This window comes from Triturus cristatus, chromosome 1_1, assembly GCF_964204655.1.
Source record: "Triturus cristatus chromosome 1_1, aTriCri1.1, whole genome shotgun sequence".
Taxonomy (NCBI): domain Eukaryota; kingdom Metazoa; phylum Chordata; class Amphibia; order Caudata; family Salamandridae; genus Triturus; species Triturus cristatus.
In genome coordinates, this window is record NC_140579.1 from 297,998,338 (window position 1) to 298,070,426 (window position 72,089).

A 72,089-nucleotide genomic window follows, 5' to 3' on the forward strand; every position below is an offset into this window, starting at 1 on the left:
CCGCTCGCTCGACCTCGGTTCACTTCCTCCTCGACCTCTGGTATTCCTCACGACCTCCGTCGGCGCCCTCTCACGACCTCAGGCAGCTCCGGGTACGACGTCTGCTACCTCAGTCAGCGCCGCTTCTCCACCTCGGGCTCCAGGTCTCAGGCTACTCGACGCCGGACTCCAGGGAAACCAGTTTCCAGGTCAGGATCTTGCTGCTTTCTGTTTCTAAGGCCTGTTCCTGCTGTCCAGGTCCTTAGGATGAGTTTTTCTGGCTTCTTCCCACACAGGGCTACAGGCTGGGATCCATCAGTAGGGACAAGTATCAAGGGTGGGTTTATGGACCCCACTCCAGGCACAAGTTTCCACCCCTGCTGCTTCACTCCTTCCTCCTTCACTCTTGTGCTGCTCTCTCTTCACCAGTCAGGTGCCAACTGCCAGCTCCAACTGCCAACACTCTGTCTTAACCTCCCAACATTCTAAACCGCCTCCAACTGTCACAGAGTTCTGGAATGTTCTGGAAGGTGCTGGTAGGTTCCAATGGATGCTGGTGATGTCACAGGTGGCCACCATTTTGTGCTCCAGGCCCTCAGACAGAAGTTTCAGGGTTAGCTAAAATGGCTCCCTGAATCTGTAGCAACACGAAAAAGTCTGGTGGTTCCCAAAAAGGAAAAATTCAAACAGGGTTTGAGGCAAAAGTGGGACAAAATAAATAATGATGAGGAGGGACCACCCAAAGGGCTGACAGGTCTAACACGCGTCCCCCCCAGCTGAAAGTGGGGAGAGCTACCCAACCCCTTGGGAGTTCTCATCACTAAGGCGGAAATACCTTGAGAGACCGTCTGCATTGGCGTGGTCCACTCCAGGCCGATGTTCCACCTGAAAGTCCATCCCCTGTAGGGAAATAGACCACCTCAACAACTTGGGATTCTCCCCCTTCATCTGCATCAGCCAACGAAGGGGTCTGTGGTCGGTCTGAACCAGGAAGTGCGAGCCAAACAGGTATGGCCGCAACTTCTTCAGAGCCCATACCACTGCAAAGGCTTCACGCTCTATTGCACTCCACTTCTGTTCCCTGGGAAGTAGTCTCCGGGATAGGAAGACCACGGGTTGATCCAGACCCTCTTCGTTGAGTTGCGATAACACTGCCCCAATGCCATGTTCTGATGCATCTGTCTGGACAATGAACTTCTTGGAAAAGTCTGGGGCCCTTAAGACCGGGGCCTCGCACATGGCTTTCTTCAATCTCTCAAAGGCTTGCTGACAAGCCTCCGTCCAGACTACCCGTCGAGGTTGTTTCTTGGACGTGAGCTCCGTGAGGGGGGCTACGATGGTACCGTACCCCTTCACGAAGCGGCGGTAATATCCCGTGAGGCCCAAAAATGCTCGGACCTCAGTCTGTGTCTTGGGGGGTTCCCAGGCCATGATAGCCTCGATCTTCGCCTGGAGGGGTTGCACCGTTCCCCTACCCACCAAGTGTCCAAGGTACACTACCGACCCCTGCCCGATCTGGCACTTGCTGGCCTTGATCGTCAATCCAGCTTGTCTCAGGGCCTGGAGAACAGCTTGCAGGTGACGCAAGTGATCCTCCCAGCTGTTACTGAAGACGGCTATGTCATCCAGATAAGCAGCAGAGAAACTCTCCATCCCGGTGAGGATCTGGTTTACCAGGCGCTGAAACGTGGCAGGTGCGTTCTTGAGCCCAAAGGGCATCACACAGAACTGGTAGTGGCCATTGGGCGTGGAGAAGGCTGACCTTTCCCTTGCTCCATCAGTCAAAGAGATCTGCCAGTACCCCGAAGTAAGGTCAAAGGTACTTAGATATTGGGCAGCTCCCAGCCGGTCAATTAATTCATCCGCCCTAGGGATCGGATGAGCATCAGTTTTTGTCACTGAATTCAGTCCCCGGTAGTCCACACAGAACCTCAGTTCTGGTTGGGCACCCGGTGGTGCAGCTTTTGGTACTAACACCACCGGACTGGACCAGGGGCTGCTAGAAGGTTCAATCACTCCTAGCTCCAGCATCTTAGTGACCTCACTATGAATGCTGGCCTTCACCTTGTCTGACATCCGGTAGATCTTGGACTTCACAGGTGGGCTGTCTCCTGTGTCCACGTCATGGACGCACAGGTGAGTCCTACCCGGGACAAGGGAGAACAACGAAGAGTACTGCCCCAGGACCTGGCGACAGTCCTCCTGCTGTTCAGGAGTTAGAGATGGGGAGAGAATCACTCCCTCCACCGACCCATCCTTTTCTTGAGACGCAAACAGATCAGGGAGAGGCTCGCTTTCCACGTCCTCTCCTCCGTCAGTCACCATCATCAAGATGACTTCGGGCCTCTCGTGGTGGGGTTTGAGGCGGTTGGCATGCAGCACCCGCAGGGGCTGACGAGGGGTCTTCAGGTCCACCAAGTAGGTAGCCTTACCCTTCTTCTCCAACACCTCAAAGGGTCCTGACCAGCGATCCTGAAGGGCACTAAGCTCTCCTGGTTCGATCACCCACACCTTCTGGCCAGGCTCCAACTCCACCGGGTGAGCGTTGTGGTCATACCACGCCTTCATCACTGCTTGGCTGGCTTCCAAGTTGTCAGAAGCTTGCTTCCACAACTTAGCCATTTGGCTCCGGAAGGCCAGCATGTAGCTCACCACATCCTGGGGGAGCTTTCTGGGAGTTCTTTCCCATCCGTCTCTCACCAGGTTAAGAGGTCCACGTACAGGGTGCCCATACAGAAGCTCGAAGGGGCTGAAGCCCACTCCCTTCTGTGGCACTTCCCTGTAAGAAAAGAGTAAACAGGGTAGGAGGACGTCCCATTTCCTCCGCAGGCTTTCAGGCAGACTTCTGATCATGCCTTTTAAGGTTTTGTTAAACCTCTCCACCAGACCATTGGTCTGGGGGTGGTAAGGAGTTGTGAACCGGTAGGTCACTCCACACTCCTTCCACATTGCCCGCATATATGCTGACATGAAGTTGGTCCCCCTGTCGGACACAACTTCCTTGGGAAAACCCACTCGGGTAAAGATTCCCATCAGGGCCCTAGCCACAACAGGTGCTGTTATGGTCCTCAGAGGTATTGCCTCTGGGTACCGTGTGGCATGATCCACCAGAACCAGGATGAACCTGTGACCAGCTGTAGTTGGTGGATCTAATGGACCCACAATGTCGATGCCCACCCTTTCAAAGGGGGTGCTAACGACAGGAAGGGGTTCCAGGGGAGCTTTCAGCTTCACCCCTGTTTTCCCACTGGCTTGGCAAGACACACATGTCCGGCAGTAGGTATCGGACGACACTTTCATCTGAGGCCAATAAAAGTGTGGGACAAGACGGGCGAAGGTCTTGTCTTGCCCCAGGTGTCCTGCCAATGGTATCTCGTGAGCCAACTCCAGAAGGAAGGCTCGATAACGTTGAGGAACTACCAAGGCTCGTGACGATCCATGTAGGGGTGCCTTGGGTTCACTGTAGAGGAGGCCATCCTCCCAGTAAACACTGTAGTTCCCTTCAACGTTCCCTGCTGCCTGGGCTTCGGCCTGTCGCCTCAGCCCCTCAAGGGTAGGGCACTCCCTCTGGCCCTGGCAGAATTCCTCCCTGGACGGGCCTCCCTCCACGTGCCACTCGGCCGGGATGGGTAGGTCCTCCAGGTTGGTAACGTCCCCCTCCGCAGACTCCTGGTCCACCACCTCCGGTGGCCTATCCGTCCTACGGGGTGGAGACGCCGAGGCAGGCTCCTCCTGTCCTCGGTTCTTCCCTTGACTGGCAGCTGGCTGGGCCTTTGTTCCAGGCTCCAGCCGGAATGAACTCCCTCTTCGGGTAGTCGCGGACCTTGTGCTAACACAGGCCCAGTCAGGTGTACCCAGCATCTCGGTGTGAGTCCGGTATTCCACCTCCTTCCAAGCGTTGTGCTCCATGTCATTCCCCAGCAGACAATCGACTGGCACGGCAGGGCTTACGGCAACTCGAAGTGAACCTGCAACCCCCCCCCATTCAAAGGGAACCTCGGCCACGGGATAGTGGCCTGTTCTGCCGTCAGCCATCGCGGCTGGGTGGAGTACATCTGGAATTACCTGCTCTGGAGACACCAGCTGGCTACGCACCATAGTCATACTGGCTCCTGTGTCTCTCAGAGCCTCCCCTCTTTGGCCGTTGATGGTGATCCACTGCCCATACTTTGCGGTATTTGCGGGCACCTGGATCTTGGGAACCATCTCCCGTTCTCCCAGGGACACTAAAGTGACACCCGCCCACTCCCTTCCCTTAGTTAAGGGCATCTCCTCCCCGAGCACTACACTAGCTACTCCGGGGGTCTTTCCTCCAGTGGGAGGGGGTGATCGTTTCTGACACTTCGGGTCTCCTTTATAGTGTCCAACGCCACCGCACTCGTAGCAATGGACAACCCTTGGCTGCTGACTCTGGCCAGGATTAGGGTTTCTGGGTGGGTTAGCCTTAGAGGTGAATCCTGTTCCCTTCCCTTGGAAGTTATTTTGGGGGCCTTTGGAGAACTCCTTTTTCTTTTCCCCTCCCTCTTTCTTCTGGGGGGCGCCCTGTCCGGCCTTTTGAGTATCCCCTCCAGTCCCCCTTGTGGACACCCGGGTACTAGCCCAAATGTCCGCCTCCTCAGCAAGCTTCCGGGGACTGGTCAGCTTGCTATCCACCAGGTGTTGCCGCAGTTCAGGGAAACATTTCTCGAGTAGGTGTTCCTTCAGTACTAGGTCAAACAACTCCTCGTAGTTCCTTACTTCACTGCCCTGAATCCAACCTTCCAGTGCCTTCTTTGCATAGTCCAGGAAGTCCACCCAATTCTGTGTGCCCAGTTTGTGACTACCCCTGAACTTCTGTCTGTACTTTTCAGGTGTTAGTCCAAACTTTCTGATGAGCGCCAGTTTCATGGTGGGGTAGTGGGTCTGCTCATCCTCTTCGAGGGCCAATAAAGCATCCCTACCAGCGGGAGGCATGTACTTATACAATCCTCCTCCCCAATACTTCACTGGAACCCCATGGGCCCTCAACGAGACCTCATAGGCTGCTAGCCACTTGGCGATATCATCACCCAACCCATAGCTAGCTACTATGTCCTTTGGCAGGTAGGGTTTGGATTCCCTGGTGATCTCTTGGTCTTTGCTGCCACCATTAGGAACAGTTGGTGCCCCAATTCTTAGGATCTGAAGCTCTATCTCTTTCAGTCTTATCTCATGAGCCATCTTCTGTTTCTCCGTCTCATGAGCCATCCTCTGTTCCTCCTTCTCCTTCTCCAGCTTTGCTAAGTCCCATGTGAGCTGTCTTTTCTCCCTCCGATCTGCTAACTCCACTTCGGATAAGCCCCCACTAGAGACAGTGCTGCCCTTCCTAGAAAGTGTCCTGGGCCCTGCTGACAGGTTCCCCACCTCAGGTTGGTACATCTCAGCCCCCTCGGGGTCAGGCTCTCCATCCCTGTCTTCCTCCTCAGCCTTGCTTTCCCTGCGTGCCTCCCCCCAAGCCCTTAAGCTGGTTTGGAGTGCACCCTTCTTTGCTCCTGGGGGACAGTACACCCCCTCCCGCTGGCAAAACTCCCTGAGTTGGGCCACAGTGTACGTTTCTAGATTTTCTAGTACAAACTCCATCTCGCCCACTCAGGTTAGAGGACAGGTTTTGTGCAGTAACAATGCAGGGGGGTACCTTTAATAATACCTCCTCCCACCACCAGAGTAAATTTGGAAAAAACAAAATCCCACAATTAGGAAGGCCGCTTTGAGAAAACTCCCGGTGTAGGCCTATGGACTACCCACAGTTATTGTTGAGTATATGTAGGCACAGCTCGATCCCACCACTGAACACCAATTTATGTTGGAAACAGCCCACTCCCACTCCGCAGGGTGGTGGTGGACTCCCCGAACACACTGTGGTAGCTTGGCTCGAGTGGTCAGGAATCAGGCACCGTGCTAAGCGTACAATATACCCCTACAATAATCATGCGTGCATCCGTTCCAAAAACGACTCTACACCGTAAAAATTATGAAAATATGTTTCTTTATCTTTTTCTCTTAGTTGCTGATTGGGAAAATAAATAGGTCAATCACAATATACAAATTTTAAATGGAGCAGGTCAAATAAATATTATCTGAAAATTCAATAAATAGGGATGATCATAAATACAAGGGACATAAATATCAGTGCAGGTAATACAGGCAATTAAATATTTTGAGGCAATAAATACTGTACCAATAAATATTGTACACCATCAAGTCCTGTGGACCTATAAATATAGTGAAGCAATAAATAGGTAAAAACTCAATAAATACAGTGCCCCCAATAAATTATTAAAAGTATACAGCAACACTCATGTAATCAGATGACTTCAATTTCTAAGGGCTGATTTGGCCCAGGCACAGCTTGTAGGGTTGTGGAAGGCTTGAGGGGGGGCTACTCCCTGGCTGGGACAAGGCTGAGGCCTAAACTGAGGTAGATCAAAGGGGGGAATACCAGTGCCCTGGCTTTCTCTCTCCACACAACCTCTCTAGGTTAGTCCCAGTTCACCCCAGGCACAGTCAGGTTGGTTTCAGCACCTCCCTAGCCCCTTAGAGCAGTCTCTCAGGTCTCCACAGGGCCTTAGGCGCCCTCTACTCCACTTACTGCCCTTTTTCTGATGTTCCGACGCCGCTGGAGTCGTGTCGACGCCGTGAGGCGGTTCCGGTTCGGTCTCGGCGGCCTCGGCACAATGTCCGTTCTTTGACGACGCCGGTAGGCGGTTCCGGTCCGATGTCGGTGGCCTCGGTTCGATCTCGACCTCCGATTCGACGGCGTCGGCAGTCTCTTACTCGATGTCGACTTCGAGCGGCTCCGGTCCGATGGCGCTCTCGGCTCCGATGACGTCGGCCGGCCTGGCCTCGATGTCAACTTCCGGCGACTCCGGGGTGCGATCCTCACCCCCGACCTCCGGTGCTCCTCCTCTCAGGTTCCGGGCGACTCCGGAGTGCGATCCTCACTCCCGACCTCCGGTGCTCCTCTACCTCGGTCTCCGACGACTCCGGAGGGCGGACTTCACTCCTCCGATGACGCCGCTCGCTCGACCTCGGTTCACTTCCTCCTCGACCTCTGGTATTCCTCACGACCTCCGTCGGCGCCCTCTCACGACCTCAGGCAGCTCCGGGTACGACGTCTGCTACCTCAGTCAGCGCCGCTTCTCCACCTCGGGCTCCAGGTCTCAGGCTACTCGACGCAGGACTCCAGGGAAACCAGTTTCCAGGTCAGGATCTTGCTGCTTTCTGTTTCTAAGGCCTGTTCCTGCTGTCCAGGTCCTTAGGATGAGTTTTTCTGGCTTCTTCCCACACAGGGCTACAGGCTGGGATCCATCAGTAGGGACAAGTATCAAGGGTGGGTTTATGGACCCCACTCCAGGCACAAGTTTCCACCCCTGCTGCTTCACTCCTTCCTCCTTCACTCTTGTGCTGCTCTCTCTTCACCAGTCAGGTGCCAACTGCCAGCTCCAACTGCCAACACTCTGTCTTAACCTCCCAACATTCTAAACCGCCTCCAACTGTCACAGAGTTCTGGAATGTTCTGGAAGGTGCTGGTAGGTTCCAATGGATGCTGGTGATGTCACAGGTGGCCACCATTTTGTGCTCCAGGCCCTCAGACAGAAGTTTCAGGGTTAGCTAAAATGGCTCCCTGAATCTGTAGCAACACGAAAAAGTCTGGTGGTTCCCAAAAAGGAAAAATTCAAACAGGGTTTGAGGCAAAAGTGGGACAAAATAAATAATGATGAGGAGGGACCACCCAAAGGGCTGACAGGTCTAACATGAAGGTACTGTTGTACAGGTCTGTATAGTACAGGGAGTCAATTTTATTATTATTGCACTTTCTTGGGGAGCACGATGCGCATGACCCGTGACATATTACGTACTTGTTTTGAAGATTGCAAGTTTGCACGGTGCTAACTAGTGTCATTTCTCACGTGCATGGTGGAGTAAGTGCTGAGATTTAAGCTCCCAGAGCTCGGTACAAACTTCGGCTCGTCCCGTTGGCGTCTGGGGGGCACTGTGGGGGCCGTGCACTGGAGCAATCGGTTTTGTTTTATTGCATTGAGTGAAGACTTCACTGCTCGGCCGACAAGGTTTATGGTTATGTAACATGTGTACGCTCAAGGCGCCCCTAAGCCTGGTAATGCACACAAAGGCATCCTTAAACCTTGGTGGTCTCAAAGTTTCTCGTTGGTCTAATGAGGGTTATTACTGATATCGATATGTCTCCCTCATCTTCATTGTTTGATTTTGCTCGCAAGAAACTGGCAGTCATAGTCCTTTAAATGTCACTCATAGTTCATCCTTTGTCCCAATATGGACAAAAGTTACGGACAGGCTCTGTGTTGCAAAGAACAGTTATTTTGTCTCAGCATGGGCTTCGTTCGCAGTTCAGCGTGGTCAATTTTGTCTCCAACGCGGGGATTGTGCGCCATATTCCGTTTCCGCTGTCGGCACCTGGGTCACGTGCAGGTGACCTGTCTGGCTGTTGCGGAAGTTGATTAGTGTAATGGTCCCAGTTGCGGTATAGCTTGCTATTCATCGAAGGGAGACATTTAATAAATGTTCAACACGTTAGGGTGACAGTCCCACCAGTTCAGAATGGAAGCATTTTCAATATGCTACGCAAGGAAGCCAGAATTGTGACTTCAGTTATCTTATACAACTAACAAGCATTGTTAAAGCCAAGGGTATTGGCGTGTTGTAGGTACTGTGGTTTTGTAGTATATATCCAGAGGGAATGTCAGAAGCCGCAAAATAACAGTCTGCCTTTCCCACCGGTTACCAGCCTAATGGTGGGAAAGTCTAATGTTACACGTACTCAGAAAACTTCAACGCAAAAAGAGGCACTGCTAAATACTGAGACTGCATTGTGCAATTGACTACGAGGGCCCTCTTGGGGAACACCTGCGGGCACCATATAGAATCAGGTACCATGTACACTGGGCGGGCATCACCCTGCAGCCGAGGGTCAGTATCGGGTAGCTTCTGTTAAGACATATTCACCCGTCCTTTAACCAGGGCAGCAGGCGGGTGGTGGTAGTTGGCAGCGAACAGTCTTCTGCGGCACAGTTAAGTTTGGTAAACACTGCGTTAGTGCCAAATGGCGACAGGGTATTATCGACCTTTTGGCGTCCCAAAATTCAGGAAAGGACAGGTATTTGCACATAACTTTCCCCCTGGTTCCACAGATTTGTCTGCCCCCCTGGGTTATCCTTCTGTGGGCTACAACCAGACAATAGAAGGGGCATCTTCTGGGACTGGGGTCCCGAACACATTGATAGTCAAGCGCTGGGGTAGATGTACCATGAAAGGCATGGTCACTACTTGGGTTTCCCCCAAGTTCTGGGGTCAAACTGGGTTGGAACACTAAGTCTTCAGTCCTTGGGTAGCATCCAGCAACCCTTCAATCCAAGTAAGGGCAGTTAGCGATAGATGAGTATCAGCGAGTGGGTGACATACAGTGGCTAGTCAGCGGCTTCATGCCCCGGGGGCATGCGCGCTTTACAAATACACAGAGCTGCAACCAGAAGCGTGTCCAGTGGCAAAAAAAACAGGAAAGAGGTGTGTCTCTGGCGTCCCAGCTGGGTGGAGCCAGTCCCATCTAGAGGTACGCCCGGGGGAATATGGTGTGCACCTTTAGGTTCCCATGACTGAGGCAGTGTGTGGCATCTCCCACATCAAGTGTTAGGCACTAGATTACAGACAGTGCGCCCTGTATCGAATCAGACAGATTCTCTGAGCGGGTATGCCTAGGGGGCTTCACCAGAGGGAGCTGAGCGTTCGAAATTCCCATAAGGAATAAGGGATGCAGGGCAAGTGCTGGAGGGCAGCCGTGCTCATTGTCTCATACGCCTGTTATGGACATCGCTGTGCGCATGGATTTAGCAAGGAAAGGGACTGTGCCAGGGTTAAGTATAATCCCCCTCGCCCGTATAGCATAAGCTGGCAAGCAGGGGTAGGAACGGTCTTCGAACATGCGCGCTGCTGTCCCAGAGATGGGAGACACGTGTCCAGTCACACACGGTGCTAGATGGGCAGCTGCCAGTGTGATCCGCAAATAGGTGGGGCATCGTGATCCAGGGTGTCTGCAACTGTCCCACCCACAGTGTCATGCGACGCAGTGGAACTTTGCCGCGTGAGGTGAATAGTGCTTGGCACAACTTCACAGGCATTAAGGGCGTTTTTGTTTCATCAGACACTAGCTGATCCAAGCTAACGTCTAGGGCTATTGGGATATAGATGGGGCATCGATAACCAGTAGGATGTTCTCTTTCATCTAGATGTGCAGGAGGCTCTAGACAGGAGAGTTAGCGGGCAAGACTATAGCTGTTTTGGAGGGGGGCTCTGGCGGCGACGTTGGCCACCTCCAGAGCTGTGGCAGAGTTACAGGGTGATCTGGAAGCAAATGGGTACAGAAGGGTACCTCTGCGCGGCACCATAGGGGTGCCAGAGCCAAAGCCCAGGAGCCTCATGGGAGGTTCCTGGAAAACCGTGTCGGCGCACTGTTAGTCCTTCGGGCGGTTGTGGGCCTGAACAACCAGGGGCTTGCCTTGCTACGCTCCGCCCTGAAAGGGGCGTGAGTAATAAGGGACCATGTGTCACGTGATCAGGGAAGAGGATCACCAGAAGGGGCAGCACAGATGGGGTTCGACCCAGTGCTGCTTGGCTAATCAGGCGGGTAGGCGGCCCTGATGGTTGCCAGCCCTTGGATCGCCGGTAAGATAACCCACCATATTACATAAGTGTATGTAATAAACCTGCAGCAGTTTTTCCCAAACAAAAATTGTGTGGTGTGTTCTATTTATGCATAGAACATGCATGCTATTGTGGTGGGGTGGGGAGTGTTGCCTACTGCTGGTGCTATGTGGCTGCCCGAGGTGCCCGCAGGGTGCCTTAAGGAGGGCGGGCCTCTAGTGCCAGCGAGGCCCCTGCCCACCCCCCCTCTTCTCGGTGTGGGGACCCCTCGGGGAGGAGTCCCCCCTACTCTGGCAGCCACGGTGCTGCGGCGCGCAGGGCGCGTCATTTCCAGGGTGCGATTACCGGGGGGGGGGGGGGGAGTATTTAGGCCTCTCCCACCCACTGGCCTTCCTCTTTTGCGCCCTGGACATGCCGTCTCCCACCCTACCACTTACCCGGCGTGGAAGCAGCGGGGGAGGCATAGAATGTTGTAATGTTGTTCTTTTTTGTTGCAGGCGGAGTTACAGGACGATCTGGAAGCAAATGGGTACAGAAGGGTTCCACTGCGCAGCACCATAGGGGTGCCAGAGCCAAAGCCCAGAAGCCTCATGGGAGTTCCTGGAAAACCGTGTCGGCGCCCCATTAGTCCTTTGGGCGGTTGTGGGCCTGAACAACTGGGGGCTTGCCTTGCTACGCTCCACCCTGAAAGGGGCGTAAGTAATAAGGGACCATGTGTCACATGATCCGGGAAGAGGATCACCAGAAGGGGCAGCACAGATGGGGTTCGCCTCAGTGCTGCTTGGCTCATCAGGCGGGCAGGCGGCCCAGATGGTTGCCTGCCCTTGGATCGCCCGTAAGATAACCCATCATATTACATAACGGTGTATGTAATAAACCTGCAGCAGTTTTTCCCAAACAAAAGTTGTGTGGTGTGTTTTATCTATGCATAGAACATGCATGCTATTGTGGTGGGGTGGGGAGTGTTGCCTACTGCTGGTGCTAACCTCTGGTGCCCATTACGCGTCCCCCCAGGGACAGCCCCAAGTGCTTGCAGGCCGTTCCTCCGAAACCCAGCAATGATCTCACATTTCTATACCATGGTGCATAAAATCAGCCTTCTCGTGCTGTTCCGTGGGATAGAGATGTGAGTCTTTTCGGTGTGTGGCATGTCACATGTATATAATTGAATTTAATGTACTTAAGCCTTGCACTGCGTGCTTTCCATAGCTCTCCTCCATTCCTTATATACGAGCTCCCTGTTGACTTGGGCCCCCCCATTTAAGCTCTAAGGGATTGTAAGTTCGCTTTGAGCACATGCATCTGTGATTTATAAAACAATGAGACTAGTCTTCTGCCACCGCCCATAGAGAAGAGGAGTTGCAAGGCTTCATGTATACCGGGCTCTGTGGTGCCATTATTCCAGGGCTCCCTTACTATTCCTTTCAGCTTACCATAAGTGAGAAAATATGTTGGTGATAACCCACGTTCCTTCATCATTTCTTCCATGGAGAGGAACCTCCAATACTTATAACGGTCCTCTACTGTAAGTATGTCTAGATCCTGCCACCCTCATGGGGTCTTTTCTGGATTCGACGTCCACTCCAGTAGGAGGTCCTTAAGGGAGCTCGTTTGGACATACCAGGGTGTTTACCTAGTTTTGAATCTGCATCTTTTCCAGCGCTTCATCACTATACTCCCCAATATTGGTAGCCACACCAGCACCAGTCTGCATATCAATATCAGTGTATCTGGTCTTTGATCCATCTCGCTAACCTTTGACGTTGGAAGGCCAGGTAATAGGCCTCAAAATCTGGGACTTCCAGCCCTCCCTAATTTACGAGTGCCCTCAGGATTACTAGGCTTACTCTCTGCCTATTCATATGAAATTGCTCAGCCGTTTATCCTGGCCGCAGAACCAGCTCAGCCCTATCATTTTAGTTAGTGCTATGCAGCCCATGACAGACAGTGGTAGTGTCTCCCAAAAATCCAAACCATCTCACGGGGACTGTACCGCTGTTCCCAGGTTGTCCTCCCGGAGATAGTCATTAGCGTGATATATCCTAATCCCCAAATATCAGAAGGTACGGTTGCTCCATCTGATATTTGTGTCTCTGGGTGACTCTGGCTCTGTCCACTTCTGATGCGGGTCTATAGGAACCCACAGGTTTTACCCCAATTGGTGCACAGGCCCAGAAGCTGCCAAGTTCATCCAGCAATGACAGCATTCCACCCAGATCTGCCCAGCCATCTCAAAAAGAGACTAACATATTGTCTGCATAAAAAGAGATGGTGTGCGTTCCATCTGCAAGTGATCTGCCCCTTAGTCAATGTTCAGTTCAAACTATTGTCCCATATGGTTCCACCACTAATGCAAAAAACATTCAGGATATGGAACAGCCTTGTCACATGCCTTGGTAGACATTATAGGCCTCTAACTCCACTTTACGCTCTCACTGTGGCTACAAGGTTTTATAAAGCAGACCTACTCATTATGACCAGTCGTACTCCATATTCAGTGTACGCAACACTGCCCTCAAGAGCTGGTAACTAGGCGTATCACAAACCTTCTCAATGTCTATTGACAGGACCTTTGTCGTATCCCTATTCTCCGCAGGTATTTTCTCTAAGATTCAAAAGAGGCATCTAATATTGGTTGATGTACTCTCTCCCAGGATGAAGCCACACTGGTCTGGGTGGGTTATCGTAGGCATTGCATGTAAGATGCAGTTTGCCAAAACCTTGCTCTGTATTTTATAATCCAGGTTTAACATAAACAGGGGCCGGTAGGATGCTACAGCTAGAGGGTCCATATATTTCTTCAGGAATGACACCACCAGGAACTCTCTCACGTTCCAGGAGAGTGCTTCAATTTTATAGTCACTGTTGGACTTGGACCTATCTGCAGGGTCAACTCCAAACATTTTGCCTTCACCCCTTATGTTTTTGCTGCATTTGTTTTTATTGACTTTAGGAATCTGTATAATTTACCTCTGCTAACCAGTGCTAAAGTGCTTGTACTCGCTTCCTAAAACATGGAACATATAATTGGCATATATAATATACTTATAAGTCCCCAGTGAAGTGGTATACCAAATAACCAGGGCCTGTAAATTACATGCTACTAGTGGGTCTGCCGCCTTAATTGTACCACACACATACGTAGCCCCTCCAAACATGTCTCTGGTCTGCCAATTCGGCATGGCAAACTAAACCCTAGTCGAGCCTTCAACTCCCCTTTTATTGCATATGCCACCCCTTAGATAGGCCCTAGGTAGCCCCAAGAGCAGGGTGCACTGTAATTAAAAGGCTGGACATGTACCTTTCACTACTGTGAGGTCAACCTCTCCTATGGGATAACATTGGGTTGGCTTATTACATTTAATAAGAGCTATCTTTTTATTGAGAACAAGTCAACATTTCATGTTTGGTGTCTGAGAAATTGTAATTTAAACCCCTCCTTAATGGTGCAGTCCGATTTTAAGTTACATTTATAAAAATACCACTTTTAGAAAGATGTCATTTTCCTGCCCTAACTATTTGGTGCTTGATGCCTGTTCCTTGGGTCACATGACTGGGTGTATTTGGCAGTTGGACTTTTTTTATTTCTCCCGTACAGCAACATAATAGAGGGATGGGCCATCACTGGCAGGATGGAGGGGGAGCTAGTCACAACCCCATTTTCAAATCAATAGACTGTGCCCTGTCTTCACACAAAGGACTGGTCGACACTGCATTGTTCATGCAGCCAGCTCAGAGCCAGGGCGGGGGAGGCAGGAAGCTTCAATCACTTCAAAGGGAATTCTCTAGAAACTTCTCCTTCTTTAAAGAAGGTACCAGGTATAAAAATACCCACACTATTCAGTTCACTTTCTGGATCTGTGGAAAGACTGCAGACTGCATGCTGTAAACTTCAGAATACTGCTTTGCTGCACCTTGAAGAAATGGTTTGCTGCCTGGAACCTGTATTGGATGCTTGGAGGTCTATCCTGCTCCTCGAGCCATATTCTTCTTGAACTCAGGACTACCAGAGTGACTCCAAGGGCTAGTTGACTGGCTTCCTGATCAGAGCCTCAAAGACTGAAAAGGCTCCACTGTCTTGAACCTGCATTTGGACCCAGCCAGAGTGAGCCCTAGCCCCCTAAGTTGTACCCTCCCAACCCTGCACCATTGGTGGTGGTGTTAAAGGTGGCCAGATAGCCAAAATCCAAAACTTGGGAAAATATTCAGCTCAAAACTGCGCTGAGAACCGAATGGGGGTTGGAACCAACCTGTTCATCTATTTAAATTTTTTTTTTTTTAATGTATTTTTATTGACTTTCCACAGCAAATATCCAGACATCAAATTGCGAGGCATTAACATTCTCGTGCCGAGCACTGGTTACATAGAATTACAGCAAGCCAAAGGAATACACAGTCATTTTTAGAGTATCTAGGAGAGGACTTCAATTTTAGTGCATAAAGTCTAGGATCAGTGGAATGAGTTCTTATCTGCAAACATTATATAAATGTACAACACAATCTCCAGTATCTGAATACTCAATACGTCATTGTTGGTTTTACAGTGTAACATTTTGCTCAAAACTATACCCTTCTATTAAACAAAAACTACCCACCCCTTCCCCCCCTGAAAGCCCGGCCAACAATTTCCAATAATAACACATTTGCATGCCCAGTACACGATCCTCCGTGTACCCTGGTTCCATGCCCCACTCCGTGTTTATCCTGTATCCCTGCTGTAGTGTCGGATATACCCCCCGGTAGCGCAAGGGGCCTGCGCGACCTCTAACCAGCGGTCTGAAGCCTGGGTAAACACCAACATGGCTCCTCAGTAGGATAATATATCCACCGCCCCATATTCTACCATCATTCCGTTCCAGTCTGTTGATATCGGTGTTTTACGTAGGCCTCTATATTCCTCCCTTTGAAGTTCAGCACCTTCTGCCCTACCCCACCGAATCACCTCCGTGTCCCAGTCCTGCAGGGACGGAGCTCTAGTGGCCTTCCACCTCGGGGGTTATCGTCCTTTTAGCCAGGAGGAGTGCAAGGTTAGCAAACCTGTATATAGGGTTGCTCTTTTTCCCCTGGGAGCCTAGCCCAGTATGCAATATTCCAACGTGTCGTTACTGAGCATTGGGTCAATGTCCTGCAGTATCTTGCTTACAGTCATCCAGTAGTGCCTCAGTCTCGGACAGTCCCATACCATATGTATCAGTCCTGTATTGGGTGCGTAGCAGCGCGGCCATGCGTCGCTGGCACCGGGAAACATAGTGCACAGTCTACACGGGGTCAGATAGGCTCTGTGGAGTAGCATCAATTGGATAAATTTAAACTTAGGGTTATGAGACACTTTCTTGGGGAAGCTCAGTACAGTTTCCCATTCCTTGTCTGTGAATGGACGACCTATGTCTCTTTCCCATTTATCGCGTAGTGAGCGTAGCGAGATCCCTGTTTCAGTTCAGATCACTTAAGTTAACCATTTTTTTTTTTTTTTTTTTGAAAAGTTTATTGAACAATAAATCAATTACAAGAATGGGCCTACAACCACCGGGGCCGGCCGCTAGATTCGGGAAGGATCATACAGAGTTAAGGCAGTAGTCGACTCCCGGGGTCCAGCCCCGTACCTGACTCCGGAAAGTCCTAGGGAAGCAGGATACATAGGTTTAACATAATTAACAAATAAAAACAAAAGGCGAGGCGTAAAGGCAAAAAATGTGGGTAAGGCTACATCCGGGGGACTCTACTTCTGATCTTCAAATAGCTACTAAAAGGCAGGAGTAATGATAGGTCGGGGGGGGGGTCACGGGAGAGGAACGTCTATATTCGATTATCCCAAAAGTCGCAGGGAACCGTCAAGGGTCAGGGGGACAAGGCAATATCGGTGTCCACCAGGGGGGGAACACAAATACCCCCACGATACGCATTCCATTGCCCCCAGATTCTACCCCACGCCCCCGGTTTGCCACGAGCAACATACACAGTCTTCTCCCTGAACATGCACCAGTCCATGTTCTCCTTCCATACGGACACGGTGGGAGGCCGCTGGGAACCCCAAAGCTGCGCTATATCTCTCTTGGCAATCATGTTCCCCAGGGCCGCCCACCGAGTCTGAGCCGCGTTATAATCATTGGGCTCCCACACATTCAGGACACAGCGACGCACCTCCGGCAGCAGCACAACCCCGGTGACTTGTCCCATGACCACATGAATCCGACGCCAGTATTCCGCCACCTCGCGACACTCCCAAAGGATATGGAGAAAGGTGGCTCTGAGTCCACATCCCCGCTTACAGAGCCCGTCTTCAGAAAATCCCATCGAGACCAAACGGGGACCCGTCACATACACCCGGTGGAGAATCTTAAGTTGGACCAGGCGGAGACGGGCTGGAATGGCCACTTCCTTGGGGGACGACAGTGCGGACTGCCAGTCCTCATCGTCCAGTTCCACCCCATCCCCCGTCCACGCCTCCCGGAGGCGCACCAAGAGGTCAGCCCGATTGTTGATAAGTTTTTTATAAATTAATGAAATAGTACTGTCGGGGACATGACCATCGAGTATGCGGTCCTCGAGGGGCGACGAAGCCGGGATATTGGTCCCCTCCCCAAAAACAGAGAGCAGGGCATGCCGAATCTGGGCGTAGCGGAAGAACTCCCTTTCCGTAAGTTCGTATTCGCTCTGGAGCGCCGCGAATGTTTTAACAGCACCCTTAATCCATAAGTCTCCCACTCTAGTAATACCAATCGTGTCCCAACGTTCAAACCCCTTCGTTGTCCAGAGGCTTCCCAGGCGATCGGAGGCAAACAGAGGAGTAGCGCATGTTAATCGCTCACTCCAGCCCAAGGCTACATTGGCCGCCTTCCAGATCCGTACCGCAATCTTAGTAGGGCCCGTAAGGGCCCGTCCCGCCGAGCTGGAGTAAAGTGCCCTGTTATAGTTCCCGCCGGGAAGCAGGAATTTATCCATTTCATACGCCGGATTCAGGCCAGGCGCATACGTGGCATGGTTAATGGCCGACAGCTGTGAGGCCCAATAATACCTGCGAATGTCGGGAAGCGCGATGCCCCCGTCGTACCAGGGGAGAGTAAGCTTTGCCAGAGCGATACGCGCCCGTCCATCCCACACCAGTCTCCTCTGCAGGCTCTCCACCTCCCGAAAGTAGGACACCGGAATAACATCGAAGGAGTTCTGAAGTGCATAGAGAAATCTGGGAAAGGACATCATTTTGAACAGCGCTGCCCGACCCAGCGGGGACAAGGGCAGCCTAACCCACCGAGCCGTGTCCTCCCTCAAACGCCGAAGTGGGACCAGGAGATTCTGCTCATAGCGAGCCACCGGGTCCATCGAGACGTATATTCCCAGGTATTTAAAGGCGGACAGAGATAATTGGATCGGAAGCCGAGGCGGCAAGAGAGGAGGGTCACCAGAGATAGGATAGACACAGGATTTAGACCAGTTGATCGTTAGACCCGAATTTCTCCCAAAGGAAGTCAGAACATCAAAGAGAACATTAAGCGACTGCCGCGGCGAGGTGAGATACAGGAGAATATCGTCCGCATACAACGAGATCCGATCCTCGAAGCCCGGGGCCCACCGGATCCCTCTGATCGAGGGCTCCCAGCGGAGCCAAGCAGCGAGCGGCTCCAAGGCAAGAGCAAAGAGCAGAGGGGACAACGGGCACCCCTGCCTCGTGCCCCTACCTAGAGCGAAGGGCCGAGAGACCCGCCCACTAACTACCACCTGAGCCATGGGTCCCGTGTAAAGAAGCTTCACCCAGCCAAGAAATCCCTCCCCAAAGCCGAATTTGGTCAAGACAGCCCAGAGAAATGGCCACTCGATGGTGTCAAAGGCCATCGTGGCGTCTAAAGAAACCAGCACGGCAGGTTCGGAGAGGTACTCCGCCCTGGCGAGGGCGCCGTGAAGACGCCGCAAGTTAAGAGCGGTGTTACGGTGAGGGATGAAGCCGCATTGATCAGGATGAATCAAATCGCAGATGACGCTCAACAAACGGTTGGCGAGGACTTTCGCCAGGATTTTAGGCTCTGCATTTAGCAGCGAAATAGGCCTGTAGGAGGCACAGCGATCTCGTGGCTTACCTTCCTTGGGGATCACGACTATCGTTGCCAGACGTTGGTCGTCAGGAAGGGAGCCTGCCTCAAGGGACTCCTGAAACATACGACGGAGGAAGGGCGCGAGTTTATCCGGGCGCAACTTATATAATTCAATAGGCAGCCCGTTAGGGCCCATCGCCTTCCCCGAACGAAGGGACCGAATCGCCGTTGCAATTTCATCTACAGACAAGGGGGCGTCCAGCTGCTCACGGTCTTCAACAGACAAGCCGGGCAAAGCAATATCCCGCAGCAGAAGGCGAGAGTCTTCTTCATCCCTATCAGTCACCGGGGAGTACACGGCCCGGAGGTGGTCAGCGAAACATTCCACAATCTCACCAGGCTCAGTCACACACACTCCATCCGCGACACACAGCTCCGGGACCACTCGGTTCACTCTCTCCTTCCTATCCAGCCATGCAATCAACTTTCCCGCCTTGTCCCCGGCATCATACAATCGACCCTGCTGTTCCCTATACAACGTTTTGGCGGCGTCAGTGACGAGAGACCTGTATTCAAACTGTTTCAGGCTGAGGGCATGGAGCCCGTCCGGTGTGACACCCGCCTCCAAGGCCGACTCCAGCCCCGAAATGTCAGTCTCCAGCTTCACCACTGCCTCACTCTTGAGTTTCTTAGCCACCACTATCTGGGAGAGGGCGTGTCGCGGATTACGGTTTTAAAGGCCTCCCACAGGGACATTGCGGACGACACCGACCCCTCGTTTTCAAGGAAGTATTGGTCCATAGCCTTAGCCAGGCTGTCGCGAGTCATAGGGTCTCTCAGGTACCACGGGTTAATGGGAGCAATCCGCCCTGCAGACCGCGTCTCGGCGTCAAAGAGCAGCCACAGCGGGGAATGATCGGAAATACCCCGCGCCAGGTGTCTAACCTCCCGAATCCGACTAGTCTGTGCCGCGGGCATAAGGAAATAGTCTAACCTAGACAGACTCCCATGCGCCCCAGAGTGAAAGGTGTACTGACATTGGGTCGGATGCATTAATCTCCAGCTATCTACCAGGCCGAAGGTATCCAGCAGGCCACCAAGCCATGCCTGGGCAGCGGGGAGAGCCCTGGGTGGGTGACGATCCAGGTCACCCGAAACCACCGAATTAAAATCCCCGCCCATAAGCAAAAGGCCATCAGGAAGTTCAAGCAGCATTCGAACCAAGTCCGCGAAGGTGGAGTTCTGGAGGCCCGGGGGGACGTAGACTGAGACCAGGGAAAGGGGCTGCCCCTCCCATCTCCCAGACAGACACACATAGCGCCCTCTGTCATCCGAGACTACCCTAGTGATATCCAACGGAAGTGAGGATCGCAGGAGAATGCCCGCCCCCCTGGAACCAGTTGTGAAACCAGAATGGGCCACGAGGCGGTATCCTCCCCTGTTCATTGCATGACAAACATTGCCCACCAGATGCGTCTCCTGGATAAACACCACATCAGGAGTAAGACGACGCAAATACTGCAGTACTATACCCCGTTTGATACAATCCCCCAACCCATTGACGTTCCATGACATCAGTCTCAACCCGTCCCCCTCCATCCCCTCCAATAGACCAAAGGCCCCCCAGTCAGTAGCACAGTTCCCGTATCTGGACAAAAATCAATACCTCGCCCTGTAAACAAAAAACACACAGCAAAACAACCCCTCCCTCCCCCCAACCCCCCCCCAAAAATCCCAACTCCCCCCACCCTGCACCCCTGCGGGCCTGAAAACCCCCCCAACTTGCAGTGTGCCTGTCGCCCTACTAACCCCATTCTACGAAAAGACCCCGGAGGAGGAAAGGGACCCGTCCCCGCCCGCCCCCCACACTGGTCCTAGTGAGACAAAATGAACAAAAGAAGTAAAACCCAGCTGAACAGTGCAAAATGGCAAAATCAAGGACCAAAAGTTACTCCAAAGGGGACCCGTCACCTCCGGCGCCCGCAGAGGGCCCGGGACGGTCACCTCTGTCCGGCAACGAGTCCAGCCAGTCACTCACGGCCACAGGAGAGTCAAAGAAGGCAGTCCGATCCTCATGTTCCACCCGGAGTTTTGCAGGGTAAAGCATAGAGTACTTTAGGCCCAGTTCACGGAGACGGCGCTTCACCCCCTGGAATCCCATCCGCTGTTTCTGAACAAGTTGGGTAAAGTCCGGATAAAAGTTAATGGATGAGTTCTCATGACGCACCGGGCCGTGGACCCGTGAGGCCTGTAGAATCGCATCTCGGTCTCTATAGTGGAACAGTTTGGCCACGATAGGCCTCGGGGGGGCCCCCGGCCGTGGCCGACCGCCCGGAACTCGATGTGCCCGCTCCACGGCAAAGAACTTACTTAGGCCAGCAGGGGCCAACTGTTGGAGGATGAGTTCCTCAACCAGGAGGTCAACCGGGCGGCTGTCGGAGGACTCCGGTACGCCTATGACACGGATGTTGTTGCGTCGGGCCCGTCCCTCGAAGTCCTCCAGCCGCCGGGCCATCTGGTCGTTGACCGCCTTAATGTCACCAAGCGCGGCCTGCAGGTCCGACACATCCGTACCAAGGGTGGAGGTCCGCACATCGAGAGCCTGTACCCTCTCATTTGTTTTGGAGAGATCTGCCCGAATTAAGGTGACATCGATCGCCACCGTGTCGATTTTACGGGCCAGGGCCTCATATTGCGTGGCGATGGTTTCCCTGATGCCCTCAATGGCGCCCATGATGTCCTGCAGGGAGAGCTCCGGAGAGACGGTCGTGCCACCACCGACGGCATCCGGGGGGGGGCCGGTCGCTCCAGGGGACCCTCTGCCCTGAGTGTAACGGTCCATGTTGTTGGCCTGGACCGGTCCCCCGCGAAGGGAGGCCTTAGTCTTACGCCCCTCGGGGCCCCCCTTGCCCCCCATGTGGTCACGGACACCGAAGGGGATCGCCGATCAAGAGTCGTAGGGGGACCGGCACCGCAGACCAGCGCCTCACCATAGACCACAATATAGCGGTGCGGGGGGACCCAAGGCGACGGGCACTCTAGTGGCAGGTGGAGACAAGGCCTCGCGCAGAGGCCAGGGGAATACCCCGCCACATCAATTGCATTCGCAGGCCAGCCCCCTGAAGTACGAAAGTGAAACCGAAAGTGGTAGAGCGGCCACTGGCACCGCACTGCAGCCGCTGTTGTTCAATTACGACACGGCTCCACGGTTCACCTTCGCCCCGGGCACCTCCGTCGGGTGGGTCCCAAAAGTTTGAACGACGACAACTCAGGATTCCCAGGTCCGATTCGAGTTCTGAAAAGAGATACGTGCTCAGCCGGTCTTCATCTGCCAGATTCCACAAACCACATCAGGATATTCTCAGGATAAATTCCGAGGAGCAGCAAGGGTCCGGGGAGCCCTGTGCTCACGCGACCATCTTGGATGCGCGCTAGGCTCCTCCCTCCTAAGTTAACCATTTTGTCAGTCGTGCGCCATTACCCATTAGATATTGCATGGTGAGCAGCTCATTTGTGGCAGGTTCAGTGCCCTCTGGTGACCATGTATTGCGTATAAACCTGGAGATATGTGCATGTAATAAGAACAGTGTGTCGGGGGCAGCATGTTCGTGCACAAATGTGTCGTGTAGCATTAGGATACCCTCAGAGAAGAACTTCCCCATGGTGGTGATGCCCACTTCTGACCATGCCCGTAGAGCTCGGCTAGTGACCTCTCCGGCACATGTGGGGACCTCCAGTAGTGGAATGGTGGGAGCGTATGATGGGGTCCTACCAGTGTACCTCACTGAGTTTCTCCAGTAGGAAATGGCTATTCGCAGTAGGCGGGGCGCCGACGCCGGAATCAAGGCCTGGGGTAGCAATAGTCTGTGGATGACTCCTTTATCCCTATCTTGCTGTGACATGTCCAATTCCTGCAAGTTACGTCCTGCCAACCATTGCAGCTGGCTAGCATAACAGTACACTCGCAAGTCTGGCACTCCCAGTCCCCCATGTTTTGTACTCAATTGCAACTTTGCCAGGCTTATACGTCCAACCAGAGGAGTAATGGCGTTCTACATGAGACCACTAGGCTAAATAAGTATAGAATTATCACGCACGCCCTTGAATTATACGAAGTCCCGGTAAATCTTCGTCCCTGACTTACTTTAGCTCCCTTTGAAAAGTCGAAGAGGAGATACTAGCAGCAAAGACTTGTTACAATCAACACCGAATTGTGGAATTTTTGTTATGAAAAGATTTTCCTCCTCAAACGCCCTAGTCCTGATGAGGCCCGCTACCAGAAGGGCTGAAACGCGTCGGCTGTATTGGAGGACACCGATGTGAATTAAAAAAGATATACGAATAACCTGAGAGTCTAAAAAAACAGTGAGGTTGGAACTATATACCTCCCTAGACTTTGTGGTGATCCTGTTGGATAGGAATGCTTTTGATATAAGAAATAGAAAGCATCCTCGTATTACTAATAGGGCAAGAGGGAACAGTTGTTAGCTGTTTTGATTGAATGAATACAACAAATTATATATTGTATTATATATAACAAATTTGTGTTGTATATATGCGTACATTAAGGAAATAAGATAATACATGTATATATAAAAAAGTTTCTTTTTTCTCTAAAGAGTTATTTGAGTAGTTTTTTTGCTTTTTTTGAACTGCTTATGTGAACTAGGATTTAAAAATTTCTTTTGATTGATCAAGCAAGTAAATTGCATAGGAAGGCCTAATTCAGGTGTTTCTTCTGCCTAATATTGAGTAGTATATTTGTTTCAAAGCATTATTTTTCATATATATTGTTTTATCTACCCAGATGCTGTTGGGTTATTTGGGTTACCCCTTTGATATAATGGTATACGTCTACGTCCTGCGCCCCAGATCAGCTCTATCAATAAAGAGTTCAAGGATTTGAAGGTCCCCGTAGGCACTAGTATGGGCAGGTTGGTGAAATAGTAAAGCAACCTTGGTAAGAGCACCATTTTGGTTATAGCTACACGGTTCGCCACTGATAGGGACAACGAGGTCCAGAATTTAACTTGGGATTTAAGAGCAGTGATTGCGCGTGTCAAATTGCCATCCAGGAGATGCGGCGTACCTGTATTCTGAGGTATCGGAAGGTGTCAGGCGCTATATGGAAGGTCCAGGGGCCGAACATGTACTGTCGTTCACGTGCAGGACCATCAAATTAATAGGCATAAGACTTGGTAGCATTGATAGCCAAGCCAGAAAGTTCCTGGAAGGTCACAAAGGTGGAGGACACTGGATCATGGTCCCCGTCCATGTCTCTGATATAGAGAATGAGGTCGTCGGCGTAAGCGGAGACCACATGAGACGTATGGCCTCGCAATATCCCCCTGCAGCCTGAGTCGGAACGGAGTCAATACAGCAGGGGTTCCAGCACCAAGATAAATAATAGCGGTGACAATGGGCACCCCTGACGAGTGCCCCGGGCCACAGTATATTGTTGTGATATATGTTGTCTTGTACACGCCCGTGCAGTAGGGTCCGTGTATAATCGCACCCATGCGATGTACTCTTCCGGTATGCCAAACCGTGAGAGGGCATAGAACATATAGTCCCAGTGCAACGAGTCAAATGCCTGACGCAGATCAAGCGAGATGCAACCCTCCGTAGTACCCGTGCCAAGTGTGCCCAGCATAATTTGGTGTAGACGTCTGATATTCAGCGCCGTATTCCTACCAGGCACAAACCCACATTGGTCAGTGTGTATCAATTTGGGAATGAGCTGACAGAGTCGGTTGGCCAACAGTTTACTCAATATTTTATAGTCCGAGTTAAAGAGCGATAAAGGCCTATAACTCGACAGTTCTAAACCGTCCCTCCCAGGCTTCAATAAAGAAACCACCACCGCTTGTAGTGTAGTGGCGGGGAGCATTCCTGCCCCCAGCGACTCGTGGTAAATGCACTGTCAGTGAGGTATTAGCAAATCGGCATATACCGCGTAGAATTCAACCGGCAAGCTGTCGTTACCCGGGGTCTTATTACGTAGCATAGCTTTGATCGCCTTTCGGATTTCCATCCCTGTTATTGGTCATGTTAAGGCGTCGCTCTGCTGCTGCATGAGCTGTGGTAAGTGTAACCCGTCAAAAAAGGGCTCAAAGTCCAAGTTAGTATGCCCATCTGGCGGTCTGTAAAGGTGCGCATAGTAATCCCTAAATGCGGTGTTGATATCTAGTTGCATGTTAACTGTGCTACCCTCACTATTTTGAATCTCTAGTATAGGAGAGGGTGAGGGAGCATTTCTAACCAGCCGTGCCAGCAGTGGTCCTGACCTGTCTGCCTGCGCGTGCTGTTTCTGTGTGTAGAGCCGGTGGTCCACAACGCGCAGCTCCTCAAGGAGCTCCGGGTACTGTATGTTAGCCTCCCGTAGTTGCGTCAATTGTTCGTTTGTCCGCGCCGCTTCACCCTCCAAGGCAGCCAGCTTACCCTCGAGGTCAGTGAGCCGTTCTAGAACCGCAATCCAAACTAACAGCCACTCCCCGTATAACTGTTTTGAAGGCATCCCATTCCATCTGACGAGTACTGGCAGAACCGGCGTTCTCCGCAAAATAATGGGTAATCGCCTCTGAGAGTACCTGACGGAAGACCGGGTCTTCCAGCAGAGTGGGTTGCAGTTTCTAGGTCGGTATCGGGGTGGGGACCTTACCCCATTGAAGGGTTAACTCCACGGGGTTATGATCTGATAAGGTCTTGCCCATATGAAGCACATTAGTGACAGGACCTAATAGGGTCGCACAGCACAGAAATCTGTCTATTCGGGTATGCAGACTATGTGGTGCGGAGTAAAAGGAATATTCTCTATGGTGTGGGTGTTTGGCTCGCCAGGCGTCGTGTAGGCCCCATCCCTACGCTCATCCTCTTAGTGCCTCAGCTTGTCTTATACTGTCAGTTGCGTGTAAAGGGGGGTGGGATCTGTCGAGCCCAATGTCCAATACAGCGTTCAAGTTGCCCCCTATCACCCAGGGATAGTCAGACCACTCCGTCAGGACCACCCCTACAGCCATCAGATATCTATCCTGATCAGTGTTTGGAGCATAAATGCAGCCCATAACCAAATGAGCCCCAACTAGTAGGCCATGAATCAGCACATATCTGCCGTTGAGGTCTATCTTTTGCTCCAGTAGCTTAAAAGGGACATTGTTGCGCACCCATATCGCTGCTTCCCTGGCAAATGCGGAGTAGGTCGTGGCGAACAGCTGACCCCTCCACTTTTTCTGTAACTTAGAGGCTTCTGCAGCGTTGAGGTGAGTTTCTTGTAGGAAAGCTATAGCAACCCTCCTCCTGTTTGATTGCGCTAGGACCCGATGTCTCTTATGAATCGAACCCATGCCCCTCACGTTCCAGCTGTAGTAGGTGTATTTAATATGTGATGCCATCGTCGCGCAGGTAGCGTAGTTGTCGTGTAGCATGTGGAGTGCGAAGCCCTGTGTATACTAGTTGCATTCGGGCCGAGCATGTATTCCCTAACAAATTCACCAATACTAGGTTCCCCCAGAGAACAACAGAGGACCAAACTGGAAACAAAAAACCAACATAAACTCTAAACAATAGATGCCATAATGCAGTTGCCAGGGGGGTAGAGGTAACAACTGCTACAATCCACATGAACGTCACTTTGCTCAATAGAAAGACGAGCCTGTTATGTCGATACATTTCCCTATACAGCTTAGTCATACTAGACCCACTAAAGCAGTTACCAGCAGCTAAATACATCACAATACTGTTTATACATTACCACTCCCGGCCATCTCGGAGCCCATTACTAGAAGTCTCTGGCCATTTGCTCAGTAATCGAAGGGAACAGTGTCAAACTGGTATCAGAGTCAGAGCGGACCGTGGCCGCATCCGATGAGTGTGTCGAAGTCGCTGCAGTCTGTGCATCTTGGGCGGCCAGCGCCGCTGCCGTCCGAAGCGCATTGTTTTGACTGTTTGTGATCTGTTCTGGTGTAGGGCCGTTGTCAGTAGTTGCCATGACTCGTCTGATCCCCGGTGTGTGTGTCCCAGTAGTCCGCAATGAGGGGGTCCGCTGCAGTTGTCCCACTGGAAGCGAGGTCTGAGAGTTTTCCGGCGTAAAGGTTATTTTAAGCCAGTCCGCCGCCTCTTCCGGGCTGTCGAAGGAAATGGATTTTTGACCGTGAACAACTTTTAGTCGATATGGGAAAAGCAACGCATACTTCAAGTTGCGCACCCGGAGGTTCCTTTTTACTTCTTGAAATGTTGCTCTAGCTTTCTGCACTGCTGGGGTGAAATCCGGGTAGAGGGAAATTGTTCTATTTTCGAAACGGATTGGAGCATTTTCTCTGGCGGCCCTCAGAATCGTGTCACAGTCTTTATAGTGCAATATGCGTGCTATTAGTGGTCGGGCGGTGCGCCAGGCTGTGGCGGCCTGGGTGGCACTCGGTGAGCTCGTTCCACACTGTATAGGACTGTAAGGCCTTCCTTGGCCACATGATCTCACAGCCAGTCCTCTACAAATTGGGTAGGATTAGATCCCTCTCTGTGCTCTGGGATTCCAAGGATTCGGACATTGTTAAGGCGGGACCTCCCTTCCGCATCATCCACTCTGTCTTGCAAGCCCTTAGCTGTCGTTGGAATTGTTCAAGTTGGGAGGTATGTGCAGTCTGTTGGGGTAAAAGATCATCCAGAGCTAATTTGTTTGATTTGACTTTGTCGGTGAGCTTTTTGTGGTCCACTTGGAGCAAGCCGAGGCTGGTGGACAGCGACCCCATCTGTGTTTCTAGTGCTGAGCGTGAGTCTCGTATCTCCTTTCAAATTAAATCCAGGTTAGTGGCGTGGGGATCCGTTCCCGTAGGAGGTATCACAGCACTGTCTGAATTATTGGAGGGGTCACTACCGAACGCAGGCTGTGTGTCGTTGTCGGTGGCCACATCAGCTTGTTTGTTTTTAGGGTGTCCCATTGTGCCACGGCGACCGTATGAGCGTCTTTGCTCCCGGATGTGCACTGGAGGAGTTACCGAAGCTCCACTCCACATTCACAGACACACAATTAGGCCCAGTCCATAGGTTCAGGCAAGTAGCGCCCACAGTGATGTGCCCCAGGCCACAACCCCCACCAATGCACCAGGCTCAGTCCTACAGGGCGTGTTAACACCAATGCCGTTCTCCATGCTAGGTTGGTCAAGAGGCCCGTCTCAGCAGCGGCGGTTCAGGCACACCTCCGGCACCCCCTCAGCACGGTCGACAAACAGGCGGGGGACAACTCGATAGACAATGTCTTTGCTCGCAGATGAGGGGAGCAGGGGGCCGCCGGTACCCAGCAGCCGCCGCGAACAGCGCTGCAGTCCCCCGGTCCCAGTAGCAGCCCTCTGCCCCACAGACACAAGCAGTAGTAGCAAATACAGCCCACTGTCCCAGGGTGGCGCACAAATAGCCAGTCCCGTTTTTCACTCACCAATGGGGCATCGCATTAGTATCTGTCATAATGCCCCTGGCGTCCCCGCAGGTAGGCCACGAGCAGGCCTCCTCTCTCAGGTGTGCAGTTCGGTCAACTGGGGAGGATCCGCAGCCGGGAGGGCCACCCTCTCAAGACAGGCCACACAGTGCTAATTGTCTGTGTAAATGGTCGTGTGCTCACCGTGGTCCAGCATATGTCCGCAATTACAGTAGCGGGACAAGCTTGCGTCCGCTGGCAGCTGCCATTTTGTCCTTGCGTGAGCTATGTCATAGGAAATCGGGCCGCAAGCCACCCGCCGCGGGGGCCCCCCCAATGGTACCAGCTGGGAGTAGTGTCCACCACACCCCCGCCGCGATCGCCAGTGTCCGCTATCAGCACCTCGGGAGCCGTGGGTTCCAGCGGGGACTTCCCGTTCAGTCGCGGCTCTGCAGGCCCAGCGCCACTCGGGGCACTCGTGTGGTGAAAAACACAGGATCCACCGAGTTTATAGGCGGCAGCTCGCGGCCATCCGTTCCTGGATCATTCCGCCGTCGGGAGTGGTGGAGTGCAGCCGTGTGGGTCCAGGTAAAGGCAGGATTTTAGCAGAGTGTCAGGGTATGGGACGGAGCTCTCTCAGCTCGCGTCCGTCATGCCCGGCAGTTGGCCACGCCCCCCAACCTGTTCATCTATAAACCAAGGTACATTGTGGGTTGGCCTGACTTTTCATCCACTCCAGCTACCTATTTCGCAGCAGCAAATCCTGTTCAATCCTTTGCCGAAGGGGTATCCTGCCTTGTGGAGCTCTTGTTGACTACAGGCTCCAGCTTCATCCCATTGGAGATTTTCGATTACCAAAAAATAGACTAAGTCTGAACGTGGAAACCTTCATACAGTGACTCCTGGACAACAACCCTTCCTCCTCGGACACCCCCCTCAACCCTGCACTGCTAAACTTCTACCTTTTGTGAGACTTTTTCCTGGAAAATCTTCTAAGTCTGAACTGAACTGAGTCCAATCCAATTTTTGTATCCCACTAGCTCTCCTTTGGAGTCGGCCATATTTTCAGGCTTTGAGACAGTCTCGTGCAGCTAGATGTCTGTGGCTGCCGCTTTGATCTGTTAGGTGCTAGTTCTTACCTTAAACTTTAAAGATTCATAACTTCAGTTCTACGGATTGGATTTTTGTCTTTTTGCCATCAAATAATGTATTTACATTTACTCTACTTTTGTAAATTGGTGTGTGTTGGACCTGGCCCTTTTGGCAGGTTCACCCCAAACTTTTTGCATTTATCCTGGCCTTTTTCCCTATGTAGTGTTAGTAGTTTTAGGCCTATAGGCACTTTTAGCACTGTGTCCCAGTGTAAAGTGCATGCCCTCTGTGTTACATGTAGTGAGACTGGCCTGCCCTCCCATAGGAATGCATGGGGATATGTGTGTCCATGGTAGTTCCTGAGGTGAGAGGAGTGCAGGGGCGAGTTTGGTATGTGCAAACTCGTGGGAATAAATTCTGCGCAATGGTGTGCGCAGATTTATGGTGACTGGTGGGGAAGTGCCGCTTCTTGAAGTTGGCATGTCTGTATGCTGTGTGATGTGAATTGCCTGTCTGGCTTGTGATTGACAGGAGCTGAGAGGGCTGGGGAATTCCAGGAGCCAGGGTGAGTCTGCCCGGTGGTGAATGGAGAGATCTGCATGTAGATGGGAGGGAGGAGTTGCACCTGGGACCTGAATAGGGCTGGGCCTTCCCTTCACAATGCTGGCTTCACCTCCTGTGGGGCGTCTGATGTCCCTGGCCTGTCCTGTGAATAGAAAGGGGAGCTGAGCAAAACAAAGTGCTCCTGCACCAGTTGTATCTGGTTCGCCCCTGGCCCTACAGTTGCAGAACAAAGGAAAATGCTGTATAAAAGAAGGGGCTGTGACCCCATGAAAATGTTCTTGTTTTTGGACTTGAAACTACCAGGGGCATGCTGCTGCTGGGCCCAGGGGAAGGCTTGCCTCCCTGGGCACTGCCCTGCCCCTGGATGCCTGGAGGACTTTCCTCTGCTAAGAGCTGTTTTGCTCCATCTTTGATGCCTCCAGGGCTTTTTGGACCTTTTTGCTGTTTCCTGGGTCTACCAAGGACTTGGTGCTGTGCTCCTCGCACCCTGTGAGCGCTTTATTTCGCTTTGCCCAGCTGATGGAGAGCGGGGGATTCGCAGCACCGAGCTGCCTCTCGCCAGGAGGGAATCCCCAGAGAAGGGATTCCCACATTCTGCCCAATGTATTGCGGGTGCCCACCCCGCATTTGGCCTGCTTCGCAGGTGCCCACCCCGCTTATGTGTTGAGGAACGCGGGTGCCTACCCCGCTGGTGTATATTTAATTTGAGGGAGCCTACCCCTCATTGTGTCCGCCGAGAAGAAATCACCGCTGCGGCCCGAGTCGCGGCCAGGGCGGAAGTCAGGCAAGGATGTGCCTGGCGGCGGGCGGGACTTCCGGTTTTGCCAAGGAAGTCCCGCGCACGCCGCCTCAGAAGCTGCCCGGAGCAAGGAAGATGGCGCCTGCCTGTGCGGGGCTCCCATGGCCGAGGGAGAGCCCCACAGGCGTCGCGAGTGGAGAGTGAAGGCGGAGGGGGCTCGAGGCACATTACCGGTGCCTGCCCCCCCCCGCGTGTGAAGAGCTGGGCCCGGGTGAGGAGAAGCAGCGTCGTGGACCGGGAGGCCAGGGAATGGCGGCGTCGACTTGAGCAGGGCTCCCGTGGGCCAAGGGGGTCCCTACCTGCGCCCAGAATTGCCTCAGGTCCCAGCGGGGCTCCCTTGAGCGGCTGGGAGCCTCGGGAGCCCCGTGCAAAGAGCGGAGACTGGAGAAGAAGAAGCTGCCCCCAGAGTCAGTGAGTGAGGGTGTGGAAATATGGATTTTTCTGGTCAGTTATGTCCCCTATCTTGGACCCCAACGGTTCTATGTGCATGTTACAAGTACATGTATGTTCCCTCCAGTTCCAGTTATGAAGACGCAAATACATGTGCGTCCACCGTTAACATGTCCTCTTTCAGATCCGCCATGAATGGGCCGGATATTCCATTCCTAAGTACAAAAGGCCACCGCCTTTATATGGTTCACTTATGCCATTTTTACAGTCCAGGCAAGTAGGCCCTGATTCCGTCATCAAGCTTTTCTTGCTTTCTGTCTCTGAAGCTCCAGTCCGAGCCTGCATCTGTGACCATGAACTTTGTCTCATTCCCTGCGCGGCTCACGAAGCCTGACATCAGCTTGCTGCCTGCCAAGAACTGTATTTCACCTTCGAAATTATCTGCTCCGATCCCTGCCCAATGCATTCCTGTCTAGTAGTTTAAGTAAACATTCTTCCAGCTACCGAGCAAAGGCCCGGTTTCTCTGTCTTCATGCAAGTAATTCATAGTCCTGTTACTATGGAAGATTCCTGCCCTCGCATCTAGTGTAGACACTTAGACGCTTGTACACGCACTAACAGTCAGTATAGAATAAGATTCTACTCTAAGAGACCTCTCTTTTGGATAACATAGTTCTTTAAACATAGGATGTTAGATATGATTTGGGATTAGGTTGACTTGACCCTCCAGACTTCTGTCGCCACATGTAGAGCTAAATGTCAAGTCCCCTCCACCCCCTAGATGCACGTCAATCACACGTCATGCTGCTGCGTGCGCATTTCTGTCAAGTATTTCTGCTGACATTGCGAAATTCTTTCATGTAACCGCCCTCTTATGACATCACATCTGATGACGTTCTTTAAATCACTCCCAGTTACGCCTATTTTTGCTACGCATGTGAAATGTTATCTTTGCTATCAATTGTTACGCCTCTTGTATTGGCCTCACTGTAATGCCTATTGTATAAAAGTAATTGATTGTCAATAACGTATGTACTTCACTTCCTGAACCTTCGTGGTAATGGAACCTGGAGCAACCGATTATAATCGACCATTGGAATAAAGCCCATTCCGAACCTCTAATACCACGGATTCTGCCTCTTATTTACTGAGCTATTTTATTATGTTTCTGTATCAAATTAAGTCCCGGTAATTAAATTATTTACCACATGAATGGCGCCCGAATAGGGACACTTTCTCATCTCACGCGCCGGCGGTGCGTTGCAGGCCCGGTCTCCTGCCACAGCTGGACGGATAATAACGCGTACCAGCAGGATTTCCTGTATCTCCCTCCGGTCAAGCGGGGGCGACTGAGGCTGCGATCAACACCCAGACGAGGCGGTGAGAAGTGCGAAGTATCCCGACCAGAGCCTAGCTGAGAGAGCAAGATCCGAGGTATACAGAGGCCCACCAGTTTCCGAAGTCCCAAGTCGAGTCCGGTGTCCGAAGTTTTCGAGTCGAGTCGAGTCCAGTCCGGTTCAAGTTCAGTTCAGTTTCCGAGGCCTTCCGTTCCGAGCTACCCGGTGAGTACCATTACTGGGGAGGCGTTCTGGCGTACACATAAGTTGTGCCGGTCCAGACGGGTTTGGGTACACAAATCCGGTCTGCACTGTTTCAGCAGTGTATCTGTACTGTTTAGCAGTATATCTAGTATATCAAGTATATAAATTCAGAATAATTCAGATAATGCCGAGTATTATGTTTAAGTGATTAAGTTTTCCTTAGATCGTCATCATCATTGTTTGCTCATTTAAATGTTAAATGTTAAATGTGTTAATACGTTCTGCATATTGTGGTATGAATGACTGTTCATTATCGTGTTTATTGTATTAAGTTTGTTCAAGATCAAGTATCAGATCAGTTCTCAATATGCCGCTCTTTTCGAAATTAAGACAGATCACAACTAGAAAAGGGGTACTCGAAGAAGCTGTTCCTATTCCCCCTAGGGACACTCCAGGGTACTTCATGTATCATAAACATGGCCTAGATGCTATATTATTTCTTGATTTATGGGTAGACTACACTAAGGAATTACCAGAAAGTCAGAGGTGGCCCGCAGCTGGGACCTGGGATGCAGAGTGCATCGTGAAAGTAGAGGAAGAATTATGGAAAAAGAAAGCTAGACAATCACAGAAAGACGCCATTGAGTTATGGCGTAAAGAATCGTATAGACGTACAGAAAAAGCACGTAGACAGGAAGAGAAGAGTAAAGAGAATTCAAGTGAAGTCCGAGAAAATCTATTAATTGAAGAAGGTGCACGAGTGAAATCAGAACAAGTAGACAGACAAAGACATGCCCTTATGAAAGGTATGTATCCCCTTCTGGCCGAAGGATTACCTAAGGCTACTGCGGGGATACCAAAAGACTTGCCACCCCCATTATTTCCAATAAAAGTACATCCCAAGGGGCATCCTAGAACCGCAGAAGATGTTTTTCTTTCCTCATATTTAGATGACGCAGCTCCCGAGTATGCTAACCCCGCCCCACATAGACCGTTGGCCGGGGAGGTTCAACGCCAAGATCCTGTATCTGTATCTCTACAGCACCAAATTCCGACACAAGTTCCGGCAAGCACATCTGTTTCCACATCTGCTCCTACAGCTACTTCCATAGCTGTGTCCACACCTATAGTTGCTGTATCACGTTCAACGAATCCTTTCACGCCCGATACCCCAGATGGGGCTACGGGAGGTGCTACCAACATTTTTTCTACGCCACCCAGAATAAATAAAACTTACCTTTCAAGAGTCAGCACATTCACGTACCCCCAAACTCATAAATGCCCGTACGCTTAAGGAACTTCTTATAGATTGTAGATATGACCCTGTGCCCGGCAAAGAGGACGAAATGATCATGGCATCATTACGTATCAGACGAGCCGCGGTGTATTTAGGGAAGTTACCAGGAATGACTATGCATCTAGATAATATATACCATTTTGTCCAAACAGGGCGAGATTCTGAAAGTATTAACAGAGCTATGGAATACCAGAAAGTGGAAATACAGGGGGAACTGTTACGTTTCCTCATAAATTGTGTGATCAGAAATCAAGACCGACCGGGGGTAGACCCGGAAGCAATGCAAATTCTTACCAGATGGAGCCAGAATATATCAGAAGGGAGACATGATAAGCAAAATTGTATAATAGCCATGTGCCGAAAGATCCGTAAAGAAATAGAACGCTTACACGAAGAAAGATTAGCGGTAGACCAGTTCGAGCAAAGCGAGGAAGAAGGATCAGGACTGCCCACAGGACAGTCAGAAACTATAGCCTATGTAGGTAGAGGAAGATCTTGTAATAATACTAGATGTCTTACTGACCCGATACGTCCGATATGTCTAGAAAATAACAGGAATTTTCAAACACCTAAAATAAATATGAGGTCCCCCGAGCATTCGTTCCAAGTCGCTGACAAATTACTGCGAGAACGAAGGGGTTATCATTTTCTTGATTCTATGGATGAACAAGAATTAGCCAGGTCAGCCGTTCATTGGATTGACAGTCCCGGAAAGTATGATGATGATACAGTAGCACACACATTTTTGAATCTCACCCCAGATGAACAGCGTTTAGCTGGGATTTATATGATTCAACAACTTCTTATACTATATAAAAGCCAACATTCAGATCCTGGTCCCTTACCTGATATATTGACTGAATTACTCACGAATAGATGGAGAGGTTCAGGTACTAAGTTAATTAAAGAAATACTAGAATCAAGAAAGCAGTACATTCTTTTTATATGCCCAGAACATGTCTCACTGCCCATCAAGGAAAGAACCACGTATTACATGGACAGACAGAATCCCTTACGAGAAGTGCACCCAATAAAGGGCGAGGACAATGAGTTTAAACGTGTATATGTATATACGCCCATATCGAAAATAGAATTGTTAGAAATGAAGAAAGTGGTACCCAGTCATGACAAAGACCCAGCGGGTTTCCACCGAGAAATTAAAGACATGTTACTCATGGGAGAGTATACCTATCCCGACATTATGACCATATTAAAGGTATTGATGCCTGCTGGCATTTACGAAAAACTCAAGGAAAAAGAGTGGGAAGTGGGAGACCAAAAGATAGATTGGACAGCATTAGAAAATGAAGAAAAGGCCCGAGGTCCAGGTTCGGGGCTTGGGGACAAAACTAAAGCACTACCAGGTTTACTAGTACAGGTACTGCCACGTTTATTAACCACGAAAAAGGAAGACTGGGGTGCAATCTCAGCCTGTAAACAAAAGCAAGATGAAGACACTAGTGATTTCTATGCCCGATTCGAAAAATGTTTTGGTATAAATAGTGGTATAAAAGCAAGTAGCGAGTCATACCCACATCTGTTTGTGACAAAATTAGTTGAAAATTCTTTGCCCCAAGTGAAGAATAGAGTATTAAAATTCGAGAGTACCTGGCAAGGTAACACCCCATCACAAATGTTACAAATGTTACAGTATCATCACAATAGAATTAGAGAAGAACAAGATCATGAACAAAGACGCATGAAAGACACGAAAATGAAAATGCTAGTCTCCCAGACAGTTCCAGCTGAAGGACATAAAAAGGGTACGACACATTCCGGTGATTCAACAGGACCTATAAAAGGGATATGCAACTATTGTAAAAAGCCAGGTCATTACGTACACGATTGTCCAGTTTTGAAACATAATATCGCCATAGGTAATACAAAAGAAAGACCACGACCACCTAGACAGGATCAGAATGAACAAGGAGCCCCGCAGCATGCACAGTCCATGCCAGCTCCACAACAGTCTATACAGTTTGTGCCAGCCGCACCAGCGTTGCCTGCTGCTGCCACACAAACCACGACACGACAGCTGTACCAGACCGCACAGTATGACTACCCTGATTACCAACGATACGCATGAACCAGCCTAGAGAGGGAAGTTGACTTACCCCTTATCGAGGTCCCTGTAGATCAAGAAGGACCTTATGTACATAGTGAATTATTAGGTCAAGACAGAAAATTTTTACTCGATACAGGGGCAAGTCGAACAACTATAAAACGTAGTGAAGTTCCAGGGGTACCCCTCTCAGGCTCACAGAATATTTCCCTTGGTTTTTCAGGAAAACCTATTGTTAATGAAGTGTCACAGCCTCTTCCACTTACGATAGGACCTTTGACCCGAACTACAGATTTATTACTTACTAAATCATGTCCAGAAAACTTGTTAGGAATAAAAACACTGAAAGCTCTAGGAGCTATAATATGTTGTTCCCCGGAAGGAGTAAGATTGTTTTTACGTGATTTTAAAGGTCATTATGTATCTAGAGACATGGATCCCCGATTGCAGACTTTACCTACACATCTATGGGCACAAGGCCCTACTGATGTTGGTTGCATGAACATTACACCATATCGAGTCACACTGAAGGCAGGAGTGGTACTACCACGAATGCGACAATACAAGTTACCCCCAGATGCTGTAATGGCTTTACTGCAAATCATTGACGAACTCATTGCCCAAGGAGTGGTTGTAGAAACAGACTCCAATGTATGTAATTCACCGATAATTCCGATTCTTAAACGAACAGATCCGAAGGCCCCGCCAGTATATCGATTGGTTATTGATTTGCGCGAATTAAACAAATGCATTGTACCACAATTCCCTGTGGTTCCAGATATCTTGTCATTACTGACAGCTATTGATTCCGAAGCAACATTCTTTACTGTAATTGATCTCAAAAATGCCTTTTTCAGCGTCCCAATAGATCCGGAAAGCCAATATTTGTTCGGATTTAGTTTAAATGGACGTAGCTTCAAATTCTCACGCGCACCTCAAGGATTTACAGAAAGCCCCAGCATCTATAGCCAAGCACTGAAACGAGAACTCGACAGTATACACATGCCAGTCAACACTGCTTTGCTTCAATATGTCGATGATCTACTGATCACCGCGAGAAGCGAACCCGAATGTGAGAAAGCATCACTGACAGTTTTACGATTTCTAGCCGAAAAGGGGCACAAGGTGTCCCCTTCTAAGCTGCAATTCTGTGTCCAGCGTGTTGTTTATCTTGGACACTCGCTGTCCAAGGAGGGAAGGCAGCTTACACCCGACCGCATTCAGTTAATAGCTAACATGCCAATACCCAAGACACAAAAGGAGGTGCGGGCTTTTATAGGCCTCACTTCATATTGTAGGCAGTGGATCCCTCAGTATGCATTTCTAGCAAAACCACTCATTCAGTTGACAACACAGGAGGCAGCCACATCGACTGTTCTCCCTTGGACTCAGGAACATACACAAGCTTTTGAAAGCTTAAAGAAAGCTCTATGCCAAGCACCTGTTTTAGCAACACCATGTTACAGTAAACAGTTTACACTCTTTGTTACAGAACGCGAAGGTACTGCTTTGTCAGTACTCACACAGGAACAAGCAGGATCACACAAACCATGTGCTTATTTTTCTAGTACATTAGATCCCGTAGCTCAGGCTCTGCCTACGTGCCTGAAATCAGTGGCAGCGACAGCTTTAGCAATCAGACAAAGCGATGCCATAGTGTTAGGACATCCATTGACAGTACAAGTACCACATGCAGTGGAGGTTCTTGTGAATCGAACGCAAACACAACATTTGACTATAGCAAGACTTACAGGGTACGAACTCACATTGTTTCAGCCACATATAGAAATCAGACGTTGTAACACATTGAATCCTGCCACACTTTTACCTGTAAATGGAACAGACCCACTAGCTCATGACTGTATTGAAGTTATTACAATCACGACGAAACCCAGACAAGATTTAACCGATGTTCCATTGTCAGACCCAGACCTGACGTTGTATGTAGATGGTTCATGTATGAGAAAAGGTACAGGAGAACTAGTGGCCGCTTACGCAGTCACAACAGACACTGAAATTATTGAAACAAATTGCATAAATACCTTGTCCGCTCAAGCCGCAGAGCTCGTCGCTCTGACACAAGCCTGTATTCAAGCCACAAATAAAAAAGTCAACATATACACTGATTCACGTTATGCATTCGGAGTTGTACATGACTTCGGCGTGCTGTGGCGAGAGAGAGGTTATTTAACTTCTCACGGTGCCCACATTCAGCACGGACCCCTCATTCATGCTTTATTAGATGCAATACATCTACCCACTGCAATATCAATTATGAAATGTAAAGCTCATACGAAAGTTACTGATATCATTTCTCAAGGCAATGATTTAGCTGACAGAACAGCTAAGCAGACTGCTCAAACTCAAACATCCGACATGACAAAGACAATAGTCCCGACGCCAGCACATTGTATGACGGTTAAAGATCCTACTCTTGACGTAATTGATATACAGACACATGCTACACCAGAAGAAGTAAAGAGATGGACTGAATTAGGAGGGATCCAAACGGATCAAGGATGGATGATGAAGGAAAAGTCTGTGTGGTTCCTTCCTGATTCAATGGTCCAAGTCATTATTAACACTGTCCATAGTCCCGCACATCTAGGAGAAAAAGCTATGCTAGATAGCATTCAACACATTTGGTTTAATAAACATTTACGAGCAGCAGCCAAACAAAAAGTTCGTACCTGTATGATCTGTTGTCAGTTCAACCCAGGAAAAAGCGTTCCCGTAGAACAGGGTGGATTTCAGCCTCCTGATCACCCTTTTGAAGTCCTCCAGATGGATTATATCCAGATGGAACGATGTCGAGGATTCAAATATGTTCTCGTAGTTGTTTGTGCTCTTTCCCGTTGGACGGAGGCATACCCGGTTTCAGATTACACGGCCCCGACTACTGCCAAACAGTTAGTTCGAGAATTCTTCCCACGATACGGTTTACCACGTGTTGTTCACTCAGATAACGGCCAGCCGTTCTCATCCGAACTAATGAAACACGTTTCACTTTTGTTAGGATATCAGTGGAAGTTTCATTGTGTCCGACACCCCGAAGCAGCAGGTCTCGTAGAAAGACATAATCAGACTCTGAAAATTAGATTGTCTAAAATATGCAGGGAGAAAGGTGTCGACTGGGTAGTAGCATTACCAGTTGCGCTCTTTTACATGAGAATGGTAGCACACTCTCGAACAGGGCTATCCCCGTATGAAGTGATCTTCGGCAGACCACCAAATATGTGGGGGACGCCTATACCACGCAAAATAACTGATATTGACTGTAATATGCTGACAGATTATTTGGCTTCCTTGATGTCTGCACTACAATCTTGTCGTTCACAGGTAGCTGCAGTTTTTCCTGACAACACTGAGGTGAAACCCCATGACGTAATTCCGGGGGATCTCGTTTTAGTGAGGAACTTTGATCGAAAGACTCAGCTGGATCCTAGGTGGAGGTCGCCTCAGCTCGTGTTATTAACGACAAGGACAGCCGTGAAGATCGAGGGCAGAAAAGGCTGGATTCACTCAAGTCATATCAAGAAATTTCATGGACTACAATCAGATGTGAATACCACACCTCGTGTGTCTTCACCCATTGACTCAAAACTTCCTCTTGTTGAAAGAAGTAATTCCGAACATTATAAACTAAAACTCAGGCCCAATCAGTCAAGCAATTTGATTGTTTAAGTCCTCTCCGAGGTGAAGCGGTTGAATTGTCTCTGACATGTATCCTCTGGACCGGAATAGAGATAACACCCGAAAAATGTTGAAACGACAGGCGTACTGTAAATCACTGCGTAGTCATTGTACAGTGACGTTATTAATTTTATTTTCCTTAAGTCTTTTAATAATTACTGCAAGTATATTGTTGCACATATATTATCCTATTTCTAGACATGTTTATAATGTTACTGCTGAACATTCTTTTAGTGAATTACCTCTGCATGAATTGTCATATAGATTTGCGCTGCGCAATAACACGTTTATCAAAATGTTACATCATTCCCATCAGGTTAGCAATGCTACAAATTGTTGGATATGTGGCCGACTCCCTCCCTATCAGAACTATAAAGGAATTCTACCTCTCTTTCCATATCCGTTCACACACAACGGCTCCTGTGGAGCATGGTTTAGCTTAATCAATTCCCTAGATTCGAATTCTGCAGTTTATCAAGATAACTGGGTATGGGGAAATCTGAACTTAGTTTTACTTAAAGTCTGCCACCCCAACAAGGAGGGACTTCCCCAGAGAACAGGAACTGATCTAGAAAATGAAGTATATGGATTAGGTAATTTTACGCTTAATCTCCTGATCTTGAATGTCGAATCCGAAGCTAATCCAAGTTTGCCCGCCATGTCAGTATTTTCAGTAAAAGGTGAATTATGTGTGAGAAAGAATGGTTCCATACATATGGGCCATAGTAGATGCACCACTGTAATAGAATTTAGTGATCAAGGCAAGTCTACATTTAGAGCTTCCCGCCATTCCTATTTCATATGTGGTCAGACGGCATATGTACGTTTGCCTCTAGATTGGGATGGTACCTGCTACATTGGATTTCTTTTGCCACCTGTTTTCCTAGCTCCTCCTGATTATCACAGAAATACTCATTTAGTACACAATAGAGAAAGGAGAGATCTCCCAATAGTCGATTACACTGAAACAGCATGGGAAAAATACACAGATTTCAATAAAGGTCTCTTTCCCTATATAGGTACCGTTACTAATAGTAAACTGATACGTAGATTAACTAGAACCCTTGAAGCAGTAGTGAACGAAACTATTTCCGCCTTAGGCAATTTAACAGAAGAGCAGTCTGCTATGCGGATTGTTGTGCTTCAAAATCGTCTTGTCCTTGACGTCATCCTGGCCGATAGGGGCGGAGCTTGTAGGGTCATCGGATCAAGCTGTTGCATTTTCATACCAGAAAATTCGCCATCTGTATATAAAGCCATAACCCGCCTCCATAAGATTGTAAGCCAGATACACCAGAATCCAGGCACCTGGACTTGGTCCGGTTGGTTTTGGAGCGTGTTATCAGCCTGGGGATGGAGAGTTCTATCCTTCCTAGGTATTGGCCTTCTCATACTATTCAGTTGCTGCTTATGCCTGCAATGTGGACCAGCGATCTGTGGTCTGTGTGCCACATCGTGCATTCCACATCAAGATTTTCGTTCAAAATCCCGGAAGAAGAAAGAAGAACAAATGATGCTATACGAACAGATCAATGGATTAATGAAGATTGATGTCTCTTGACGGGCAAGTAGGGGACAAGGAGGGAATGTGGAAATATGGATTTTTCTGGTCAGTTATGTCCCCTATCTTGGACCCCAACGGTTCTATGTGCATGTTACAAGTACATGTATGTTCCCTCCAGTTCCAGTTATGAAGACGCAAATACATGTGCGTCCACCGTTAACATGTCCTCTTTCAGATCCGCCATGAATGGGCCGGATATTCCATTCCTAAGTACAAAAGGCCACCGCCTTTATATGGTTCACTTATGCCATTTTTACAGTCCAGGCAAGTAGGCCCTGATTCCGTCATCAAGCTTTTCTTGCTTTCTGTCTCTGAAGCTCCAGTCCGAGCCTGCATCTGTGACCATGAACTTTGTCTCATTCCCTGCGCGGCTCACGAAGCCTGACATCAGCTTGCTGCCTGCCAAGAACTGTATTTCACCTTCGAAATTATCTGCTCCGATCCCTGCCCAATGCATTCCTGTCTAGTAGTTTAAGTAAACATTCTTCCAGCTACCGAGCAAAGGCCCGGTTTCTCTGTCTTCATGCAAGTAATTCATAGTCCTGTTACTATGGAAGATTCCTGCCCTCGCATCTAGTGTAGACACTTAGACGCTTGTACACGCACTAACAGTCAGTATAGAATAAGATTCTACTCTAAGAGACCTCTCTTTTGGATAACATAGTTCTTTAAACATAGGATGTTAGATATGATTTGGGATTAGGTTGACTTGACCCTCCAGACTTCTGTCGCCACATGTAGAGCTAAATGTCAAGTCCCCTCCACCCCCTAGATGCACGTCAATCACACGTCATGCTGCTGCGTGCGCATTTCTGTCAAGTATTTCTGCTGACATTGCGAAATTCTTTCATGTAACCGCCCTCTTATGACATCACATCTGATGACGTTCTTTAAATCACTCCCAGTTACGCCTATTTTTGCTACGCATGTGAAATGTTATCTTTGCTATCAATTGTTACGCCTCTTGTATTGGCCTCACTGTAATGCCTATTGTATAAAAGTAATTGATTGTCAATAACGTATGTACTTCACTTCCTGAACCTTCGTGGTAATGGAACCTGGAGCAACCGATTATAATCGACCATTGGAATAAAGCCCATTCCGAACCTCTAATACCACGGATTCTGCCTCTTATTTACTGAGCTATTTTATTATGTTTCTGTATCAAATTAAGTCCCGGTAATTAAATTATTTACCACAAGGGCTCAAGGGGGCGGGGTGGTGCCGATCGAGGCACAGATTCCGAGCGGTCCCGCCAGGAGTGCGGGCCGCTCCACTGTTGTTGGGATACCTGGTTACCCGGGCCCAGAGGGGCCCATGCTTTGGTTCTTTAGGGGGCGTAGTGGTTGTCAGAGCCCCCGGAGGCTCCAACGAGGGCATGATTGTTGAGAGAGCCCCAGCTGACCAGTGCGCATTTGTTTTCCCCCCCACAGCTGCCCCACCTGACAGTGGGCAGCTACACCGCTCTTGGGGGCATGTGCTGGTTTGCGCATAGTTATTCATAGAGCCTAGGTAGATCCAACGCGTGGTGACATATTTATTTATGGAGCCAGTACGCTCCAGAGGGGCAGATTCTTTTCAGAGCCAGATGGCTCCAACGCTGGGGGCATATTTACTTTAAAGGGCCAGAGGAGCCCGCGTTCTTTCCCACGTTTGCCCCCATCCCTTTCAGGGCCTTGGTGGCTCCAACGTTTGGTACAATTGTTTTAAGAGCTACTGAAAGCCCATGCTGCATTTGAGTATTTACAGCTGTGCAGCAATTAGTGCCAGCTGCACCGTTTAGGCCCTCATTTGATATTCCCAGCTGCCCAGCAAGTAGTGGGCAGCTGCAATGTTTAGGTCTGCGCAGATTGCACACCCTTGACTTTCGCTGCCTTTGCAGCGCGCCTTGATTTTGGGGACACAGGGCATTTGAGCCCACTTTCTGAGATGGCCAGTTGGCCAGGGGAGGATTGTTAGATTTATAGGGCGCCAGGCCCTACTGTGATTCTTGGGTGCTAGGAAATGTAATGTATGTAGAATGATTTACGCACCTGTGTTGATACCTCTAAATGTGCGTTATGATTTTGAGGATGGTTCGCCTATAATGGTTTATGCTAGTGAGAGTTATTCCCTAATGTAGTTATGCTTAGGAGGTTAGGGTCTAATGTGTTTAGACTTGTGAGAGAATTGCATAAGGTGTTTATGCTGGCGTACAATGCTTTTGGCGCCTAATGTGATACTGTGCATAACGTGGTTTATGTTACAGGCTGATGCTAAGTACAGTGGTTACCAGTAGTTACTGGTTGTGTTCTCTGTTTATGATAAGTTCTACATTTACTAAGTTCACTTTGTGATGGTACTGCCTGGGGTCCAGTTGGCCCTGTCCGGTGTAAATAATCCCTTGTAAATATTGCCCAGTGCCAGTTGGCACAGTGTAGAATATGTGCTTACTATTCTAATGTGTTATAATAATACAAAGGCTATTTTTATATAACCTTGTGTGGAGTTTCTTTTGTGGTGGGCCTGGGATGTTGTTGCTGGGTGCGTGCGCAAATGCTTTACACATTGCCTCCGAGATAAGCCTGACTGCTCGTGCCAAGCTACCAAGGGGGTGAGCAGGGGTTATCTTTGGCGTGTAACTTCCTTGCCCTGACTAGAGTGGTGGTTTCTGCCTGGCTTTGGCGCACGCCTTAGCCAGCCAGAAATCCCATTTCTAACAGTGTGGGATTTAGGTTGGGAAGGGTTTTCATTTTATTACTGTTTTTGTACTGCATGCATACTTTACACATTCTCTCTAAGTTAAGCAATGACCACTATGGGGGGGTGTAGTTTGGAGAACATAGCAATGAGTTGCAAGTGACTGCCAGCGAGCTCCCGACACCGCACAATCTGTGTATTATTCCTTCATGAGTCTCGAGGTCGGAATCCTTGGGCGGGTCTAGGGGCGTAATAAGTTACATTTAATTGTTGGAGAGGTCCTCAGATGTCCCTACAGGTGAATCTATAGGGAGTGAGTCTGCCCCTGTCAGCAGCTATTCCTTTGCACTCACCCTGGGCCCGGGCAGCTGTAGGCTGGTCCAAGGGCATTGCGCTTCGCTGTGGAGCAATGGTGCAGGAGGAGAGGAAGGCTGTGTCAATTGTTTTAGTGCCGTGGCTGGTGGGAGGAGGAAGCAAGCTTCCTGCTTGTCTGAGAGGTCAGCCCCTGAATTGTCCTAGCCTTAATATTGGGATAATTGAGGACACGCTGCCGGCACTGGTCACGAAGGGAAGCAATAACAGTGTGCAAAACTGGGGTCTGTCTATGAAAGTTGGGATTTTTATACAACATTCGCAAGGGGAAAAGGAAGTAAAATGATCTTTGGAGGCCCTGCAGGGAGTAGCTGACTGGCTAACAATTGTGGAGACTTTAAAGGAGAGATGTGATCAGGTGGGAAATGAGGTGCGCCTTGAGGTCAGCCATTTTTGCGGTATGCAACCCCAGTTAAAATTCCTCAGTAAAACCTCAGGGAGATAAGGCATGGGGGGGCAGACATTCTCCAAGCACAGTTGTTAACGTGCATCCAGTAATAGGCATGCAAGTGGAGCAAACAAGAGCACAGAGAACCCTGAAGCAGATAAAGCAAGATAAAAGTGCAAAAGTAATACCTTCTCTTAGGTCATATTTCAAGCTTCTGTTTGGGGGCAATTCTAATAACCTGTGCTTTCCAACTGAACAAGGGTTCCTCCAAGAGGACAGAAATAAGGGACGGTAGCAATGATGGAGAAAGGATGCAGGGATCTGATGGGTCCAATTTGGGAGGGGTAGTTGATGTGGCTCTGGCAGAGATCCCTATAACAAACCGTTTTAGTCCCCTAATGCAAGTTGGGGGTAATAGAGCAGGACGATGAACCATGGAGTCTTAGTCATGGGTCAAGTAAAGTGAGGGGTGATGTTCAAAGGGCCTGTCAGGGTATGGGAAATCAGGAAAAGTGTCTTCAAAAGTCGTCAATGGGTGAGAGAATGAAAGGACAGCAGACAGTACAGGAGATGATTGCGGTATTCATGGCAGAGATAAAGGAGCAGTTTACAGTCTCAGAAGCCAACCAAAAGGATATTCTGGTTGCTTGTTTCAAGCTGGATGAAAATATTGATGGACTGGCAAGGCGTACAGAATTATTAGAGAAGATGGTACAGAATTTTAGCTTGGAAAGTGAGGCAAATGCAAAAGAGTTTCAAGATTTGAAACGGAGGGGGGGAAGTTGTAGAAGAGAAAATGGAAAGGTTGGAGAACAAGGCTAGGAAAAATAACATCAGAATATTGAATGTCCCAAAGGGCTAGAAGGAAATCGTCTTAAATAGTTTGTGGTGAAGTTACTTAGGAGGGTACTCCAGCAAGCCACTGAAGCAGTCAATCTTGAATCTGAAATCCAGAGGATACACAGAGACCCCTTTAAGCTGAGCCCTGGGAGGGTGAAACCTTGTAAAATTCTGGTTAATTTTCTATACTACACAGTTAGAGAGAATTTAAGCATCTGCACATAAGGGAGAAAGTCCTTAGGGTACAGGATGCATCTTTCTCCATTAGGTCAGATTCCTCCCGTTCTACTTTAGACAGGCAGTGGGGACTGGGCAAGCGAATAGAGGAATTTAAGAAACTTGGTGTCAATGCCCAGCTCGGGTTTCCGGTGCTGTAGAGAGAAATGAGTAATAACAAAATGTACAACTTTAGTAACCCGAAGAGGTAGATGAGTTTCTGCAAAACTTGAATTCAGGCAAGGAAGGAATTTAATGTTTAAGTGTGATAGGATGACGGCCAGTGGACGTGAAGCTCAAACAGGCATTCTGTATGCCTAACCCTCAAGAAGAGAGGGTTCTCACAGGTAGTTGGGGCATTGTATCACCAGGTGGAGAGCATGGGGGAGAAAAATCAAAACAATTGAGTCCTCTTTTTAAAAGTCACGATGGGTGTGTCACGATGGGTTTGGAATGGTTAAATTCTACCTCCAGCTTAACTAGTCAGGATGGTCGTAGGTGCAGGAGGAGGGATATGGCAGGGGCCAGCACTAGAGTTATTGCGTTGGAATGTGAATGGCCTTAGAATTAGGAGGAAGCAATGTTAGGTCTTGAGTTATTTGAAAGATTATGGTGCTATGGTTATGCAAGAGACCCACTTATGAGATCAGAGTGTAGGGAACTGTTGTTGAAGCAGAGTTGGGGCAGTAAGGTGGTGGCAACAGACCAGCCGTATTTCACAAAGATGGTGGCAGTTGTTATAAGGGCGAATGTGGGGTTTGAGGTATTGGAGAGTAGAGCGGATGAAGGGGGAAGATGGGCTATGTTACCGCTCCGATGCAGACACCGGCGAATGTCCCGACAATTCCAACATGGCTGCCGCTCTGCCCAGGATAAGAAACGGACATCCCGTTCTAGCAGGGCAGGTACAACCTGGAAGTCTCCAGACGTGAGCCCCAGTTCACGTAAAGACGCCGACAGCAGTCACACCAGGAGACAAGGAGTTTGAGAGAAAAGCTGAGGCAGAGGACCAGGTAAAGGACAACACGCTGCAGAAGGACGGGATGCCAGAGGAAGAGGTCGATGTGCTTCAGGAGGAAGTGGAGACGCCGGGACTGCCTGGGGGTTCGCCGCGAGAGGAGGACATCCAAGGATCAAGAGACCGCTCTCGGAGCAACGCACCAGAGTCCAGTGCTCCAAAGAGAGAAACGAATTGTGAGACTCTCCTCCCAACGGCCCAGTAGGGGTGGGGGCTCAGGCATGTGCCCAGCATGCATATATTTTAATTTAAGGGTTGGTGGGCGGGTTTAGGGGCTACACCACCCTGATTCACCAATGTAACCTGCACTTAGGCACCTCCCTGAGTTAGGGCACTGGTAAAGGGAGCACTACTCCATATTAAGGCGGTGGGACAGCAGCCTGACGCCTGTTTATACTTTTTTCTGTTCCCTCATGAGGAGACATCCCAGCGCTGATGAAAGCCAGGAACAAGGTGAATAACAAAGACGCCAGCCGTTTTCTCCCCCACCCTCCGCCCCTTTTTTTTGGGAGATTTTATATAGCGTGAACTAGACCCGAAGATATTGGGTATCAGAGCACTTTAAATGAGCACCAGTTTTATTACACAAGGACACAATCATTTTTGTTAGGCACCGGGAGATTAAGTGATTTGCTCAGAATCAGAGGATGTTGAGCGTTGTTGCCGAGACTCGAACCCGGTTCCCCAGCTTAAAGGTCGACCGCTCTAGCCATAAGGCTACATCCTCTCCCCTTTTGTATTCAAGACTTTTGTTCTCCTTTTTCCTACCAAAGACTGTATAGCAGAACCCCAGGCTGCTATAGCATATCCCAAGGACTGTTGGTGTCGTGGAGAGAGAAAAGTGTCGAACGATTCTACCCAGAACCAAGAAGGCGTAAGCGTGCTCTGTCGCTAAGGAGGGGGTTTTAGGTACTTGACGTGGACAAACCACTACAGGCTATCAATCATTGAGATTAGGATACTGAAGGAGCGGTTTAGGATAGCTAGCTACGAACACCCTAATTTCGATGAAGAATTACCCCTGTGGCAGCAGTTTGCTGTTATTTTGTATTTTCACTTGCCATTATTTTTAGTGGGAGATTAATATTGTCTTGGACAATGTGTTGGGTAGTTCATCAGGGTGTTCCCAGATGCACTCTCCTAGATCATGTGCCTTGCTCCACTCTTTGTTGGAAGATCTGAACCTCTGTGATGCATGGAGAAGAAGAAAAGGGAAGCAGAGGGATTATACTTTTTTGAGTAAGAAGTATGGCCATTACTCTTCTTAGTAGAAAGGACTAGTATGGATATATTATGGAAATTGGAACACCTCCCCATTCAACTCTGTGATCAGGCCGCCATAATTATACATGTTACTTTGGTGGGTAAAGAGAAGGCACTGAGATGGGCACTTGATAGGAAGGTTTTGTTCAATACAGACTCTGTGTTGAAGCGAGAACAGACATGTTTATTGGCTTCCTCAAGGGGACGGTAAGATTGGAGATGGTTTGGGATGCATGCCAATCTTACCTGAGAGAGATACTAAAAATGTTTGGTGGTGTCCAGGAATAGAGAAGTGAGAAGTAAGTTGCAGGAATTAGAGGAAAAACTACTAAGGTTGGAAGGGAAGTTGAAATCTTCAGGTTTGGTTTTAAATAATAGGGAAATAATAGAAAAAGAGCTATTCCAGTGCCAGGAGGAGTTTAAGGCAAAGGTTGAGAGTGTGGAGAGGGAGCAGTGGGAGGCAATAGAGTGAGGGATTTTGAGTATGCAGAGAGCTTCAAGAAGCTGCTTGAATGTATGACCAAAAAAGATAGAGGTAGGAACTTTAATGCAGGTAGTAAAGAGGAAGGATGAGAAATGTTGGTAGAGGTTGATGCAGGGATTCAAGGAGATTTTGAGAGTTTTTTCCAAAGGCTATACTCTGAACCCAATGAGCCCAATTTTGATTAGGTTATGACAGGAGGCAAGAGAGTTGCCTTCTATCCCAGTAGAAAATGTGGAGTTCTTGGATTGAGTGATTAGTGGGTCTGAGATATTAGCTGCTATAAAAAGTATGAAAGAGGGAAGGCAGGTGGGCCAGCCAGGATCCCAAAAGAGGTTTATATCTCTCTTGCAGACAAGATAGTCCCGTTCTGGGCAACACTGTTTAATTCAATTTTATTGAAGGTCTTTCCCATTCCCTCATCATGGAATGAGGCAACTGTTTTGCTGATTTTAAAACTGGGCAAGAACCCGAGAGAGTGCCAGTCCTATCAACCCATATCTATGTTAAACTGTGACTATAACATTTTCGCTAATGACTTAGCTTCATGTTTGAGCAAAGTAATTGGCAGGGTTACCCATCAAGATCAAAAGGGTTTCGTTCCAGGTAGGCAGTTATAGGAATTAATGCATAGCTTAATTGGCACGATTGATATTGCCACGAATGATCTTTACCCCTTGCTATTCTTACTTTTGAAAGGCCAAGGCCTTTGAACAAGTTAACTGGGAGTAGTTGTTGCTGGTACTTCGATACCTAGGAGTCGGAGCTGCCATGGGTAGGAAAATCTGTTCCACTCCTATAGCAAGGGCTCTGGTTAATGTTTCCCTATCTGCTTCATTTAATATTGGGAGAGGAACCAAACAGGGGTGTTTTCTATCCCCACTTTTGCTTGCTTTATACACAGAACCATTGGTACAAAGTTAAAAGGTAAACTCAGAAATAGTTACTTTTATGTACAGAGAAGTGACCAGGAAAGTAGCATCATTTGCAGAGGATTTGATGTTGTACACCTCAGACATTGCTCAGTCATTACCACACATAGAACCGGAGTTGGCCTTTTTGGGGAATTTTTCTGGATACCAAGTAAACTAAGCTAAGACTGAGATAATGGTGTGGAACATGGGTTGGGAGGGTGATAATGTCAAGGAAGCTATCGGGTATTTGGAAATAAGTATAGCACATGACCTTGATAGTCTCTTCGAGATTAACAAGAAGAGGGTGAGGAAAGAAGTGGCCAAATTGATGGTCAAGTGGCATGATTTATGGCTGGGTTAATCTTGTGAAGATGACTATATTCCACTCACTTCTGGAAGAAATATCCTAAGTAAGATACAGGGGAGAATGTCATCCATTGTCTAGGCTTCAAAAGGTATCAGGTTATCCTGGAAAAAGCTGAGAAGGAAACTAGTGGAAGCTGGTCTTGCACTTCCTGCTATCCAGTTGTGTTTCTGGGCATTTCAGCTAAAAAGCTGGAGGATGTTGTTCTCTATTCCAGATGAGTCTTGCATAGCAATTCTCTTTAAGGCAATCTTAGGTGAGGGAAAAAATGGAGGGTTCCTCCACAAGTTCGGGCCCCCAAATACATCAAGAAAGTAGGATTGAAGTGTCTGAGGTCTGCAGCCAGACTATGGTCCGATGTGAGAGTATGTAGGAAGCTGGTGCTCTATGTAGTGCACTAAAACGAAGTACACTGTGCACAGATTCCAGTGTGCTCCCAATTGGCTTACAGAGGCAAAAGGTAGATACTACTAATGCTCTCTTTTGTGGTAGTGTAGGTGAACAGTTAGGCTTATCAGAGGGTAGTGCTAAGCACTTGTACTCACAGACGCAATAAACAAGACACACACTCAAAGAATAAATCCGAGCCCAAATTAGAAAAATGCACTTCTTTTTATACAGATTTGAACCAAGAACTATGTTCAAAGGTAAGTACTTTCTTTCGCAATAAATCGTACAAGGAAAATCAAGCTCTTACAGTTGTGCGCAATTATGCACAATACATTCCTACCGAAGGAAAATCGAAAATTCAATATCAGTAAGTACAGTTAGATTCAAGAGTTCACCTTCAGAGTTTTGGGTAGTAATGGGCCAAGGTTCATAGGACTACCAGCAATTTGTCGGGATCGGCATGTATTCTGTCGGGAGCAGGGTGCTGGTGCGGCTGATAGCTGGTGCGCTACAGTAAATAGGCTGCGACAGAGCATGTGTGGGCAAGTCCGAGGGCTCCCAAATGGGAGCTGGGGTCGCAAGGGCCTTAAAGAGAAGACAGCACAGTCAGTTTTTCATTACCCCGGCCAGACAGGCTGGGTGCAGAGCAGTTAGGTCGGCTGGGCTTGATGCATAAAGGTGTTCTTCACAGTCAGGGGCAAGCAACTTGGAGAGACTAATTCAGGACTGCTGGGCCACTCACTGAGTGGGTCTCAGGGATGCTGACATCCTTCGACGGGTGCTTGCTCCTGGGCAGTTGAAGTGCCAACTGGACTCTTCCAGTTGTTCTTTGTTGCGGGGCATCTGGTACTACGAGGACTGGTACGGCATGGCTCCGGTTGGTCCTGGTACCTCAACACTTTGTGGGGAGATAGATCTGACCTTCCAAAGCTCGAGTACCTCTTCCTGGTTGGTTGTTGTGCCGGTTGGGCCGAGGAGCTGCAAGTCGGTTGACCGGCATCTGCAGTTCTGTGCCTGCAGATGCAGGGTAGTAGCTCCTCCTCTCCAAGAGAGTTCTTAGGTGATTATCACAGGGCTTTTGGTCTTCTGGAGTTCTTGAGGTCTATACAGCAGCAGGATGGGACAGTTCACCTCGATTGTCGAGTCTTTGAGCAGCAGGCAGGGTTTCACGCCAAATGTCCACCGCAGGCACTCAGTTCTAAGGTTGAATAGCTCTTCATTGTACTTTTTGTCTTTAGGTCCATCAATTCTGTTTCTTGGGTTAAGAGGTGCCTCCTAAATACTCAATTTAGGGGTATTACAGGGAATGAAAGTTAGTAGCCAATGTGCCACCTACCTTTAGGGTTTCTACACCCTCTACATGACCACTGCGCATAACCCTGACCATAGTGACCTAATTCCATCCAAAAACAATTTGGAGAAATCTGAAGTGTCTGGTCCACACCAGCTGGCCTGCCCTAGGGGTGGTGCTGGCTGAATGTGGGCACATTTCCCAATCAAACAAATGTTCTCGCCTGTCTTGCAGGCAAAAGTAGCTGCAAGATGGGAGGAGGGGAGGGGATCTCTGCTGTTTGGAGAGGTCGCATAACAAAGGTTGCAGTGCCTTTGAAGCTTCATCCACAGCAGGCTTTGTTCCTGGCCTCTAGGAGTGTTGGCTCTCAGGTCAGGAGGTCAGAAAGCCATCTATGTAGTAGTCAGTAGGTTTTCAGGGGTTCCCTCTAAGGCCATGATACTCAAAGTATGGCTCCATGAGCAGGAGCAACACTGGGCTGTTTTTTACTCGACTCAGCAATGGCAATTAACATACTGTTAATTGTACAGCGAGCACTTAATTTAGGGTTAATTGCAGTTAAACAAAAGGCAAGTAACTAGGCCTTTAACTTTAGGAATACCGTCATTATTATAAAAATACGATAGTCTTTTCAAAGTTCAAAAAATGTATTGATTCACCATAATGAATAAAATTATAGCAGTGCATTCAGAAGTAATTTTTTGTAAGTGGTTTTCATACATGAATTTAGAAACGTCCATTCCCCCCTGCACACCCTTCCCACCCTGACAACAATGTCATTAGTGATTACATCCAAGCGTAGGAGATGGTTTTCTACAGCATGCATCCTGAAGTCATGTATTTCAACGTCCTCATGTATGCCATAATGAAGAAAAGAGAGGGAAATTGAAATAAAATAATTGCCCAGGGCCCAACAATTTGGTCAAGTGGGGAAGCCGGGATTCCTCCCAGGTTTTCTGGTTTCAGATTGAGCAATTGATTTCAGCCACTAGATATCTCCTCCCCCTGTTGCCATTAGTGCGGCCCTTGGTCCCACCAAAGAGCAGACATTGCAGCCCCCCGGAAAATGTTTGAGAGTATCCATGCTCTAATGGGTCCTCAGTGTGAATGTATCAATAAATCTGGCACTGGCATCAGTGTGGGTTTATTAAGATGAGGAGTTTGGTACCAAACACCTTGGGGTACAGTGAAGCCATCATGTAGCTGGGGAACTCTGAATTAGGAGTGTCCAGCTCATGTACTCGTTGTGGCTACCCTGAGCACTTGTAATATGTAAAGGTTTTACTTGTATATTACAGGGACACATGTATTCGTGCAGATGTACCCACACATGGGGAATAGTGCACCCTGCCTTTGGGCTGTGAGGCCTGCTGTAGGTGTGTCTTACCTATACCACATGCAGCGTGTTGCTGGCATGGCGCACAGGCGTGTGTGCCATGTCGACTTTTTGGTTTTCTCTGCACCAAGCCACGCAGGCTGTGATGGCAGTTTACATGAGCTTGGTGAGGGCCCCCCTAGGGTGGCACAATTTGTGCTGCAGCCCTTGAGGGCCCTTTATAGGTTCAGGGCCCAAGGTACGAGGCGTACCAGTTACAAGGGACTTACATAGGGCCTAAAGGGGGTGCCAATTGTGGAACAAAAGGTGCAGTTTTAGGGAAAGAACACTGGTGCAGGGGGCTAGTTAGCAAGAACCCAGCACACTACAGTCAGTTTCACCAGATACCAGGCAAAAAGTGGGGGGTAACTGCAACAAAATCCAGTTTCCTACAAAGTGTTACTACCAATCCTGTACCACAATAGCTTATCGCCAATCTGGCACTCTCCGGGGACTCTGGAATGCTTAAAGGACTTCTCAGTGGCCATCCTGTGGAAGGTAGGGATTATGAGTAGGGGGGAGATAACCAGAGGAGATAATTGGCTGCCTGAGAATGAGTGATCAAGGCTTGTAAGAACTGGTATGTCCAGATTTAAGTATTGTCAGCTAGCTAATTGGTTTAAAACAAAAGACTGGACAAATTGCGAACTCCTTGACATTGCGGATATGGAGTTGCAGGACACTAGGGCTTTGAAGAAGGAAGTAGCTAAGTGGTATTTACATCTGACCAAGGCAGTTGAGAAGAAAATGAAGCTGGTATACAGCATATGGAAGACTTCATGTCGCAAGAGGAACTACAGGATATTTGGCAACTAACTTTTTAACTTACTCTATTCTACAGCGAAATCTGCCCCGCTCACTCTCCACGGGATTTATTGGTCACCCAAGAAACTGGCAAAGATTAGTGATACCAGAGACCCGTGATGTAGAAGAGGGGGAAGTCTGGCTGCAGATGATCTCTATATGTTTGCTTCCTTTCCAGCTCAGACTCATTTCTGGTCCCTGGTGGGTAAAACGTTTGCAAGTATCTTTGGGAGGGCAATGGAGGTAAACCCAAAGTTGATTCTTCTTGGAATACAAGGTGATACTGTAGAGCAAGGCCTGGCTGCTACAGACCTCAAGACACAATGGGTGTTTTTAAAAAAATCCTTTTGACAAAGAGAGAGATTTTAATAAGTGTTCTCACCCTCTGCCTCCTAGATAGTGGCAATCAGTGGTCTATGTGTTTGAGATTAAAAAGAAAATAGCAAAAAAGGGGTTCATTCCGCAGCTGGTGTATATAGGGCGCTATAAGTGGACTGTTGGATACAGGTAGGGACCTGTGATCATACATCTATGGCTGAAGTCAAGTCAGGACACTGGGTACCATTTCGAGACTGCTGGCCTAAGATTGGATCCGAGTGAGCTTCGGAGGTGGTTGTCTGTCCACAAGCTCAGATGTGGTTGTATGAGTACTCAAGAAAAAAGTTGCCTCCAAGTTAAGGTGACTGCTTTGAGCCAAAGTACCAGAGGGTTAAGTACAGGTTAATTTAGTGACTTTAGTGGTTCACCCTGACAGGGAATGTGGCTGTTGCTAGAGCAGGGCTAACACCCCACTAAACCAACAACCCACTTTCTCATAGCCACTAATTAGACTTTAGCAAGATACTGTGCCAAGATATATTTACAGGTGCTGTAAAATTCTGCTGGCAATCAGTCTAGCTCTAGAGTCTTGTCAGTCACAGGTCATGGACTGCTGTTTTGATTTCTATTTTTTTTATCTGTTCACCAAGGCTACAGTGCAGCTCGGAAGTCATGGGGTACAGTTGCCTGTGTGCTATGTAGGCTTCGATTTCCTACTCAGTTGCCGGTGGGCCCTCCAGTATTCACAGAATATCCATTGAATCCCAAATTTTCACTTCATCCTGTCCATCCTGGACTTTATTATTTTTCCTTCTTTAGTGTCTACTTTCATGAGCCAGACCAAAAGCCTGCCTGCCTTGTTTCTCTCCACTTGCTGACTTTCAAGGTATTCTATGTAATTCAGGCATCATAGCTGCTCCATTAGGGTGGTATATCTCTCCATCTCCCCCTCATCAATGCCCTGCGATTAGGATTTGATACTACCCATCTCTCCATCTGTGTTAGGGAAGTGTCTAATGAGTTTTCCAATTAGTGCAACTCTCGTTCCAGAGCTTTGTGTACCCTCACTACTTTCCTTCACAATGACTCGCACTACTGTCTTGAAGGCTTCTCTTTCTACCATTAGCAAGGAAGCTGGGACCTGAGTGTTTTTCAAAATATTCATTTATCACTTTTCGCAGTCCCTCCCAGAATGTAGGGTTCTGCAGCATTGCGGTTTGTAACCCTTTGGTAATGGATGTAGAGTGGGTGCACCCCACTCTACATCCATTACCAAGGGGTTGTGGTCCCAAATACTCAGAATGGGTGACCTTCAAGGTCAACACCCTTAATGTTATGAATCTATCCAAGGATGCCTGCAAGGTTTGTGGTACTATGTAAAAGGAAAATTTCCTAGCAGCCTCATGGCCATTGTGCCACAAGTCATTCAGACCTATCTCGTAGCCACTTCCGGAGGGAGTTGGCTGCTTTGGCCACAGATGCTGTGCGCAAGGGAGGGTAAGATCAATTTAGTGACATGTCTAGCACACGGTTAGCATCTCCTCCTAATATGGGTGGGACAGCAGTTTTCGTACCCAGCTTTGCCAAGAGTGCATGGAACAAAGACGGCTGGTCTACATTGTGTGCAGATCTACAAACTAGAGTGACCCTTATCCATCCAGAATATCTAAAACCAGAACAAACTTCCCTTCAGGATCCCTGTTGATATCAGACTAGGCGAATAGGGCCTTTGGTCGCATCCACACAAGCACTTGATAGGAGGAGCATTCGGTACCAAATACCCTCCATCTCCTTTAGAGTCTCACTGCCTCAAGCGGTGTCAGATGTGTCCCTTGAAGAAATGCAATTTGTACCTCCTTTCTTTTCAAATATACATGGACTTCGTATCTCTTGATTGCTGAGCCCAGACACAGGTATTTAGCTTCCTTTCCTTTCTTCTGATGGTGTAGGCTTGTTGCTTCTTGATATCTGTCAGCGCCCTTGATCACTCATAACCAGTGACCTGTAAAATAGTAACCAATATCATCCCATAACTCCCAGTCTCCAGGACTGGTGATGACTGCCCGTCGAATGAATAACAAACATCTGAATTTTGAGCCTCAAGCAACTCTTCACCTGTTCCTCTGGCAAGAGGTTGGTGGGGGGGTCGTGGTTTGGTGTAAGCACCTCTGGGTCCCCAACTTGACCTATTGCCTTCAAAATTTAATCTCTCTCTTCATTGTGCAGCTTTCCCCCATATTTCATGTCATACAGGCAGACCCTTAATATGCCATGTCAGCTAGGCCCTCTAAACACTTCTCTCCAATCATTCAGTCAATCCTTAAAGGGTGCTGATGAGTTCGCGTAGTGCAAAGTTTTTTATAGATAATCTGCAGTCCTCGGGGTGATGGTTGGCAATTCCTTCTCCCCTCTGTGGTTCTTGGTCATTTTCTGAGTCCACAACAAGGCCTTGGGGATGAGGCCTCTCCTGCTGAGCTTCTATCGGGTTCTGCTAGGGCCATTTGTTGCCAACGCTGCTTCCCTGCTCTCCTCTTCTATTTTGTTAGGTTTGTTTGCACCCTTTTTGCTAGTGCCTTGGAGGGCTTATCCATGTAGGCATGGGATGCTGGTGTAAGCATGTCCCTCCTAGTTCGGCCTTATATGCTTCCAACTAGTCCCAAGCTGCTGAGGCCTGGGTATAGAAAGCAGACTTCCATTCAGCCTGGCTGGTTACAGCAGCACATACTCAATGCCTTGTTCTTAGAGTTCTCTTTTCACTCACACAAATTACACTCTGTCACGATTCGCTCCCTGAGCTCTCGTGCCTACCACCAGGGGGCTGAATTGTGGGGCTTTCCAGTTGTCTAATATGCTTCCAGACACTCCCCTGCATGCATATGCTGACTTCCAGGCATTTGGACACCGTTTAGCAATTGACATCCATTCCCAATTCATGCCCGGTTTTGTAGAAGCCAGTCTGCTCATTCTGGAAACTCCATTACCTATAATCCCCTGCTCACTGCTTCGTCTCCACCCCTGCAGGCCAAGGATGGGAGGAGGAATTCAGCTAACCTGTGGCTGGCTAATGGTAGCCTGCTCACACCTGATGCATGTGATTACTGTGAGATCTTTAAAGCCCCAGCTCCCTTCAGGCCAAGGTTGGTCATTGTAGCTGTATACCGGTGGGACCAATCGTTTTCCCATTGTTTTCTGAGCCTTTGATATCCTTGTTTCCAGTGTTTCCTGAGATTTATTTATTCCTTGTTACTGAGCTCCTGCAGTGCTACCTTGACTCCTAAGCCTTAGTATTCCTTGCTCCTGAACTGCAGTGGTTTCCCTTCTCCTGAACTATTATTGCCTGCACTGCTACCTTGCCTCCTGAGCCTTAGCTCAATTCTTGTTTCTGCCCCACCACTGCCTTCAATGCTACTTTGTTTTCTTGATTCCTGAACCTGCACTATTCTAGTATACCTTTGTAGCCTCCCCTTTTCTTATATCCTTTTCCAGTCCCTGCTTTTCTTCTCATTTCCTTGGTTCCATTCCTAGTTTGCTGTATTTCTATTCCTGCAGTCTTGCTTCTAATTACCTTGTATGTTGGTTACTTGTTTTCAGCCAAATGTGCCCTGTGAATTCCTTCCTTTCCTGTTACGCACTCCTCCTTGCTAGCTCCTTGTCTATTGTGCCTGTATTTAGTTCTACCCCCTTGCTGTTACTGCCTTGCGTGTTCTTGTTTGACCGCCAGGATCCGTGGGCACAGCTGACTACCTAGGTGGCGTTTCTTGTTCACTGTGAGTACTGTCTTTGAGTTGCATTTATAACATCACCATAGGTATCCGCTCCACAGACCCTGCCTTTGCATGCATATCCTATATATGGGTATTTGGAGTCAGTAGATGTAACAGCAATTGTGGGTGAGGAACTTACTGAGTTTCAGTCTTACCGTGTTGAGCTCCTGAGTGCTTTACCCCACATCCTCTTTGTTGTTAATGTTGTATTATATATATATGTCTTGCACGTCCGTCCTGGGTGTAGTTAGTCTGAATGCTTGAATTGCCTCAAGAGTGCCCATCCTTAGAGTCTTAGCCATCTTGTTCTCTTGTACAGGCTTCCCCTTTGGATCACTTTTTCTCCTCTGACTCTGTGTGATCCTGGGCAGCGCTGTACTACTCTTTCTGTGCACTGTACATTTTCTACCCAGTTCCCAGTCCTTGCCCAAGTCTCTGACTGTGTTCCCGACATAGTCCCGGACAGTTCCGGACACACACTGTGCCTCTGGACTGCCAGGGTATAATATAAAAAGATGGATACTTTGTGGTTGCCAACTTTTAAATTGCCCACCGGTCTAGCTTTCTGCAGAATAATGTCTTGCTCTTTATAGTAGAGCAACTGGGCCACCACCTGCCAGGGCGGTGCTCCCTGTGGGGGCCGCGGACCTGGCATGGAGTGCACAGTGCAAAAAACTATGCGAGTGCCTGGAGGGGGCACCTATTTGCTGAGCGAGTTCTCTAAATAAGCAGCCATGTCCATTGCCTCTTCCCCCTCCAGCAAACCCATCACTCAAATGTTGTTGCATCCTTCTGTATCCTTCATTCTACTTTTCTATGTTAATAGCTTATTCAAAAAGTCTGCCAACTTCATTTTCATTTGAGCCATTGGTGGTTGGATTTCTTCAAGCCCTGATTCATTATTTCAAACCTTGTCCACCAAGTTCCTATGATCCTGATGCAGGCGCCCCAGGTTTATTTCTACAGCAGCAATCTTCGCTTCTCATCCTGTCTAGAATTTTGTTGAGCTTGGATGCTTCACATTTGGACTTGTCTGGTGCCAGCTTTTGGTCAGGCCTTCATACCACTGGGGGCACTGGTGCGTTTTGGGCTTCAGCCTAGTCTGGGTGTCTCCAGTTGTTTTTCCCTGCTTTCTGGAGGCCATGATGCCAAGCTGTCAATCCTGGGGGCTGTTGTGGGCTCAGAGTGCGTTCTTCCAGGATAGGGATGTACCTTCTCTCAGTGCTCCTAATGTCCCACAAATGTTTTCTCACCACAACTTGTTGCGGCCCTCTGTAAAACTCAGGCGTTACAGTATTGGTTGTTGAAGTGATATCCCCTTCTTGTAATCCATCTGGGGTTTCTGTGATGATATGGTAAGGCAGTGCCTTGCTCACTATCTAATGTCAGGGAAGCAATTGTTGTAGGGTGCTCACCCACTGCTGTATCTGCTCCAGTTTCCTCCTGTCATCTTAGGGATGTGCCCCTGGTCTGTGTTGAACCTGGTCCGCTTATTGCAGTCTCCTCCAATTTTCTGTCCACTCCCAAGCAAATATTCGTCTAGTTCTTCTGACCTTGCCCCTGCATCTAAATGCTCGGTGTGGTGGCTCAATGCAACTGTGGTGATTATGTATTTTGGCTGCAAGTGGGCTCTTGAGATGGGTGACCACAGCTGGGTAAATGTCAGACAGGCATAAACTTTGGCCACTGGTCTCCCTCCACGTGTCGCAGCAGCAGACATTCCACCAGTCTTCTTTGATGGAGTTATAGTGTGCTAGTACGAAGCCTCGCCTGCTGCTGGGTTACAGGTGGGCACCTCTCTGTATGAGGCCCAGTTCCCCAGGCCTTGGCTGTCCGACTTGGCCTGGGCCCTCACCAGGTGCTGCCCCTTCCCTGTGATGCACTGGTTCAGAAGTCCACCAGACGCTTACACTTCTCACGCACCGGCTGGCGTATGGCCAGCTCTGCTACACTTCTCACGCACCGGCTGGCGTATGGCCAGCTCTGCTACACTTCTCACGCACCGGCTGGCTTATGGCCAGCTCTGCTGTACTTACTATTCAGTCAGAGTGCGCATCGTGCCGAGGCCGGTGTTGTGTAATATCTGGTATCCCCTCGGGATCATGTATCCCCTGCGCTTCGGCTGTCCTCGGAGCTCTGCCCTATTGGCCAGCTCCGACTGCTCTAATGTATCCACGCCCCCTCAAGGCGAGTGGCATCTCAGGCCCGGCTCGGCAGACAGAAACAGCAGCGCTCCGAGCAGAGGATGGCTCGTAATGAATCCTTCGGCAGTTTTATTAATAAAGTAGGTCAGTAGCCAAGCGTGATAAATCTAGGAAAGAGACCACAGGAGAGGCGCCTACCTAAAGCTTGTGCTCTGCACAGGGGCACTTTAGCGTGTGCACTGAGGCAGAGGATGTAGCCAGGAAAATAAAATGGATCAAAGTGAGCGATCTCAAATTTTGCTATAAGAACCAGTGAATATTGTTCACTCAAGGAAAATGTGCAAAAGATTGCATTTTATAAACATGAATCTAAAGGACTTTGGTAAAAAAAATGCATTTAACTTGTATTGATTTTTTCTTTCCTTTTTTTCTTTCGTTTTTTCTTTTATCCTGTCCTCCTTTCCATCCATCTTAAATGCTTTCTATTAACATTTATTTATATTATTTGCATTCTTCTTTCATTCCTCTTTCATCTTTCTTTCTGTCTGTCCATACTTCTTTCGTTCCATCCCTCATTGTTTTTTATCTTTCTGACCTTGTTTATATTCAATGTCATTTGCTTTCCGTCTTCCATCCTTTTTGTAATTCATTATTTTCTTGTTCCTTCTGTTCTTCTTATCATCCTTTCATCCTTCCTTCCCCCCTTGATTCTATCCTTTTTATGTATTCCTTCAATGTAATACTTCCTCTTTTTTCCTTCCTTTGCCCTTACTTCTGTCTCCCATTTCGTCTTTCCATTATTTCATTCTATTTTCCAGCTCTCCTTATTTCTTTTTCTCTTTCTCTTTCCATTTTTCTTTTTATTTGTTCCTTCCATCTTCTTCATTCGTCCTTTTTTTTTTATTTCTTTCCATCTTTCTTCTTTTGAGCCTTTTTCCATTCTGCTCCCTTTTTATTTTCTATCTTTCTCTTCTTATTTGCATTGTATTCTCCTTCCTTTATTCCACTCTCTCACTTTATTTGCTCTGACTTATTTTTTCTTTACCGTTTACATACTTTCTCTTTCTTTCTGTCACTGTTTTTTGGCTACTTTTGCAACCCTTGGCCCCTATCACACACCTGTGTCATAGTAATTATTCTTCCAGTACTACGAAACACAGATGACAGATAAAAAGGGTCCATAAAACATTGTATTCTGCCCTACTGGCAACCTCGCTTAGGCTGATATTCACTACGCCCTTGCTCTGGGCGCTTCTTTAAGCGCACGTTGGTGGAATTGTTCATTGCAGGCCTCAGTCATGCATTACAGCACTCGTTTTCAGAAGTATTGCATGATTGTTCACACATGCATTGCAGGAATTGTTTATTGTTTGCATAAGCATTGCAGGAAATGTGCACACAGCCATTACAAGAATTGTTTATGGAGGCATTGCAGGGATTGTTTATTGTTTGCATAAGCATCGCAAGAAGTGTCTACATAGGCATTACAGGAATCATTTACAGAGGCATTGTTGGAATGATTTATTGCTTTCATAAGCATTGCAGCAAATGTACACACAGCCATTGCAAAAATTGTTTATGGAGGCATTGCAGAAATTGCTTATTGTTTGTAGAGGCATTGCAGGAATTGCTCACACAGGCATTGAAGGAGTGATTTATTATTTGTATAAGCATTGCAAGAAATTAAGCATTGCTCATTGTTAGGATAAGTATTGCAGGAAATATGTATGTATGCATCACCCCTTCTGTGCACAAGCACTTTAAGATTCATTTACATGCATATGGCATGTCTAGTTCATATGTGACGTATCATACGGCCTTTTCACACATAGAAGGTCAGTCAAAGGGACCAGCGACTGTAGGCTGAAAGAAGTAGGTGGCCCTTTACTGCTTTGATCAATGCTGTGTAGTTGGCTTCAGAGTTGAGCCTTGTGGTGCATGGTTGTCCCTCTGAGCACTTATACCTCATCTTGTAAAGAGGATGTGGTTTCAGGAAGGCTTTACCATTTGGTGGACTGGTGCGGATGGAAGGGTCATAGGTCCACTTGTTTAAGGGCTTCTGAGTTTGGGCAGGCGACATCAAGGCTCTTTGTGCTGGAGTCAAACCAGGGATTTTATGGCTAACTTTAGGTTGAAGTGAGGCGAGCATCATTGTCCGGCAAACCCTGAAATTTAGAGATGGTTTTACATAAGTCCTCCATGTATTTGTTGTTGCAATAGTTGAGATAGGAAAAAACCACTGCAATGACCAATGAGAGTCTTCTTGGTGTTTTGTCCACCACAACGACTGTAGAGCACATATATGCCATCATGCCCCTTTACACCATAATGAAGAGAGGGTGGTATTGCCTGTGCTCAAGCAATAAGCACCACTGTGCAGCATAGTGTGCTAACTGGTAGCTGTGAATCATTGCACCAAAACCCATAAGGGAGTGGTGAATAGCCTACTTGATACTTTTACATGTTGGAGAGCATACAACCTAATCTGCTTTGAATGTATCAGTCTCTCTCTCAATTTAGAAAGGCCTTAACAATCTTTCTTTTTAATTTGTATTTCAACAGGAACAATACATCTTTTCAGCACCAAGAACCATTTCCAGCTGAAAGTTACTCTTGGTGAATACCTACTGCCACTGATACTGTCTACTGTACATGAAATGACGTGATCAATTATCTTTGGTAATATTATGAATGCAGCCTCTGCTTCTTTAAAGTTTAAATAAAGGAAGCAAATTGACATATACACTCTCACTTTTTAAATTATATAGCCTTTATGGTTAAGGGAGAGGCTACAATAAACAGTCACGATTGATTCCTATTTTTCAAATCCAATCTTTAGGAAAAGGAACGATAAAGGTACTCTGGTTAATGATCTGCCTTCATATATTTCAATAGCTCACTTTTACAGTGGTACTTTTTGAGAAGGATTTTAACAGCACCGGTGTTGGTAGAATCAGTGATCCAACCAGTTGCAATATAAGAGGATGGTAACAACGCACCACACTAAAGCTAGCTTTTTAGCTTGGCTTCTAATGTCCACGCAAACCCTCAACAAATTTGTGAGTAAAAGAACTACTGCCCCTTTGAGGTTTACTTTCCCTTATTATTACAAAGGTGGATAATGGAGTTCAGAAAGCAGAAACTATGTCAAAGAGTTTTGCAGAATGAAATGAACAAGCCATGCAGTGCAAAGAGCTGAGTCAGTAATTTATTACCAGGTACATTATGAGCCAACATGGTCTCCCCTTTATTTCAAGTCTAGGACAATTGATGGAAAATCTGATACATCTTCTTGCAATGTAAATGCACTAGAATCTGAAGGTGATCTTTTAGAGTGTCCATTTCTGACCTGTGATCACCAATTCCTTCCTTTAAATCCAGTTTAATCTGCCTTCACAACAAGCTTGCCCCAGCCTTATGATTGGCCCTCTTCATCTTATCTTCACATACACCTCAACTTTACATCAACTCCATCTAAATCTCACATTCTCAGCTCAACCTTGCATCAAGATAATCTCGCACAATTCATCTTTACGTCAATTTTGGCTCAAATTCACCTAAACCTAGACTTATCTTCCTTGACATCCAGTTAGTCCTACCTCAGTGACATCTCTGCCTCAAGCTTGCCTTCAGCCCTAACATCAACCTCAGCCTCTTCCAGACCCCCAAAGCCACAACCTCACCTAAACCACAGCTCAGCCTCCAACTAATGCCCCGGTCACTTTCTGCAACCTTCCTCTTAACTTAGCCTGACTTGAACCTCACTTGAATTGTACCTTCTCCTCAACCACACCTCAACCTTAATTTCATCCATCCTCACACCATCATCTTTTTCTCACCTTTGCTTCATGCCTGCTAACGTTCATTTATTGAGGTTTCTTGTTTCAAAACTTTGCCATAATAATTTGATTTACTTTTTCATTTTGACTTGTCTAAAATGTAAAGTTCTTATAGTGCATTACTCAGTACCTCACATTTATGACTTAAGAAACTATGGTTACAATGTGTTGTGGCAGTGGGAATAATTGAAAAGACAATGTTGGGGTGGAAAAGTCTTCTGTATGGTTAGACATGTACCCCTGCCTTCAGTAGCCAGCTCTACTGTTGTCTGGATCCATATTGTTGATTTGTTTGTCTTAGATAACACGGATAATGGGTGTGTGCCATGACATAGGCCTGTCTCACAGATCGCAGTCTTGTTGGACCAAGATTGGTGTCCAAAGCACTACCCTCAAAGTGGTGAAAGGCTATTGCCATCACGAAGAATTAAACAGCAAAAATGTGGTGGTGGAAGCATACGGTGTAGTGATCAGTAGTTCTGAACAGGTCGATTTTACCCTTTGTCAGTGGAGTGAGGCCTACAATCTCACTCACCTTTTTAAACGTTCCGCTGCTTACCCATGGCATACTCACCCATGGCATATGTCAGGTAGATGTGGAGTGCTGCACATTGTAACAGTAGTAACCCTGCCCTGGATGTATGTGTGCCTGGGAAAGGTACAGTACAGGGATAGAGTAATACCGTACAGTATATGTGTGGTTAGTGCATGAGGTGAGTGTAATTTTGGCTGTTGGGAATTCATCAAATGAGAGTTGTAGCACTGTGCAGTGCATGTGCAAGGAAGCATGTGCTGAGTGTGTGGGTGCTTGCATGAAGTACAACACATGAAGAGTGAATTGTTGTGGCGTGTGCACATGGTGAGTATGTATGCTGGCAGTGCGTGTGTTTGCAAATAGCACACCTTGGAACAATACAGAAAAGCTTCAGTACTGAACAATGAACACAGACTGAGTGTGTGTGCTGAATGTATGTGTAGCTGTAATGGAACAATGCATGGAGGTAAAAGTGCTGGCCAATAAGTGTGCTGTGAATGTGTACTAGGTTTATGTGTGCCTGCAATGGTACCCTACATGGAAGACCTTCGGATCCATTTTGAGAAGCCCAGGCCTGCCTGGTGAAAACATGAGGAGTAGAGGACCACCCTAGATGGATTTGTGTATTTCTGCATTTCTTAGAGATGGGTGGAACACATACTGAAGAAAGGGAGGAATAGACTCTCCATGTACAATTCAAAAGGGTACTCTTTGATTCAGTGATAGACCACAAGGAAGTAGCCTCGACACACCTCTGAAGGAGATTGGGTTAAAAAGGGAATCATAATGAGTGGGGCCTGGAGACAGGATTAACCTTTTGATGCACATATGACTGTGGCTGACATCCAGGTGTGAACCCTGGTCACTCCTATGAACTGTGTTGTGGGTCTATCAACTTCAGAGTCTTTCCTGCTGTGACAGAGTGTCTTTCAAGAGGGAAGGAGAAAATGAAAAATGTACACTTCAAAAGATGCAGAACCCCAACATAAAACTTCAAAGACTCAGACTCTAAATCACATTTGGTGTCTGGAAATGGACTAGAAGAAGGGGAGGTTCTGTGCAAGCCAACTACAATGGTTGACTTATTGGATAGCGGGCAAAAACCTGCATGAAATTGCAATTTCGCAGCAGTCGTGGGAAAATGGCAACTTACATAGGTTATTGCTACCAGGTGGAAGGACACCTGCGGGTGCACCTCATCTACTGAAAGTGGCGTTGGCATATTGGAAAAGGGCGTTACGTTATACTAAAAGATTGACCCCGTATGCCCCTAATATTCCTCTACTGGGTTTACCACTGCAATCTAGCACTATCACTAGCAGGAGAGTTAAGGCATGGAGTGAGGAGGGGGTTACTAACATAGGTGATTTTTTTGTGGATGGTACTCTTGCAATTCACAATGTATTTGTTAGAGTGCATGGCGTGCCTCACACATTATTTTTGATGCATGCACAGATTACACGTTATGTACGCAAGGTATGGGCCCCTGTGGGTCAGGAACCATTGATGCATGGCTTAACTAATTTGCAATACCTGATGGGGAATGGCAGTCATGTCACAAGATGGTTATTTAGAGGTGTGTGCACAGTGGTAGAGGCCCCGCTACAATTCCTTAGAGACAAATGGGACATAGATTTGGGTCATGCACTCACTGACAAAGAATGGAAGGTGATATTGGAGTATCTGAGAAAAATCTCCAGGAACCCGAAATTTAAGTTCATACAGTTGATGATTGTGCATAGAGCCTATCTAACACCACATAGATTACATGTAATGTACCCTGAGGCATCGGACTGCTGCCCAAGATGCCATACTCCACAAGCGAAGTTGTTCCATATGTTATGGAGTTGCCCTAGAATAGAACGTTACTGGTATGAAGTGCACAAAATATTGAACGCAATTGTACCAATACGGAAGGATGACTCGCCAGAGTACTGTATATTGGGTTTGGGTCCTACAGGCAAGAAGTCTGGTGCTGTGCACAAATTCATGAACCTCGCTCTTATATTGGCAAAACGGAATATTACAAGGCGATGGAAAGCGGCAAAGCCACCTAACATTGCAGACAGGCACAAAGAAATGGTTCGATGGGGTAGGGCTGAGGGTGCTGAAATCAAACGGGAAGAACAAAGGGGACTCCGTAAAAGGTTGATATCCCTAGATTGGAATGTAATGATGGAAGAGTTTACCGCCATGGAGATCCATGCGGAGTGATACTACTGGTTACATTCCTAGATGTTATGAGATGTCTTACTGATGTAACTGGGGGCTGTTGTTTTTTCATACAATTGGTGCTTTGGATCTAAAAGTACGTGCTAATAATATTGCATAGTATTGGCATTGCAGCTGAGCTGGTGGGTGGGTTAGGGAAAGACTGTTTTTTCTAGAGTTTTTTTTCGGTATTGTCGTTTATTTTATTGTCATTGAGTAGATATATTGTTGGCAATTGTATTGCAGACACTAGGTGGTCAATCATTAAGATGTCAGTGCCTTACAGGATTCCTGATAAAGCAATGCAGGGGGCACAATAGAGGTATACAACGTGTGATGTAAGCCTTGATATTATCAGGTTGACACTATGCTTTGTAATAACATTATTGAATTACAATGTGAAGTACTGTATGACCTTACCACCAACGTAATGTTGTATTATGACAATTTTCTGGAACAAAATTAATAAAATCTGTACAAAAAAAAAAAAAAAAGAAGAAGGGGAGGTTGAGACCACATCATTTGCTGTCTGCCAAGCAGCCGGCTGGGCTGTTTGAGAAGGGGAAGCTGTGCTGGACTTCTGCCTGTGACCAGGACTAGGGACAAAGGTTGGCTAGTCTACCTGCTGGGTGAGTGGACATCACCCAGGGAAAACCAAGAGCACCTCCTCTGGAGCATAGAGCACCAGTGCCTGCCTGCTTGCCAAGACCCGAGTGCCCTGTGAGGAAGAGGAGAACGTTGGAGGGAGTCCAGTGAGAAGCCCTACCTCGGGAACCCTGTATGCTGGAAGAGGCTGCCTGTACCAACAATGCTAGAAGTTTGGGTTGTTTTTCGTACAGATGATTGCAGCTGTGACTTGCTGGTCAAGCCCGCACACTAATACCTGCACCTTACTAATTCCCCCAGAAACGTAAAGGACTCTGCCGGAGATGTTTTACCGTCGCTTGGCTCCAGTCAGGAGCTGGAGGATCAAATACCCCAGTGAGGCAAAGAGTGACTTGCCTCAACTTCGTGGAGAAGTGGCACTCCGTTGGGACAAGCTGGCACTGCTGCTTGAGGGAGATTGCCTGTGCCTGCATGGTGCTGCCGCATGTAGCGCAAGCAGCCTGGCTTCACAGAGCAGGATCATGACTTGTGAGCATCCATAGAGAGAGCACTCACTGCACCACTGAATGCTTCCACACAGCCAGAGCAGGTACGACTAGAACTGGGCCTGTGGAGCCCGGGGGGAAGGGGACCCTCTGCCGATGCTGCTACAGCACTATAGACACTTTTGACTAATTCCTAAAGAGTCAAAGGAGAACTCTTGAGTTTGGCCTATTAGTGAGCATTCCCTAGATGTGGCCACGATTGAATGGGGAATCCCATACCATGTTAGAAGGTAGAAGGTGAGACAGGGATTTGCCTGAGAACTACTAGAGCCCCAACTTCAAGGGGATTGTGTTCTTGCTCATAAATGTTATGTGTAAAGTTAGAAATAAAATACTTATTTTTCTTTTAAAAGGAAGGATTTGTCTGGACATTGATTTATTGTTAGTACTGTATGCACTTTGAGTTATGAGTCATTTTCACTCACCAGTATCTATACTCCCCCCTGTCCCTCTCCCTCCTCCCCCGAGGGAGCCTTTGACTGCTCGTACACAGCTTCCACTGAGAATCAAGTGTAGAATGGGTATTTGACCCAGTTGCTCAGGATCCATAGTAGGTCGGGTCCTGGGACATCAGGGGTAAAAGGCCTCAACCACCACGATTGTGCCCAGTAACCCCTGCATGTCCCCTGGCCCCCTGAAAGGGTTTCTGACAGGCAACTTTAAGGGCAGAGTCATTTTATAAATTCTCTTCTTCAAATGTAGCTATTTGCCCTATCCGTTATCCTGTGAGCATCAAGAGTAAAGCAGCTGGTAAATGGAGGGCGATATGATGCTGCACACAGACTATTGCAAACAAGACTAATGAATGAAGCATATTTGTGTGTTCAATCTCAGGCTGCTGGCATTATAATAGTCATTGTTTAATGTATTTGAAGCCCCATCATCATCATCCAGGCCCTCACCCGCAAGCTCGAGCTACTTACGAACATCAGTTCTGCAGTAGTGGTGAGCACAGCATCCAACCACAGTACAATACAATTATTAATCTACTGTGCACGATGCAAGGTCAAGAATAGGCTACTGGCTGGTGTCTATGGGCCAGACATTCTAGATTGGGCACACTGGCAATCTATGACAATCCTTATCAGGCCACTCCCCAATAGTTCTGGTACAGGACTGTAAGCAGGACTGACACACTGGAACATGGATATCTAAACCAGAATCCTAATTAAATGCCTTTCATGAATGAGCTGCGGAAAACAATCACTGAATATTTGGACCTCAATCTGGTCTCTGTGCTGCGGACGACTACGGTTTGGCTTTTAAGTGTATGTTGTTGGGAAAGGCATAGCAAAGGAAGCTGAGACATTGAAATTGATGCCTTGAAATTTCTCTAAGGTAGCTGGAAAAGATTATACACGGGATCAACATTATGCCACCCTTTCCTGAATAAATGAGCCATTAAGCATTTACAGAGAGGTTGAAGAGCAGGAGGGGATATTCTTAGGAAAGCAAGCTGAGGAATTTTGTATTAACAGATGTTAGAAATGGGGTTTCTGGTTGGCTAGGGTATGCACCTCAGCCCGGCAGAACCCACCACTCTAGTCAGTGTACGGAAGTAACACACCAAAGATAACCCCTGCTCACCCCCTTGGTAGCTTGGCAGAGCAGTCAGGCTTTTCCTTGAGGCAATGTGTAAAGCGCTTGTTCAACACACACACACCAGTAACACACTAGGCACACCACAATAAGGTACTCCACACAAGGTTATATAAAAATATCCTTTGTATTATACATAAAACACATTAGACCACAATCACATAAACTCTTTTGCCATCTAGACAATTGTCATGACATCAAATAGATCATAAATCACTTTGTCAACCAGACAATTACCATATTATCAGTTAGTGCCCAAAGTAAATACTTGGCACACGTCACAAAGACCTTATCACTGTACATAATATGCAGATCCTGAAATGATCCTTGTTATCCTGTCATTAAAAGGCCTAAAACGACATAAATCATAATATCAGGGCATAAAATGCAGGTTAGGTCATAAATCACTCATGGCCGCTGGGCATACTATGCAAGTCCTGGAAATGTAAGGGAACACAACCTACATCACAAAATTAGGGCATAAATAAGAAGCAGTTGGGAAATGACTACAAACACAGGGAGAAACACCTACATCAACCTATTGGTGCTGGTATGGCAACAATAATGAACAAGGCACAGGAATTACCAATTTCCACCCTGAACATGAAAGCCACAGCCCACCTGCACTTCTTTGACATGTTGTATGGTAATTCCTGAATGTCTCCTGTGTTCAGCACAATGGGGGCCTCCATTGAGGTTTCACTCCATCAGGTGACTGAAAAATACCTCACAAGGTAAGTTCTGTCTAGAAAGGGGGGAAGGCACCAATGTAGGTAATGGTGTTGGGGAATCTTGTCTGCCACCCCCACTCCTGCAATGAAATACCAGATGCAGCTGCCCGTGAACACGTGGTGCAGCTGCTGAAGACAATGGCATATGGAGCGCAGCAGGATGGCACTACTCCCCAGGCATGTTGCTAGTACTCATAGGAGCATTGGTGCACTCTGGGTAATAAAGGCAGACGTGGGAGCACCTATGTGGTCGGATCCCAGGATCTACGGTAACAGTGGTCCCCTCGGGTCTTTGGCAATTGATCCTCTGGTGCACGAGTGGAGCACAACAATGACCCCTCAGGGCATTCACCCCGGGGAGGACTTGCTTTATCCCTCAGGATGTTGAAGATGCCACTACTGCTGCCTGCGTAAGACCAGGACAAATCCACCAGAGTGCCATACTTTCCTACTGCCCGAGGATTGCGGCGTCACACGGGCTACTCTGGTCGCCCCGGGGTGAGGGCAGCTGTGGGTACTGGATGTTGGTGGTCCACCCTCAGGAGGGCAAGCACCACGTTGGTCAGCCCCGCGCTGACCTAGGGACAGGAGCCCACCTCTAAACCTGCGCCGACTTGGGGTTAGAAATGCAAAAACAACAGTTGATGGACAGAATGTAGAACAATGTCATACATTCTCCCCAGTACAGAGATCTGGGCCTAAATCCATCGTCTTTTTTACTCACCATGCTATTCCAGTTTGAACCCAGCCATACTTGGGGCTAGGGCACAAACAGCAAACCCATGATTAGCATGAATCCAGCACTCTCCCTGCGCTGGGTTGCAGCAACTTAACTGGAAGCACCCTCATCCCCAGCTCAGAGAAATATACTGCTGCCTGAGTCACGGAGACAAGAGTTCCATGGCAGAGATGCTCAAGGTGCCACCTTCGTAAGCACCCTTGAGAGCACTGGGGGCACACGCACAGCAACAGCAGGCAGGAAGGCCAGCATAGTCAGCTTGCAGAGGGGAAGTCCCTCCAGAACAACAAGCAGACAGTCCAAATGGTGGTTCTTCCTAGCAGTACAATAGTTTCTTCTGGCGGGTTACAAGTCCCTCCCAGTGTGGTCACAAACCCTGTACTTATACCCACAAAGTCTTTGTTCTGGGGCACTTTGAACAACTTTAGAAGTGCACAACACCCCCATTCAATCCCCAGCCCTGGCTCGAGACACACTCCGGGGGGGCGGAGACAGCATTGTGAAAGGCAGGCACATCCCTATTCAGGTGCGAGTGAAATTCCTCCCACCACTCTAAATGCAGACCAGACCTATTCAGCCCAATTAAGAGTCACCCAGGAAAGGCAGGACACACCCCAACCCCGCTTTTGACTGTCTAGAGTGAATGCCCATCCCCAGCCCATGTCACTCCAAAACCAGACAGTGAATACACAACCAGGCAGGGCTCAAAGAGTCATAAGCACACAGAAATGCCCACTTCTAAAAGTGGCATTTCTAAAATAGCAATACCAAATCTGCTTTCATCAATAATCAGGATTTATCGCTACTATTCCAAACATACCAAATATGTCCACGCTACCCCTTTCATATCAGAAATTACTACTGAAATACATATCAGGAAATTCCCAATGCAAACCTATGAGAGGAGCAGTATCACAGCAGTGAGAAACAAAATAGGCTGGTTGTCACTACCAGGACATGCTACACAACAAAGGCACATGTCCTACCTTTTACCTACACAGCACCCTGCCCATAGGGCTACCTAGGGCCTGCCTTAGGAGTGACCTATATGTAGTAAACGGGAGTTTCAGATTTGGCAAACACTTTAAATGCCACGTCACTGTGGCAGTAAACTGCTCAAGCAGGCGCTGCAGTGGCAGAGGCCTGAGTCAGGTTTGAAAGGCTATATCTTTGGGTGTTGCAAGCAGTGCTGCAGGCCCACTAGTATCATTTAATTTACAGGCCCGGGGATATAGGATACCACAGTACAAGGGACTTGCAGGCAAATGAAATATGCCAAACAGGTGTAGACCAATCTTATCAAGCTTACAGGAGCGAGCACATGCACTTTAGTACTGATCACCAGTGGTAAAGTGCCCAGAGTCAGAAAAGCAACAAAACAGGGCAGAAAAAAAAAGAGGAAGGCAAAAAGTTCTGGGATAACCCTTCAAAAAGGGCCAGGTCCAACAATAAAAAATTGTGCATTACTAAGAATCTGCAGAATCTTAATCTACACTTGAATTCACACGTGTATACTGACCTGATGCTATTGCATTTGAAATTATTTTTATATGACCT